This window comes from Salmo trutta, chromosome 26, assembly GCF_901001165.1.
Source record: "Salmo trutta chromosome 26, fSalTru1.1, whole genome shotgun sequence".
In the NCBI taxonomy this organism is placed as follows: domain Eukaryota; kingdom Metazoa; phylum Chordata; class Actinopteri; order Salmoniformes; family Salmonidae; genus Salmo; species Salmo trutta.
The window spans coordinates 45,109,456-45,170,751 of record NC_042982.1 but is presented as its reverse complement, the minus strand read 5'-3'; the positions used below and the strand labels follow the sequence as shown (position 1 = coordinate 45,170,751).

The window sequence follows — 61,296 nt, the reverse complement described above, 5'->3', positions numbered from 1 at the left end:
TGTTACTACATAGAGACAGTCTGTTAGTGTTATTAGTAGAAACAGTCTGTTAGTGTTCTTACATAGGACACATCTGTTAGTGTTACTACATAGAGACAGTCTGTAGTGTTACTACATAGAGACAGTCTGTTAGTGTTACATAGAGACAGTCTGTTAGTGTTATTACATAGAGACAGTCTGTTATGTGTTACATAGGAAGACAGTTCTGTTAGTGTTACTACATAGAAACAGTCTGTTAGTGTTATTACATAGAGACAGTCTGTTAGTGTTATTAGATAGAGACAGTCTGTTAGTGTTATTACATAGAGACAGTCTGTTAGTGTTACTACATAGAGACAGTCTGTTAGTGTTATTACATAGAAACAGTCTGTTAGTGTTATTACATAGAAACAGTCTGTTAGTGTTACTACATAGAGACAGTCTGATAGTGTTACTACATAGAGACAGCTCTGTTAGTGTTACTAAATAGAAACAGTCTGTTAGTGTTATTACATAGAGACAGTCTGTTAGTGTTATTACATAGAGACAGTCTGATAGTGTTATTACATAGAGACAGTCTGTTAGTGTTATTACATAGAGACAGTCTGTTAGTGTTATTACATAGAGACAGTCTGTTAGTGTTATTACATAGAGACAGTCTGTTAGTGTTATTACATAGAGACAGTCTGTTAGTGTTATTACATAGAAACAGTCTGTTAGTGTTACTACATAGAGACAGTCTGATAGTGTTACTACATAGAGACAGTCTGTTAGTGTTACTACATAGAGACAGTCTGTTAGTGTTATTACATAGAGACAGTCTGTTAGTGTTATTACATAGAGACAGTCTGTTAGTGTTACTACATAGAGACAGTCTGTTAGTGTTATTACATAGAGACAGTCTGATAGTGGTATTACATAGAGACAGTCTGTTAGTGTTATTACATAGAGACAGTCTGTTAGTGTTATTACATAGAGACAGTCTGTTAGTGTTATTACATAGAGACAGTCTGTTAGTGTTATTACATAACAGAACTCAAGTCCTTTTGTTCACCTGACCTAGAATTCCTTACAATCAAATGCCGACCGCATTATCTACCAAGAGAATTCTCTTTGATTATAATCACAGTCATGTACATACCCCCCCAAGCAGACACATCGACGGCCCTGAAAGAACTTCATTGGACTCTATGTAAACTGGAAACCACATATCCTGAGGCTGCATTTATTGTAGCCGGGGATTTTAACAAGGCTAATCTGAAAACAAGGCTCCCTAAATTTTATCAGCATATCGAATGCGCGACCCGGGCTGGAACAATTCTGGATCATTCTTACTCTAACTTCCGCGACGCATACAAAGCCCTCCCCCGCTCTCCTTTCGGAAAATCTGACCACGACTCCATTTTGTTGCTCCCAGCTTATAGACAGAAACTAAAACAGGAAACGCCCGTGCACAGATCTGTTCAACGCTGGTCCAACAAATCTGATTCCACGCTTCAAGATTGCTTTGATCAGGTGGACTGGGATATGTTCCGGATAGCGTCGAACAACAACATTGATGTACATGCTGATTCGATGAGCAACTTTATTAGCAAGTGTATCGGTGATGTTGTACCCACGGCGACTATTAATAACCTGTTAGGGCTAGGGGGCAGTATTGACACGGCCGGATAAAAAACGTACCCGATTTAATCTGGTTACTACTCCTGCCCAGTAACTAGAATATGCATATCATTATTGGCTTTGGATAGAAAACACCCTAAAGTTTCTAAAACTGTTTGAATGGTGTCTGTGAGTATAACAGAACTCATATGGCAGGCAAAAACCTGAGAAGATTCCATGCAGGAAGTGGCCTGTCTGACAAGTTCTTGTTCTTCTTGCCTCTGTTTATTGAAGACTGAGGATCTTTGCTGTAACGTGACACTTCCTACGGCTCCCATAGGCTCTCAGAACCCGGGAAAAAGCTGAATGATATCGAGGCAGCCCCAGGCTGAAACACATTAGCGCTTTTGGCAAGTGGCCGATCAGAGGACAATGGGCTTAGGCGCGTGCACGAGTCAACCCCATGCTTTATTTTCTTTCGTCTTTTTACCTAAACGCAGATTCCCGGTCGGAATATTATCGCTTTTTAACGAGAAAATGGCATAAAAATTGATTTTAAACAGCGGTTGACATGCTTCGAAGTACGGTAATGGAATATTTAGAATTTCTTTGTCAAGAAATGCGTCGTGCTCGTTACCCTTCTTTACCCTTTCGGATAGTGTCTTGAACGCACGAACAAAACGGCGCTGTTTGGATATAACTATGGATTATTTGGGACCAAACCAACATTTGTTATTGAAGTAGAAGTCCTGGGAGTACATTCTGACGAAGAACACCAAAGGTAATAACATTTTTCTTATAGTAAATCTGACTTTGGTGAGTGCTAAACTTGCTGGGTGTCTAAATAGCTAGCCCGTGATGGCTGGGCTATCTACTTAGAATATTGCAAAATGTGCTTTCACCGAAAAGCTATTTTAAAATCGGACATAGCGAGTGCATAGAGGAGTTCTGTATCTATAATTCTTAAAATAATTCTTATGCTTTTTGTGAACGTTTATCGTGAGTAATTTAGTAAATTTTTTGTAAATTCACCGGAAGTTTGCGGGGGGTATGCTAGTTCTGAACGTCACATGCTAATGTAAAAAGCTGGTTTTTGATATAAATATGAACTTGATTGAACAAAACATGCATATATTGTATAACATAATGTCCTAGGGTTGTCATCTGATGAAGATCATCAAAGGTTAGTGCTGCATTTAGCTGTCTTTTGGGTTTATGTGACATTATATGCTAGCTTGAAAAATGGGTGTCTGATTATTTCTGGCTGGGTACTCTGCTGACATAATCTAATGTTTTGCTTTCGTTGTAAAGCCTTTTTGAAATCGGACAGTGTGGTTAGATTAACGAGAGTCTTGTCTTTAAAATGGTGTAAAATAGTCATATGTTTGAGCAATTGAAGTAATAGCATTTCTAAGGTATTTGAATAACGCGCCACAGGATTCCACTGGCTGTTACGTAGGTGGGACGATTTGGTGCCACCTATCCTAGAGAGGTTAAAACCTTTCCGAACCAGAAACCGTGGGTTGATGGCAGCATTCGCGCAAAACTGAAAGTGCGAAACACTGCTTTCAATCAGGGAAAGGCGACCGGAAGCATGACCGAGTACAAACAGTGTAGTTATTCCCTCCGCAAGGCAATCAAACAAGCTAAGCATCAGTATAGAGACAAAGTAGAGTCGCAATTCAACGGCTCAGACACAAGAGGTATGTGGCAGGGTCTACAGTCAATCACGGACTACAAAAAGAAAACCAGCCCTGTCGCAGACCCCGATGTCTTGCTCCCAGACAAACTAAACAACTTCTTTGCTCGCTTAGAGGACAATACAGTACCACCGACACGGCCCGCTACCAAAACCTGCGGGCTCTCCTTCACCGCAGCCAATGTGAGTAAAACATTTAAACGTGTTAACCCTCGCAAGGCTGCCGGCCCAGACGGCATCCCTAGCTGTGTCCTCAGAGCATGCGCAGACCAGCTGGCTGGTGTGTTTACTAACATATTCAATCAATCCCTATCCCAGTCTGCTGTTTCCACATGCTTCAAGAGGGCCACCATTGTTCCTGTTCCCAAGAAAGCTAAGGTAACTGAGCTAAATGACTATCGCCCCGTAGCACTCACTTCTGTCATCATAAAGTGCTTTGAGAGACTAGTCAAAGATCATATCACCTCCACCCTACCTGACACCCTAGACCCACTCCAATTAGCTTACCGCCCCAATAGGTCCACAGACGACGTAATCGCAATCACACTGCGCTCTGCCCTATCCCATCTGGACAAGCGGAATACTCATGTAAAAATGCTGCTCATCGACTACATCTCAGCATTTAACACCATAGTACCCTCCAAACTCATCATTAAGCTCGAGACCCTGGGTCTCGACCCCACCCTGTGCAACTGGGTCCTAGACTTCCTGACGAGCTGCCCCCAGGTGGTGAGGGTAAGAAACAACATCTATACTCCGCTGATCTTCAACACTGGGGACCCACAAGGGTGCGTTCTCAGCCCTTTCCTGTCCTCCCTGTTCACCCATGACAGCGTCGCCATGCACGCCTCCAACTCAATCATCAAGTTTGCAGACGACACTACAGTGGTAGGCTTGATTACCAACAACAATGAGACGGCCTACAGGGAGGAGGTGAGGGCCCTCGGAGTGTGGTGTCAGGAAAATATCCTCACACTCAACGTCAACAAATCAAAGGAGATGATCGTGGACTTTAGGAAACAGCAGAGGGAGCAGCTCCCCCATCCACATCGACGGGACAGTAGTGGAGAAGGTGGAAAGTTTTAAGTTCCTCGGTGTACACATCACGGACAAACTGAAATGGTCCACCCACACAGACTGCATGGTGAAGAAGACGAAACACTGCCTCTTCAAACTCAGGAGGCTGAAGAAATTTGGCTTGTCACCAAAAACACTCAAACCTTTACAGATTTACAATCGAGAGCATCCTGTTGGGCTGTATCACCGCCTGGTACGGCAGCTGCTCCGCCCATAACCGCAAGGCTCTCCAGAGGGTGGTGAGGTCTGCACAACGCATCACCGGGGGCAAACTACCTGCCCTCCAGGACACCTACACCACCCGATGTCACAGGAAGGCCAAAAAAATCATCAAGGACAACAACCACCCGAGCCACTGCCTGTTCACCCTGCTATCATCCAGAAGGCGAGGTCAGTACAGATGCATCAAAGCTGGGACCGGGAGACTGAAAAACAGCTTCTATCTCAAGGCCATCAGACTGTTAAACAGCCATCACTAACACAGAGAGGCTGCTGCCAACATACAGACTCAAATCATTGGCCACTTTAATAAATGGACCACTAGTCACTTTAAATAATGCCACATTAATAATGTTTACATATCTTACATTACTCATCTTATATGTATATACTGTATTTTATACCATCTATTGCATCTTGTCTATGCCGCTCGGCCATCACTCAGCCATATATTTATATGTACATATTCTTATTCCATCCTTTTACACTTGTGTGTATAAGGTAGTTGTTGTGAAATTGTTAGATATTACTGCATTGTCGGTACTAGAAGCACAAGCATTTCACTACACTCGCATTAACATCTGCTAACCATGTGTATGTGACCAACATTTTTTTATTTGATTTGACATAGAAACAGCAGTAATATGTAATAACATAGAAAAATCTACCAAAACAAAACTACCCCAGGTCATATGAAGGTGAACATCACCAAACCCTGTGAATAAAACTGACAACTGGTGAACATTTTTTGGGGGATTAATTAAACCCTTTTCTGTGTCCCATCCATTGCTACTAACTAGCCCACTGGTGAGCAATAATATTTTCTTTCCCAAGTAGACAGTTCCATATTGTTTGGATATTGTTAAACATCGGCCATCACACCCTCCTCTTCCATTGGAATGTACTTACTCAGCAACCCCCCCCCACCCAACAATATCCCCCAGGTACCCACCATGTCCCCCTCCCCACCATGTCCCCCTCCCCACCCTGTCCCCCTCCCCACCAGCCCTCCCCACCCTGTCCCCCTCCCCACCCAGCCCTCCCCACCCAGCCCTCCCCACCATGTCCCCCTCCCCACCAGCCCTCCCCACCCTGTCCCCCTCCCCACCCAGCGCTCCCCACCATGTCCCCCTCCCCACCCAGCCCTCCCCACCATGTCCCACCCCCCACCCAACAATATCCCCCAGGTACCCACCATGTCCCCCTCCCCACCCCAGCCCTCCCCACCCTGTCCCCCTCCCCACCCAGCCCTCCCCACCCTGTCCCCCTCCCCACCCAGCCCTCCCCACCCTGTCCCCCTCCCCACCCAGCCCTCCCCACCATGTCCCCCTCCCCACCAGCCCTCCTCAGGGCGATGGGATGCGACACCCAGAGCCCTAATCTCCTCCCAGTAGTGGGTGGTCCCTGCCTGCTCTATGACACACTCAGAGCCCAAAGGTCAGGCCCACACTAAGAACACAGTTGATTGATGGGAGTGTCAGTGGGCAACAGAACAGGGTCAGCCCAAATTAATGACTGGGAGTTGCTGTTCAGAGGAGGACAAGCTAAGGATCTGTTAGCTAGGGGAGCAAGGGGACCTCCTCGCTTGTGGTTAGGTTATTTCTGAGGAGGGTTTCTATACCAGGGAGGGACATCTGAGATCTGGACAAAATGGCATGGAAGTCTGGCTTTGTGTCTATCAATACACTGATAAACAACATACTGTCTACCAATACACTGATAAACAACATACTGTCTATAAATACAGATAAACAACATACTGTCTACCAATACACTGACCTGATAAACAACATACTGTCTACCAATACACTGATAAACAACATACTGTCTACCAATACACTGATAAACAACATACTGTCTACCAATACACTGATAAACAACATACTGTCTACCAATACACTGATAAACAACATACTGTCTATAAATACACAGATAAACAACATACTGTCTACCAATACACTGACCTGATAAACAACATACTGTCTACCAATACACTGATAAACAACATACTGTCTACCAATACACTGATAAACAACATACTGTCTACCAATACACTGATAAACAACATACTGTCTACCAATACACTGATAAACAACATACTGTCTACCAATACACTGATAAACAACATACTGTCTATCAATACACTGACCTGATAAACAACATACTCAATATCAAGCTTTACACTCTCACCAATATATTCCAACTAAATAATGTAGCAAACCATGTCGAAGAAAGACTGAGGAGGTTTCTTTACCTAAGGGACCTCTGATAGTCGGACAGGTGAGACAAAGGCCTAGATCCAATCAGAACAAGCGTTAACCGGTGTTAGCCGACACCCACATTGCTGATGTTTTGGCCGTGTGGTGCCAGGACAACAACCTCTCCCTCAACGTGATCAAGACTAAGGAGATGATTGTGGACTACAGGAAAAAAGAGGACCGAGCACGTCCCCATTCTCATCGACGGGCCTGCAGTGGAGCAGGTTGAGAGCTTCAAGTTCCTTGGTGTCCACATCAACAACAAACTAACATGGTCCAAGCACACCAAGACAGTTGTGAAGAGGGCACGACAATGCCTATTCCCCCTCAGGAGACTGAAAAGATTTGGCATGGGTACTCAGATCCCCAAAAGGTTCTACAGCTGCACCATCGAGAGCTTCCTGACTGGTTGCATCACAGCCTGGTATGGCAACTGCTCGGCCGAGGGTAGTGGGTAGTGGGTACAGCCCAGTACATCACTGGTGCCAAGCTTGCTGCCATCCAGGACCTCACAAGGCAGTGTCAGAGGAAGGCCCTAAAATTGTCAAAGACTCAAGCCACCCTAGTCGTAGACTGTTCTCTCTGCTACGACACGGCAAGCGGTACCTACACGCCAAGTCTAAGTCCAAGAGGCTTCTAAACAGCTTCTACCCCCAAGCAATAAGACTCCTGAACATCTAATCAAATGGCTACCCATACTATTTACATTTCCCACCCTTTACGCTGCTGCTACTCTCTGTTATTATCTATGCATAGTCACTTTAATAACTCTACCTACATGTACATATTACCTCAATTACCTCGACCAACCGGTAATCCCGCACATTGACTCTGTACCGGTACCCCCTGTATATAGCCTCCACATTGACTCTGTACCGGTACCCCCTGTATATAGCCTCCACATTGACTCTGTACCGGTACCCCCTGTATATAGCCTCCACATTGACTCTGTACCGGTACCCCCCTGTATATAGCCTCCACATTGACTCTGTACCAGTACCCCCTGTATATAGCCTCCACATTGACTCTGTACCAGTACCCCCTGTATATAGCCTACACATTGACTCTGTACCGGTACCCCCTGTATATAGCCTCCACATTGACTCTGTACCGTAACACCCTGTATATAGCCTCCACACTGACTCTGTACCGTAACACCCTGTATATAGCCTCCACATTGTTATTTTACTGCTGCTCTTTAATTATTTGTTACTTTTATGTATTTTTCTTAAAACTGTATTGTTGGTTAAGGGCTTGTAAGTCAGCATTTCACTGTAAAGGTCTACACCTGTTGTATTCAGCATTTCACTGTAAGGTCTACTACACCTGTTGTATTCAGCATTTCACTGTGAGGTCTACTACACCTGTTGTATTCAGCATTTCACGGTAAGGTCTACTACACCTGTTGTATTCAGCATTTCACTGTGAGGTCTACACCTGTTGTATTCAGCATTTCACTGTGAGGTCTACTACACCTGTTGTATTCAGCATTTCACTGTGAGGTCTACACCTGTTGTATTCAGCATTTCACTGTGAGGTCTACTACACCTGTTGTATTCAGCATTTCACTGTGAGGTCTACACCTGTTGTATTCAGCATACAGCACAATACATGAACCCTCCTTATTCAGCACAATACATGAACCCTCCTTATTCAGCACCACAATAACTGACAAGTTCAGGATAATTTTCCAACTAAATAATGTAGAAAAACATCACAAAAAGAAGACTACAAATGAAAACCAAGTCATTACCACTGATATTGCAGTCGCTGTGAATGTTGACCGATGTTCTCGACTATAAAGGTCTGAAGAGTTTTGTGTGATAACGTAGTCATCAAATCTACACGACTCTGAGAGCAGTGACTTTACTGTGAACCACAAAAACCCATCAACTCTCCTCCCCTCCCTCTGTTCTTCCCTCCCTCCATACCCCTGCCTCTATCCTAACCATCTCTCCCTCCCTCTGTACCCCTGCCTCTATCCTAACCATCTCTCCCTCCCTCTGTACCCCTGCCTCTATCCTAACCATCTCTCCCTCCCTCTGTACCCCTGCCTCTATCCTAACCATCCCTCCCTCCCTCCGTACCCCTGCCTCTCTTCTAACCATCTCTCCCCTCCCTCTGTCCTTTTCTCCTTCTTCCCCTCCTTCATCTCCTCTCCCATTACCCCCCCACCTCCCTCATACAACCCCTTCAACCACTCCACCCCCCCTCCCTCCCTCCCTCCCTCCCTCCCTCCTTCCTTCCTTCCCACCCTGGCCCTCCCTCCTTCCTTCCTTCCCACCCTGGCCCTCCCTCCCTCCCTCCCACCCTGGCCCTCCCTCCCTCCCTCCCACCCTGGCCCTCCCTCCCTCCCTCCTTCCCACCCTGGCCCTCCCTCCCTCCTTCCCACCCTAGCCCTCCCTCCCTCCCACCCTGGCCCTCCCTCCCTCCCTCCTTCCCACCCTGGCCCTCCCTCCCTCCTTCCCACCCTGGCCCTCCCTCCCTCCTTCCCACCCTGGCCCTCCCTCCTGCAAACCAAGGCCCTCCCTCCTTCCCACCCTGGCCCTCCCTCCTTCACACCCTAGCCCTCCCTCCCTCCTGCAAACCAAGGCCCTCCCTCCCTCCCACCCTCTCTGGCCCCCCATGTGTAGTAGTAATAATATTGCTAGCAGGGGTTAACTGACGGGGGACCATGGCCCGTCTAGGTACAGCAATTTAAAAAGCTTTGAGGTTCCCAGCTGTATGAATCTGTTCCAGGGGAATCCCACAGGCTGGTCCGCATGGGGTAAGGGGTCAACACTTCAATCCCTTGCATCCCAAATGGTAACCTATTGCCTATATATAGTGCACAACCTGAGTCCTGGTCTAAAAGTAGTGCACTATATATAGGCAATAGGGTGCCAATTGGGACGCAAGCCTGTGGATTTACCCCACCAACCTCTATCCCCTCCCACCAGCGCCGTTATTGGTCTGCTCAGATTTGACTTTCTATGCTTTTTTTTATTAAATCACAACCACATGCTACTGTTGTGAATGGCAACAGAATGAATATATACACTGAGTGAACAAAACATTAGGAACACTTTCCTAATATTGAGTTGCAACCTCCCCCCTTTTTTGCCCTCAGAACAACCTAAATTCGTCATGGCATGGACTCCACGAGGTGTCAAAAGCGGTTTCACAGGGATGCTGGGCCCATGTTGACTCCAATGCTTCCCACAGTTGTGTCAAGTTGGCTGCTGGATGTCCTTTGGGTGGAGGACCATTCTACATGAAACTGTTGAGTGTGAAAAACCCAGCAGCGTTGCAGTTCTTGACACAAACCGGTGTGCCTGGTACCTACTACCATGAAACTGTTGAGTGTGAAAAACCCAGCAGCGTTGCAGTTCTTGACACAAACCGGTGTGCCTGGTACCTACTACCATAACCTGTTAAAAGGCACTTAAATATTTTGTCTTTCACATTCACCCTCTGAATGGCACACACACACAATCCATGTCTCAATTGTCTCAAGGCTTAAAAATCCTTCTTTATCCTGTCTCCTCCCCTTCATCTACACTGATTGAAGTGGATTTAACAAGTGACATCAATAAGGAATCATAGCTTTCACCTGGATTCACCTGGTTAGTCTGTCATGGAACGCTCAGAGTGACGGGGAACGCTCAGCGTGACGGGGAATGCTCAGCGTGACGGGGAACGCTCAGCGTGACGGGGAACGCTCAGAGTGATGGGGAACGACGGGGAACGCTCAGCGTGACGGGGAACGCTCAGCGTGACGGGGAACGCTCAGCGTGACGGGGAACGCTCAGAGTGACGGGGAACGCTCAGAGTGATGGGGAACGAAGGGGAACGCTCAGCGTGACGGGGAACGAAGGGGAACGCTCAGAGTGATGGGGAACGAAGGGGAACGCTCAGAGTGACGGGGAACGCTCAGAGTGATGGGGAACGAAGGGGAACGCTCAGCGTGACGGGGAACGAAGGGGAACGCTCAGCGTGACGGGGAACGAAGGGGAACGCTCAGTGTGACGGGGAACGACGGGGAACGCTCAGTGTGACGGGGAACGACGGGGAACGCTCAGTGTGACGGGGAACGCTCAGCGTGACGGGGAATGCTCAGTGTCACGGGGACCGACGGGGAACGCTCAGTGTGACGGGGAACGCTCAGTGTGACGGGGAACGCTCAGCGTGACGGGGAACGCTCAGTGTCACGGGGACCGACGGGGAACGCTCAGTGTGACGGGGAACGCTCAGTGTGACGGGGAACCCTCAGGGTGACGGGGAACGCTCAGGGTGACGGGGAACGCTCAGTGTAACGGGGAACGACGGAGAACGCTCAGCGTGACCGGGAACGCTCAGCGTGACGGGGAACGCTCAGCGTGACTGGGAACGCTCAGCGTGACGGGGAACGCTCAGTGTGACGGGGAACGACGGGGAACGCTCAGTGTGACGGGGAACGCTCAGTGTGACGGGGAACGCTCAGTGTGACGGGGAACGACGGGGAACGCTCAGTGTGACGGGGAATGCTCAGGGTGACGGGGAACGCTCAGTGTGACGGGGAACGACGGGGAACGCTCAGTGTGATGGGGAACGCTCAGTGTGAAGGGGGAACGCTCTGCGTGACGGGGAACGCTCAGTGTGACGGGGAACGACGGGGAACGCTCAGTGTGATGGGGAACGCTCAGTGTGATGGGGAACGCTCAGCGTGACGGGGAACGCTCAGTGTGACGGGGAACGACGGGGAACGCTCAGTGTGACGGGGAACGACGGGGAACGCTCAGAGTGACGGGGAACGCTCAGAGTGACGGGGAACGCTCAGAGTGACGGGGAACGCTCAGTGTGATGGGGAACGCTCAGCGTGTCGGGGAACGCTCAGTGTGACGGGGAACGGTCAGGGTGACGGGGAACCCTCAGGGTGACGGGGAACGCTCAGGGTGACGGGGAACGCTCAGTGTAACGGGGAACGACGGAGAACGCTCAGCGTGACCGGGAACGCTCAGCGTGACGGGGAACGCTCAGCGTGACTGGGAACGCTCAGCGTGACGGGGAACGCTCAGTGTGACGGGGAACGCTCAGTGTGACGGGGAACGCTCAGTGTGACGGGGAACGACGGGGAACGCTCAGTGTGACGGGGAATGCTCAGGGTGACGGGGAACGCTCAGTGTGACGGGGAACGACGGGGAACGCTCAGTGTGATGGGAACGCTCAGCGTGACGGGGAACGCTCAGCTTGACGGGGAACGCTCAGTGTGACTGGGAATGCTCAGTGTGATGGGGAACGCTCAGCGTGACGGGGAACGCTCAGTGTGACGGGGAACGACGGGGAACGCTCAGTGTGACGGGGAACGACGGGGAACGCTCAGTGTGACGGGGAACGCTCAGTGTGACGGGGAACGCTCAGTGTGATGGTGAACGCTCAGTGTGACGGGGAACGCTCAGCGTGACGGGGAACGACGGGGAACGCTCAGTGTGACGGGGAACGACGGGGAACGCTCAGTGTGACGGGGAACGCTCAGTGTGACGGGGAACGCTCAGTGTGATGGTGAACGCTCAGTGTGACGGGGAACGCTCAGTGTGACGGGGAACGCTCAGCGTGACGGGGAACGCTCAGCATGACGGGGAACGCTCAGTGTGACGGGGAACGACGGGAAACGCTCAGTGTGACGGGGAACGACGGGGAACGCTCAGTGTGACGGGGAACGACGGGGAACGCTCAGTGTGACGGGGAACCGCTCAGCGTGACGCTCAGGTGACGGGGAACGACGGGGAACGCTCAGTGTGACGGGGAACGACGGGGAACGCTCAGTGTGACGGGGAACGCTCAGCGTGACGGGAAACGACGGGGAACGCTCAGTGTGACGGGGAACGACGGGGAACGCTCAGCGTGACGGGGAACGCTCAGCGTGACGGGGAACGCTCAGAGTGACGGGGAACGCTCAGTGTGACGGGGAACAACGGGGAACGCTCAGTGTGACGCGGAACGCTCAGCGTGACGGGCAACGCTCAGTGTGATGGGGAACGCTCAGTGTGACGGGGAACGCTCAGAGTGACGGGGAACGCTCAGCGTGACGGGGAACGCTCAGTGTGACGGGGAACGACGGGGAACGCTCAGTGTGACGGGGAACGACGGGGAACGCTCAGTGTGACGGGGAACGCTCAGTGTGACGGGGAACGACGGGGAACGCTCAGCGTGACGGGGAACGCTCAGGGTGACGGGGAACGCTCAGTGTGACGGGGAACGCTCAGTGTGACGGGGAACGCTCAGCGTGACGGGGAACGCTCAGTGTGACGGGGAACGCTCAGCGTGACGGGGAACGACGGGGAACGCTCAGTGTGACGGGGAACGACGGGGAACGCTCAGTGTGACGGGGAACGCTCAGTGTGACGGGGAACGCTCAGCGTGACGGGGAACGCTCAGTGTGACGGGGAACGACGGGGAACGCTCAGTGTGACGGGGAATGCTAAGTGTGATGGGAAACGCTCAGTGTGACTGGGAACGCTCAGCGTGACGGGGAACGCTCAGTGTGACGGGGAACGACGGGGAACGCTCAGCGTGACGGGGAACGCTCAGCGTGACGGGGAACGCTCAGTGTGACGGGGAACGCTCAGAGTGATGGGGAACGCTCAGAGTGACGGGGAACGACGGGGAACGCTCAGCGTGACGGGGAACGCTCAGTGTGACGGGGAACGCTCAGTGTGACGGGGAACGCTCAGAGTGACGGGGAACACTCAGTGTGACGGGGAACGACGGGGAACGCTCAGCGTGACGGGGAACGACGGGGAACGCTCAGTGTGACGGGGAACGACGGGGAACGCTCAGTGTGACGGGGAACGCTCAGTGTGACGGGGAACGACGGGGAACGCTCAGCGTGACGGGGAACGCTCAGGGTGACGGGGAACGCTCAGTGTGACGGGGAACGCTCAGTGTGACGGGGAACGCTCAGCGTGACGGGGAACGCTCAGTGTGACGGGGAACGCTCAGCGTGACGGGGAACGACGGGGAACGCTCAGTGTGACGGGGAACGCTCAGCGTGACGGGGAACGACGGGGAACGCTCAGTGTGACGGGGAATGCTCAGTGTGATGGGAAACGCTCAGTGTGACGGTGAACGCTCAGCGTGACGGGGAACGCTCAGCGTGACGGGGAACGCTCAGTGTGACGGGGAACGACGGGGAACGCTCAGCGTGACGGGGAACGCTCAGCGTGACGGGGAACGCTCAGTGTGACGGGGAACGCTCAGAGTGATGGGGAACGCTCAGAGTGACGGGGAACGACGGGGAACGCTCAGCGTGACGGGGAACGCTCAGTGTGATGGGGAACGCTCAGAGTGACGGGGAACACTCAGTGTGACGGGGAACGACGGGGAACGCTCAGCGTGACGGGGAACGACTGGGAACGCTCAGCGTGACGGGGAACGACGGGGAACGCTCAGTGTGACTGGGAACGCTCAGCGTGAAGGGGAACGCTCAGAGTGACGGGGAACGCTCAGCGTGACGGGGAACGCTCAGCGTGACGGGGAACGCTCAGTGTGACGGGGAACGCTCAGTGTGACGGGGAACGACGGGGAACGCTCAGTGTGACGGGGAACGCTCAGTGTGACGGGGAACGACGGGGAACGACGGGGAACGCTCAGTGTGACGGGGAATGCTCAGTGTGATGGGGAACGCTCAGCGTGACGGGGAACGCTCAGTGTGACGGGGAACGACGGGGAACGCTCAGTGTGACGGGGAACGACGGGGAACGCTCAGCGTGACGGGGAACGCTCAGCGTGACGGGGAACGCTCAGTGTGACGGGGAACGCTCAGTGTGATGGGGAACGCTCAGAGTGACGGGGAACACTCAGTGTGACGGGGAACGACGGGGAACGCTCAGCGTGACGGGGAACGACTGGGAACGCTCAGCGTGACGGGGAACGACGGGGAACGCTCAGCGTGACGGGGAACGCTCAGCGTGAAGGGGAACGCTCAGAGTGACGGGGAACGCTCAGCGTGACGGGGAACGCTCAGCGTGACGGGGAACGCTCAGTGTGACGGGGAACGCTCAGTGTGACGGGGAACGACGGGGAACGCTCAGTGTGACGGGGAACGCTCAGTGTGACGGGGAACGACGGGGAACGACGGGGAACGCTCAGTGTGACGGGGAATGCTCAGTGTGATGGGGAACGCTCAGTGTGACGGGGAACGCTCAGCGTGACGGGGAACGCTCAGTGTGACGGGGAACGACGGGGTACGCTCAGTGTGACGGGGAACGACGGGGAACGCTCAGCGTGACGGGGAACGCTCAGCGTGACGGGGAACGCTCAGTGTGACGGGGAACGCTCAGTGTGATGGGGAACGCTCAGTGTGACGGGGAACACTCAGTGTGACGGGGAACGACGGGGAACGCTCAGTGTGACGGGGAACGCTCAGTGTGACGGGGAACGCTCAGTGTGACGGGGAACGACGGGGAACGCTAAGTGTGACGGGGAATGCTCAGTGTGATGGGGCACGCTCAGTATGACGGTGAACGCTCAGCGTGACGGGGAACGCTCAGCGTGACGGGGAACGCTCAGTGTGACGGGGAACGACGGGGAACGCTCAGTGTGACGGGGAACGACGGGGAACGCTCAGCGTGGCGGGGAACGCTCAGCGTGACGGGGAACGCTCAGTGTGACGGGGAACGCTCAGTGTGATGGAGAACGCTCAGAGTGACGGGGAACACTCAGTGTGACGGGGAACGACGGGGAACGCTCAGCGTGACGGGGAACGACGGGGAACGCTCAGCGTGACGGGGAACGACGGGGAACGCTCAGTGTGACGGGGAACGCTCAGTGTGACGGGGAACGCTCAGCGTGATGGGGAACGCTCAGTGTGACAGGATGAATATACAGATTATAGAAGTAGCCCTCTGATGTTTCAGCATGTCTACATATGAATAATTGTTACGCCAATGACTCGTCCATCAAATATCCATATCTTTCGAATGTTCAATGTAGAATACACATGATTTATTTAGCAAGTATTCCGTTTGTGAGTTTAGAGTTGCCAAGATAGACAGAAACAGCATCAAAGTAAAATTGCTTTTAATCTGGGCACAACACATGGCAATAGCAGTAAGACATTAAAGGGATATTGCTTAACAGCCATAGCCATTAAAGTCAATGAATCATGGTAACACTACATGGAGAGACACTGCTGGGTCCAGCCCTTCTGCTGCCGTTGTTGTTAAATATGGGTCAATTCCTGGACCAAATACAACTCATGCCGTAGTATAAAAACTGTAAACTACAAGTGAATGTTATCAATTGTTTGAAAAAACCCTTTAGAATCACTGACTAATGCTAATTCTAGTTTAACAGAAATTGTCAATTACAAAGAATTGTAAACACTTAACGAGAGTTGTTAAATAAATATTTTCTGTACTAATTATCCAATAAACACAATTGTTGTTCTGATATACAGTTTGTGTAAGCTATCAAACTTCAATTAAACACAATTCATAAATACTGTAACTGAATCTGGTGTTATGTGAAAATGTCTTTAATTTTCAAATTAAAGAAAATATTTATTTCGTTTTTAAATTTGATATTCTAGCCCTTTCTGACACTCGTAAAAAAGAAAAAGAAAAGACTTTGTCACGAAACAGAAAACACTGTAACCAATCATTGAAATCAATACACCAACATTGAAATAGCTACTTAACTAAACCTGATTATTGGTGCAAGTAGTTCTTCCTTAAACTCATCACATCTGAAAACAATATTCCACTGAAAATACATCAGTACATTCTGGTGGTAGAGTATTATATGGCATCCTATTCCCTACATAGTGAACTCCTTTTAAAAAGAGGGTCCATAGGGGCCTCTGGTCAAAAGTAGTGCACTATATAGGGAATAGGGTAACTTTTGGGATGCAAACATTGACTTAGTTTCAACGTCCACACTAGCATATCACTTAGAATACACGTTCAATTCATTGCTCCCTTTTTAGTAGTATGCTAGAGAGGGCATTGCAACAAAGCCACATGTTATATGCTATGGTATTTTAGCTTCAGGTAGTTTGAGAGGCTGGGGCTACATCTAGTGCCCTACTTCTGACCAGAGTCCTAGGGGTCCTGGATAAAAGTAGTGCACTATATAGGGAATAGGGTGAAATTTCAGGCCGACCCTGGGTGTTTAAGTTCAGAGTGATTTAGTCTGGCAGTTTTAGTTCTGTTTGATTTAGCAATTATAGTTCAGAGTGATTTAACCTCGGAGTTGTAATCCAGAGTGATTTAGCTTGATAGTTGTAGTTCAAAGTGACTTAGCATGAGAGTTGTAGTTCAGAGTGATTTAACCTGGGAGTTGTAGTTCAGAGTGACTTAGCATGAGAGTTGTAGTTCAGAGTGATTTCGCTTGGTAGTTGCAATTCAGAGTGATTTAGCCTGGTAGTTGTAGTTCAGAGTGATTTAGTTGTAGTTCAGAGTGATTTAGCCTGGTAGTTGTAGTTCAGAGTGATTTTGCCTGGCAGTTGTAGTTCAGAGTGATTTAACCTGGTATTTGTAGTTTCCTGGCCTGTGTGATCCACAGTTTGAAGTATTTCACCTCCAGGACGCGGGCTGAGAGAACGGTGTGAGGGTCATACTCGTTGTTGTAGCGTAGGTCCAGGTGGTGAGCTCCGTCAGGTATCACTATGGCAACCACCGAGTCCGAGATGTTTCGGGTCACCCCGCCACTTGACCACGGGTCCAGTCCTCCGTTACTGTAAGAGTTTAGAGGAGAGGGATCAATCAATCACATTTATTTATATGACCCTTTTTTAAGGAAGGGGGATCAAACGGTGAAGCAGAGAAAGTTAACATGGAATAACATCAAATGGCTTAACCTCTATTTAAGCAATAAGGCACAAGAGGCAGAGCTGTATCATTAATACAGTCACAGGTAAGAGGCAGTGCTGCATCATGAATACAGTCACAGATAAGAGGCAGTGCTGTATCATTAATACAGTCACAGGTAAGAGGCAGTGCTGCATCATGAATACAGTCACAGGTAAGAGGCAGTGCTGTATCATTAATACAGTCACAGGTAAGAGGCAGTGCTGCATCATGAATACAGTCACAGATAAGAGGCAGTGCTGTATCATTAATACAGTCACAGGTAAGAGGCAGTGCTGTATCATTAATACAGTCACAGGTAAGAGGCAGTGCTGTATCATTAATACAGTCACAGATAAGAGGCAGTGCTGTATCATTAATACAGTCACAGGTAAGAGGCAGTGCTGCATCATTAATACAGTCACAGGTAAGAGGCAGTGCTGTATCATGAATACAGTCACAGATAAGAGGCAGTGCTGTATCATTAATACAGTCACAGGTAAGAGGCAGTGCTGTATCATGAATACAGTCACAGGTAAGAGGCAGTGCTGTATCATTAATACAGTCACAGGTAAGAGGCAGTGCTGCATCATTAATACAGTCACAGGTAAGAGGCAGTGCTGTATCATGAATACAGTCACAGATAAGAGGCAGTGCTGTATCATTAATACAGTCACAGGTAAGAGGCAGTGCTGCATCATTAATACAGTCACAGGTAAGAGGCAGTGCTGTATCATGAATACAGTCACAGATAAGAGGCAGTGCTGTATCATTAATACAGTCACAGGTAAGAGGCAGTGCTGTATCATGAATACAGTCACAGGTAAGAGGCAGTGCTGCATCATTAATACAGTCACAGGTAAGAGGCAGTGCTGTATCATGAATACAGTCACAGGTAAGAGGCAGTGCTGTATCATTAATACAGTCACAGGTAAGAGGCAGTGCTGTATCATGAATACAGTCACAGGTAAGAGGCAGTGCTGTATCATTAATACAGTCACAGGTAAGAGGCAGTGCTGTATCATGAATACAGTCACAGGTAAGAGGCAGTGCTGTATCATGAATACAGTCACAGGTAAGAGGCAGTGCTGTATCATTAATACAGTCACAGGTAAGAGGCAGTGCTGTATCATGAATACAGTCACAGGTAAGAGGCAGTGCTGTATCGTGAATACAGTCACAGGTAAGAGGCAGTGATGCATCGTGAATACAGTCACAGATAAGAGGCAGTGCTGTATCATTAATACAGTCACAGGTAAGAGGCAGTGCTGTATCGTGAATACAGTCACAGGTAAGAGGCAGTGCTGTATCGTGAATACAGTCACAGGTAAGAGGCAGTGCTGTATCATGAATACAGTCACAGGTAAGAGGCAGTGCTGTATCATGAATACAGTCACAGGTAAGAGGCAGTGCTGTATCATGAATACAGTCACAGGAAAATGCCGTTCTTCGGCCCGACGTGATAGCCTTAAACGTTCGGCCCGACGTGTGCCTAAAACTGTTGCCAACATATTAAAATAACAATAAATTACATATTTTAATTTAAAAGTTATTTTGATAAGTAAATTCATACAATGTAATTCTTCCACCAGAAGATATAGTCCGGACAAAACACTGGTTGTTAGTTATTTTGGTCATGTTGCTACAGACGCCAGCCAGTCGTTCATTATGTTAAAATAGTTGCTATGCAAAAGGCCTGGTCGTCCGTTCTAAACAAAATGGTCGCTATTCAGGCTGGATAAGGTTCTAGTCACCTGCTAGCTAGCTCAGCTAACTCAGCTAGCTCAGCTAACTCAGCTAGTTCAGCTAACTCAGCTAACTCAGCTAGTTCAGCTAACTCAGCTAACTCAGCTAGTTCAGCTAACTCAGCTAACTCAGCTAGTTCAGCTAACTCAGCTAACTCAGCTAGCTCAGCTAACTCAGTCACGTCAAACATTGAACCTGGAATTACAGGACACTAGTGCATTTTCCTTTCTTTGAGCCTTTTTTTTCTATTGCATTTACTTGGATATGTCCGCGATAATGACGATGATGTGTGATTTCGACTGGCTCGGAAAAAGTTGTCGTGTCTGGGGAACCTTTCATTCTATGTATGGCACGGATATCGAAATTCAAAAGTTAAACATTGTTTCCGAGGTCAGACAGGCAGACAGCGAGGCTTATATTAACCCCCGCTGTACCAGACTAAATGCGAGGCTTAAATTAACTCCCGCTGTACCAGACTAAATGCGAGGCTTAAATTAACTCCCGCTGTACCAGACTAAATGATAGGCTTAAATTAACTCCCGCTGTACCAGACTAAATGATAGGCTTAAATTAACTCCCGCTGTACCAGACTAAATGATAGGCTTAAATTAACTCCCGCTGTACCAGACTAAATGATAGGCTTAAATTAACTCCCGCTGTACCAGACTAAATGATAGGCTTAAATTAACTCCCGCTGTACCAGACTAAATGATAGGCTTATATTAACCCCCGCTGTACCAGACTAAATGATAGACTGGAAGCCTGGGGAAATAATGTGTGAGTTGAGATAAATACAAGAGATAGTAAAAACCACAGACAGCAACATACTGTAGATGCGGTAAATCAAACTCAACCAAAACAATGGAATTGCCATGGAAACGCATGGGGGGGAGGTACTGTGGAGGAATGATACCGAATCCCCCCAGCCAAATTAGCCTATAATTAGAATATTGTGTATATGTATATTTCACATTATGTTGAGGTAAAAATCAGAGTATAATGTTTGTATGGATGTCAACCCCAACACATTTATGTCATCGTCACCAATCAACTGCATTACAGTTAAAAAAACGACTTTGACTACCACCACTGATTTCTGTATGCTAGCTATGCTAACCAGCTTACACGAATGGGAGATAGCATTTAGCAGCCACTTCTACTGTATATAGTATCGCTATTGTTATTATACTGCTGCTCTTTAATTACTTATTACTTTCATCTCTTATTCTTATCCGTATTTGTTTTTAAACTGCATTGTTGGTTAGGGGCTCGTAAGTAAACATTTCACTGTAAGCTCTACACCTGTTGTATTCGGTGCATGTGACTAATAAAGTTTGATTTGATTCGAAACATGAAAAGGGATGTTATGCAGCAAATACAGTTGAAGTCGGAAGTTTACATACACCTTAGCCAAATACATTTAAACTCAGTTTCACAATTCCTGACATTTAATCCTAGTAAAAATTCCCTGTCTTAGATCAGTTAGGATCACCACTTTATTTTAAGAATGTGAAATGTCAGAATAATAGTAGAGAGAATGATTTATTTCAGCTTTTATTTCTTTCATCACATTCCCAGTGGGTCAGAAGTTTACATACACTCAATTAGTATTTGGTAGCATTGCCTTTAAATTGTTTAACTTGGGTCAAACGTTTCGTGTAGCCTTCCACAAGCTTCCCACAATAAGTTGGGTGAATTTTGGTCCATTCCTTATGACATAGCTGGTGTAACTGAGTCAGGTTTGTCGGCCTCCTTGCTCGCACACACTTTTTCAGTTCTGTCCACAAATTTTCTATGGGATTGAGGTCAGGGCTTTGTGATGGCCACTCCAATACCATGACTTTGTTGTCCTTAAGCCATTTTGCTACAACTTAGGAAGTATGCTTGGGGTCATTGTTCATTTTGAAGACCCATTTGCGACCAAGCTTTAACTTCCTGACTGATGTCTTGAGATGTTGCTTCAATATATCCACATAATTGTCCCCTCTCATGATGCCATCTATTTTGTGAAGTGCACCAGTCCCTCCTGCAGCAAAGCACCCCCACAACATGATGCTGCCACCCCCGTGCTTCACGGTAGGGATGGTGTTCGTCGGCTTGCAAGCCTCCCCCTTTTTCCTCCAAACATAGCGATGGTCATTACGGCCAAACAGTTCTATTTTTGTTTCATCAGACCAGAGGACATTTCTCCAAAAAGGGCGATTTTTGTCCCCATGTGCAGTTGCAAACCGTAGTCTGGCTTTTTTATGGCGGTTTTGGAGCAGTGGCTTCTTCCTTGCTGACGGGCCTTTCAGGTTATGTCGATATAGGACTCGTTTCACTGTGGATATAGATACTTTTGTACCTGTTTCCTCCAGCATCTTTACAAGGTTCTTTGCTGTTGTTCTGAGATTGATTTGCACTTTTCGCACCAAAGTATGTTCATCTCCAGGAGACAGAACGCATCTCCTTCCTGAGCGGTATGACGGCTGTTTGGTCCCATCGTGTTTATACTTGCATACTATTGTTTGTACAGATGAACGTGGTACTTTCAGGCATTTGGAAATTGCTCCCAAGGATGAACCAGACTTGTGGAGGTCTACAATTAATTTTTTCTGATATCGTGGCTGATTTCTTTTGATTTTCCTATGATGTCAAGCAAAGAGGCACTGAGTTTGAAGGTAGGTCTTGAAATACATCCACAGGTACACCTCCAATTGACTCAAATGATGTCAATTAGCCTATCAGAAGCTTCTAAAGCCATGACATCATTTTCTGGAATATTCCAAGCTGTTTAATTAAAGGCACAGTCAACTTAGTGTATGTAAACTTCTGACCCACTGGAATTGTGATACAGTGAATTATAAGTGAAATAATCTGCCTGTAAACAATTGTTGGAAAAATGACTTGTGTCATGCACAAAGTAGATGTCCTAACCGACTTGCCAAAACTATAGTTTGTTAACAAGAAATTTGTGGAGTGGTTGAAAAACAAGTTTTAATGACTCCAACCTAAGTGTATGTAAACTTCCGACTTCAACTGTATATCCAAATCGGACTTAAGTAACCATATTGTGGGCCTGTTACAATACGCAAATCATGTAGCATTTGACGAATATCCACTTTGTTAGATCAGATTTGTTGAATGTGAGCCAATCTGGTCAATGGAACGTCTGGGTCAATGGAACGTCTGGGTCAACGGAACGTCTGGGTCAACGGAACGTCTCGGAACGTCTGGTCAACGGAACGTCTGGGTCAATGGAACGTCGCGTTCCACTGACTCCTTTATCACATCTATGACCATGATATTCTTATGGAGGCGCAGTGATCATTTTCAGATGGAAACTGTCTGCAGGCATAGTGTGCCTGTAACGGCCAAAACAGCACGGCTTGGAATGCTGCTTGTCCAATCAGCATCCTGGATCCAGAGAACAGCAGTGTATTATTTAAGATGGCTGAAGCTCTATTGGGTAACAGTGTATTATTTAAGATGGCTGAAGCTCTATTGGGTAACAGTGTATTATTTAAGATGGCTGAAGCTCTATTGGGTAACAGTGGTATTATTTAAGATGGCTGAACCTCTATTGGGTAACAGTGGTATTATTTAAGATGGCTGAAGCTCTATTGGGTAACAGTGGTATTATTTAAGATGGCTGAAGCTCTATTGGGTAACAGTGGTATTATTTAAGATGGCTGAACCTCGGGGTAACAGTGTATTATTTAAGATGGCTGAACCTCTATTGGGTAACAGTGGTATTATTTAAGATGGCTGAAGCTCTGGGTAACAGTGGTATTATTTAAGATGGCTGAACCTCTATTGGGTAACAGTGGTATTATTTAAGATGGCTGAAGCTCTGGGTAACAGTGGTATTATTTAAGATGGCTGAAGCTCTATTGGGTAACAGTGTATTATTTAAGATGGCTGAAGCTCTATTGGGTAACAGTGTATTATTTAAGATGGCTGAAGCTCTATTGGGTAACAGTGTATTATTTAAGATGGCTGAAGCTCGGGGTAACAGTGGTATTATTTAAGATGGCTGAACCTCTATTGGGTAACAGTGTATTATTTAAGATGGCTGAAGCTCTATTGGGTAACAGTGTATTATTTAAGATGGCTGAACCTCGGGGTAACAGTGTATTATTTAAGATGGCTGAACCTCTATTGGGTAACAGTGTATTATTTAAGCATTAAGACATGAGAACCTGTTAATTATCGTAAATAACACATGGCGAGGGCTGTACTTAGGCATGGTCCAAGTTAGATTGACGTGTCCGGGAACAATTCCAGTCGCAATCTCTAGTTACATGGTCAAAGGTAAATCTTCTGTTCCTCACTCAGTAAAATCAGCAGCTGTTAGTTTACCTGAAGATGATGTTACTGTGAGAAGCGATGTCCAGTCCTCCGTAGACGGTGTCTGCCCAGTCAGCCCGTGGACGCACCCCGAACAGGGAGTGACACTCATCTGAGAAGGCCTGGAAGTTCCAGTCCTGGGGCTCAAACATGTCCTGTATCCCGTCAGTGCAGAGTGGCATCACCATCTCTGTACACGCCTGGGGGAGGGAGAGGGGGAAAGGAGTACTTAAGGACTGAAACCAAGACGACCTACTGCTCTTCAGACATCGAAACATTTTACTGTAGAGGCTAACAGGGTCCCCACAAATAAAGAGGACCAGACTAGAGAGTCCATATAGAGGCCCAGACTAATAGGGTCCATATAGAGGACCAGACTAACTGGGTCCATATAGAGGACCAGACTAGAGGGTCCTCACAAATACATTCCTTGATCTGGAAGACCCTGAAGAGAAATATGCATCTGAAATGGAACTACTATTCTCTATTCCAGGGGTAGGGTACTACTATTCTCTATTCCAGAGGTAGGGAACTACTATTCTCTATTCCAGAGGTAGGGAACTACTATTCTCTATTCCAGAGGCTATTCTCTATTCCAGGGGTAGGGAACTAATATTCTCTATTCCAGAGGTAGGGAACTACTATTCTCTATTCCAGAGGTAGGGAACTACTATTCTCTATTCCAGAGGTAGGGAACTACTATTCTCTATTCCAGAGGCTATTCTCTATTCCAGAGGTAGGGAACTACTATTCTCTATTCCAGGGGTAGGGAACTACTATTCTCTATTCCAGATGTAGGGAACTACTATTCTCTATTCCAGGGGTAGGGAACTACTATTCTCTATTCCAGAGGTAGGGAACTACTATTCTCTATTCCAGGGGTAGGGAACTACTATTCTCTATTCCAGATGTAGGGAACTACTATTCTCTATTCCAGAGGTAGGGAACTACTATTCTCTATTCCAGAGGTAGGGAACTACTATTCTCTATTCCAGAGGTAGGGAACTACTATTCTCTATTCCAGAGGCTATTCTCTATTCCAGATGTAGGGAACTACTATTCTCTATTCCAGGGGTAGGGAACTACTATTCTCTATTCCAGATGTAGGGAACTACTATTCTCTATTCCAGAGGCTATTCTCTATTCCAGAGGTAGGGAACTACTATTCTCTATTCCAGGGGTAGGGAACTACGATTCTCTATTCCAGGGGTAGGGAACTACTATTCTCTATTCCAGATGTAGGGAACTACTATTCTCTATTCCAGGGGTAGGGAACTACTATTCTCTATTCCAGAGGTAGGGAACTACTATTCTCTATTCCAGATGTAGGGAACTACTATTCTCTATTCCAGAGGCTATTCTCTATTCCAGGGGTAGGGAACTACTATTCTCTATTCCAGATGTAGGGAACTACTATTCTCTATTCCAGGGGTAGGGAACTACTATTCTCTATTCCAGAGGTAGGGAACTACTATTCTCTATTCCAGATGTAGGGAACTACTATTCTCTATTCCAGAGGTAGGGAACTACTATTCTCTATTCCAGATGTAGGGAACTACTATTCTCTATTCCAGAGGCTATTCTCTATTCCAGGGGTAGGGAACTACTATTCTCTATTCCAGATGTAGGGAACTACTATTCTCTATTCCACGGGTAGGGAACTACTATTCTCTATTCCAGAGGCTATTCTCTATTCCAGAGGTAGGGAACTACTATTCTCTATTCCAGTGGTAGGAACCTACTATTCTCTATTCCAGGGGTAGGGAACTACTATTCTCTATTCCAGGGGTAGGGAACTACTATTCTCTATTCCAGGGTTAGGGAACTACTATTCTCTATTCCAGAGGCTATTCTCTATTCCAGGGTTAGGGAACTACTATTCTCTATTCCAGAGGCTATTCTCTATTCCAGGGGTAGGGAACTAATATTCTCTATTCCAGGGGTAGATAACTAATATTCTCTATTCCAGGGTTAGGGAACTACATTCAGCCTCGGGACGAGTTTGGTTGGAGCAGATAGTCGGGGGACGGGGGGACATAAATATAATAATTTTGAACACTGTAAATTGACCACAACTAAGCCAAAAAATATATTGTACGGTTACATACACACAATAATGAGATTATTGTGGATAGTCAGATTAATATAATAGTTTGGTTTAAACGTTTACATGCTTTGCAAGAAGAACGACTTCCCTAATAATCCTGTTTCCATGGACACATCTGAGATCAGGCTACCTGATCCTGTTTCCATGGACACATCTGAAATCAGGCTACCTGATCCTGTTTCCATGGACACATCTGAAATCAGGCTACCTGATCCTGTTTACATGGACACATCTGAAATCAGGCTACCTGATCCTGTTTACATGGACACATCTGAAATCAGGCTACCTGATCCTGTTTACATGGACACATCTGAAATCAGGCTACCTGATCCTGTTTACATGGACACATCTGAAATCAGGCTACCTGATCCTGTTTCCATGGACACATCTGAAATCAGGCTACCTGATCCTGTTTCCATGGACACATCTGAAATCAGGCTACCTGATCCTGTTTCCATGGACACTGCCTGATGGGACTCTGATAAATGCAGAAAATAATCAATCAAAATCAACGTTCCACCACAACGACCATCTTATTTTTGGGAAGTATATTTTATTCTGAGTTTGGACAGTTTGTCACTTCACTCCTGCAAAAGAAGGAAGCTCCTGCTGCTCGTGTTAGCACATGGGCTGATGAAATACACCGCTGTAACTCTGATTAAATACACCGCTGTGACTCTGATTAAATACACCGCTGTGACTCTGATTAAATACACCGCTTTGACTCTGATTAAATACACCGCCGTGACTCTGATTAAATACACCGCTGTGACTCTGATTAAATACACCGCCGTGACTCTGATTAAATACGCCGCCGTGACCCTGATTAAATACACCGCTTTGACTCTGATTAAATTCACCGCTGTGACTCTGATTAAAAACACCGCTGTGACCCTGATTAAATACACCACTGTGACTCTGATTAAACACACCGCTGTAACCCTGATTAAATACACCGCTGTGACTCTGATTAAATACACCGCTGTGACTCTGATGATTAAATACACCGCTGTGACTCTGATGATTAAATACACCGCTGTGACTCTGATGATTAAATACACCGCTGTGACTCTGGTGATTAAATACACCGCCGTGACTCTGATTAAATACACCGCTGTGACTCTGATTAAATACACCGCTGTGACTCTGATTAAATACACCGCCGTGACTCTGATTAAATACACCGCCGTGACTCTGATGATTAAATACACCGCTGTGACCCTGATTAAATACACCGCTGTGACTCTGATTAAATACACCGCCGTGACTCTGATTAAAGACACCGCTGTGACCCTGATTAAATACACCGCCGTGACTCTGATGATTAAATACACCGCCGTGACTCTGATTAAATACACCGCCGTGACTCTGATGATTAAATACACCGCTGTGACTCTGATTAAATACACCGCTGTGACTCTGATTAAATACACCGCCGTGACTCTGATTAAATACACCGCTGTGACTCTGATTAAATACACCGCCGTAACCCTGATTAAATACACCGCCGTGACTCTGATGATTAAATACACCGCTGTGACCCTGATTAAATACACCGCCGTGACCCTGATTAAATACACCGCTGTGACCCTGATTAAATACACCGCTGTGACTCTGATTAAATACACCGCTGTAACTCTGATTAAATACACCGCTGTGACCCTGATTAAATACACCGCTGTGACCCTGATTAAATACACCGCTGTGACTCTGATTAAATACACCGCTGTGACCCTGATTAAATACACCGCTGTGACTCTGATTAAATACACCGCTGTAACTCTGATTAAATACACCGCTGTGACCCTGATTAAATACACCGCTGTGACCCTGATTAAATACACCGCTGTGACTCTGATTAAATACACCGCTGTGACCGTGATTAAATACATCGCTGTGACTCTGATGATTAAATACACCGCCGTGACTCTGATTAAATACACCGCCGTGACTCTGATGATTAAATACACCGCTGTGACTCTGATTAAATACACCGCTGTGATTCTGATTAAATACACCGCTGTGACTCTGATTAAATACACCGCTGTGACTCTGATTAAATACACCGCTGTGATTCTGATTAAATACACCGCTGTGACCCTGATTAAATACACCGCTGTGACTCTGATTAAATACACCGCTGTGACCGTGATTAAATACATCGCTGTGACTCTGATGATTAAATACACCGCCGTGACTCTGATTAAATACACCGCCGTGACTCTGATGATTAAATACACCGCTGTGACTCTGATTAAATACACCGCTGTGATTCTGATTAAATACACCGCTGTGACTCTGATTAAATACACCGCCGTGACTCTGATTAAATACACCGCCGTGACTCTGATTAAATACACCGCCGTGACCCTGATTAAATACACCGCCGTGACCCTGATTAAATACACCGCCGTGACCCTGATTAAATACACCGCCGTGACCCTGATTAAATACACCGCCGTGACTCTGATTAAATACACCGCCGTGACCCTGATTAAATACACCACTGTGACCCTGATTAAATACACCGCCGTGACTCTGATGATTAAATACACCGCCGTGACTCTGATTAAATACACCGCTGTGACCCTGATTAAATACACCGCTGTGACCCTGATTAAATACACCGCTGTGACCCTGATTAAATACACCGCTGTGACTCTGATTAAATACACCGCTGTAACTCTGATTAAATACACCGCTGTGACCCTGATTAAATACACCGCTGTGACTCTGATTAAATACACCGCTGTGACTGTGATTAAATACATCGCTGTGACTCTGATGATTAAATACACCGCTGTGACTCTGATTAAATACACCGCTGTGATTCTGATTAAATACACCGCTGTGACTCTGATTAAATACACCGCTGTGACTCTGATTAAATACACCGCCGTGACTCTGATTAAATACACCGCCGTGACTCTGATTAAATACACCGCCGTGACTCTGATTAAATACACCGCCGTGACCCTGATTAAATACACCGCCGTGACTCTGATGATTAAATACACCGCTGTGACCCTGATTAAATACACCGCTGTGACTCTGATTAAATACACCGCTGTGACTCTGATTAAATACACCGCTGTGACTCTGATTAAATACACCGCCGTGACTCTGATTAAATACACCGCCGTGACTCTGATTAAATACACCGCCGTGACTCTGATTAAATACACCGCCGTGACTCTGATTAAATACACCGCCGTGACCCTGATTAAATACACCGCTGTGACCCTGATTAAATACACCGCTGTGACCCTGATTAAATACACCGCCGTGACTCTGATGATTAAATACACCGCCGTGACTCTGATTAAATACACCGCTGTGAACCTGATTAAATACACCGCTGTAACTCTGATTAAACACACCGCTGTGACCCTGATTAAATACACCGCTGTGACTCTGATTAAATACACCGCTGTGACTCTGATTAAATACACCGCCGTGACTCTGATGATTAAATACACCGCTGTGACTCTGATTAAATACACCGCTGTGACTCTGATTAAAAACACCGCTGTGACCCTGATTAAATACACCACTGTGACTCTGATTAAACACACCGCTGTAACCCTGATTAAATACACCGCTGTGACTCTGATTAAATACACCGCTGTGACTCTGATGATTAAATACACCGCTGTGACTCTGATGATTAAATACACCGCTGTGACTCTGATGATTAAATACACCGCTGTGACTCTGGTGATTAAATACACCGCCGTGACTCTGATTAAATACACCGCCGTGACCCTGATTAAATACACCGCCGTGACTCTGATGATTAAATACACCGCCGTGACTATGATTAAATACACCGCCGTGACTCTGATGATTAAATACACCGCTGTGACTCTGATTAAATACACCGCTGTGACTCTGATTAAATACACCGCTGTGACTCTGATTAAATACACCGCTGTGACTCTGATTAAATACACCGCCGTGACTCTGATTAAATACACCGCTGTGACTCTGATTAAATACACCGCTGTGACTCTGATTAAATACACCGCCGTGACTCTGATTAAATACACCGCCGTGACTCTGATTAAATACACCGCCGTGACTCTGATGATTAAATACACCGCTGTGACTCTGATGAATAAATACACCGCTGTGACTCTGATGATTAAATACACCGCTGTGACTCTGGTGATTAAATACACCGCCGTGACTCTGATTAAAGACACCGCTGTGACCCTGATTAAATACACCGCCGTGACTCTGATGATTAAATACACCGCCGTGACTCTGATTAAATACACCGCCGTGACTCTGATGATTAAATACACCGCTGTGACTCTGATTAAATACACCGCTGTGACTCTGATTAAATACACAGCCGTGACTCTGATTAAATACACCGCCGTGACTCTGATTAAATACACCGCTGTGACTCTGATTAAATACACCGCCGTAACCCTGATTAAATACACCGCCGTGACTCTGATGATTAAATACACCGCTGTGACCCTGATTAAATACACCGCTGTGACTCTGATTAAATACACCGCTGTGACTCTGATTAAATACACCGCCGTGACTCTGATTAAATACACCGCCGTGACTCTGATTAAATACACCGCTGTGACCCTGATTAAATACACCGCCGTGACCCTGATTAAATACACCGCCGTGACTCTGATGATTAAATACACCGCCGTGACTCTGATTAAATACACCGCTGTGACCCTGATTAAATACACCGCTGTAACTCTGATTAAATACACCGCTGTGACTCTGATTAAATACACCGCTGTGACTCTGATTAAATACACCGCTGTAACTCTGATTAAATACACCGCTGTGACCCTGATTAAATACACCGCTGTGACCCTGATTAAATACACCGCTGTGACTCTGATTAAATACACCGCTGTGACCGTGATTAAATACATCGCTGTGACTCTGATGATTAAATACACCGCCGTGACTCTGATTAAATACACCGCCGTGACTCTGATGATTAAATACACCGCTGTGACTCTGATTAAATACACCGCTGTGATTCTGATTAAATACACCGCTGTGACTCTGATTAAATACACCGCTGTGACTCTGATTAAATACACCGCTGTGACTCTGATTAAATACACCGCTGTGACTCTGATTAAATACACCGCTGTGACTCTGATTAAATACACCGCCGTGACTCTGATTAAATACACCGCCGTGACTCTGATTAAATACACCGCCGTGACTCTGATTAAATACACCGCCGTGACCCTGATTAAATACACCGCCGTGACCCTGATTAAATACACCGCCGTGACCCTGATTAAATACACCGCCGTGACCCTGATTAAATACACCGCCGTGACTCTGATTAAATACACCGCTGTGACTCTGATTAAATACACCGCTGTGACTCTGATTATTAAATACACATTAAATATACACAGCATTACCTTTGACCAGAGCCCTATTCCCTAATTAGAGCATGACCTTTGACCAGAGCCCTATTCCCTAATTAGCGCACTACCTTTGACCAGAGCCCTATTCCCTAATTAGTGCATGACCTTTGACCAGAGCCCTATTCCCTAATTAGAGCATGACCTTTGAACAGAGCTCTATATAGGGAATAGGGTGCCATTTTAGAAACAGCCTGTGAGTTTGTGTTACCTGGTAGTACCAGCCGATGAAGCCCAGGTTCCCTGTAGCCGTAGAGGAGGTGTTGAGACAGGGACAGTTTCCTGTGTAGTTGTAGTAGACTCTAGCAGCTTCGGAGATACCCCCTAACAACTGGTAGTCTGACACAACGCTGGGGTCAAAACCAAGGTGCTTGCACACCACCTGGGAACAAAACAAGAAAAGATGTAGAGAAATAAAAAATACATTAAAAAAAAGTAGGCAGAAATGACAATTATTGAAATGACAATTATTGTCTCAGTATACTAAATACAGGATATTTTTGGTCAGTGTCCGTCACATGAGGCACAAAGATGGAACAATTACTAATGAATTAATACATGTCTAACAACGGCAGAGTGAAAATACTTTACCCGCTAATTAAATAGTAAAACTAGGTAATAAGTAAGATTTTTTTTTTTTTTTTAGGTAACCTTTTAAAGCACTTTCTTTACAAAACAAACACCTCAGTTCTATTTCAGTCCAAATCCAAAAGGTTCAACCAACGTTACAAATCTCTCTCTCTCTCTCTCTCTCTCTCTCTCTCTCTCTCTCTCTCTCTCTCTCTCTCTCTCTCTCTCTCTCTCTCTCTCTCTCTCTCTCTCTCTCTCTCTCTCTCTCTCTCTCTCTCTCTCTCTCTCTCTCTCTCTCTCTCTCTCTCTCTGCTCAGAGCTGTTCACCGGTTGATTTCACTTTAAAAAAAAATGTAGTGTCTAATTTACATATGAAATTGAGTGGAATGGAACTAAAGGCTTAACTTGAATGTATAGCTCAGCGCTTTGCAAAGAGAGAAGACATATTTCATTTAGCCATGCATGAGGATGTTAAAGGATTTAACGACCTAGCTATGGTTTCCCCCCTCCTCCGCCCCAATCTCACCCTACCAGGACAACTTCTCAACTTTATGAAAGTGACTGTTTCATCTATAGTGACGATTACTGCAGTTGAGATACATTTAAAATGGGATTTTTTTATTTTTCCTTCATCGTTCGTGGGGTTTGCTTTCAGACATAGTTACTGTATTGGTAGTTGTCATGGTAGCAGCAGAGTTTGCTGCCTGTCCTGTTCTGTCGCTTGCTGTTTTTTGTTCTGTCAGTCTTTGTAAGGCTGCTGGAGAGACTGTGGCTGCTTGTTAGGACGTTGGACTGGAGTTCTGGCAGAATGGAGGCTGTTACTGAAGCTTTTGTCTACAGGCGGGCTAGGGAGGAGGAGGAGGAGGAGGAGGAGGTTGAGGAGGAAGGGGGAGGATGTCGATGGATATATGAGAAGGAGGGGTAGAGCAACAGGCATGTCTGAACCGCAGATTTATACCATGAAAAAAAAAAAAAAAAAAAACTCCAGCAATTGGTCTAAAGCATCTCCTCTCTACTTTTCAGATAGGATTAGTCTCCTACATTCATCTTTGCCAACAGATTTCCCCCCCTTTAAGCCCTCAATACTCCCTTCCCACAGTCACTCACATAATCACATTAGCTTTGTCATTAAAAAAGCTCACTGGCTAAACCGCTTAAACCACCCATAGGGCAGGCATACATTACAGTCACTGAGCCACAACGACTTCAAATGTCCATTTAGCTTCTCCGTGTCTGCTAACCTGCTGCACCACTAGGGGATTTAGGATTTATATATATATATATATATATATCGATGAGGACAGCAAATGTTTTATTAAAAATGTTTTTTTAAGTTGCACTGAAAGTGATATATTTATACTATTAAAAACAGTAATAGAAGTATGAACAGCTCATACAACTTATAGGATGATTGGAGCACCCCAGGAGGGTGAGCAAGCACTATCAGGGTTTAGGGTTTAGGGTTTAGGGTCAATGGTGTGCCTTGGTTGGTGACGTGACGTGTCAGGGGAGCTGGTACAAAGAATGATGGGTCACATTCCTTCAGCCTTCTATAACGAACCGCCCTTGCTGTCTCTGCCTAGCCGGTTCCCCCTCTTTCCACTGGGATTCTCTGCCTCTAACCCTATTACAGGGGCTGAGTCACTGGCTTACTGGTGTTCTTCCATGCCGTCCCTAGGAGGGGTGCGTCACTTGAGTGGGTTGAGTCACTGACGTGGTCTTCCTGTCTGGGTTGGCGCCCCCCCTTGGGTTGTGCCATGGCGGTGATCTTTGTGGGCTATACTCGGCCTTGTCTCAGGATGGTAAGTTGGTGGTTGAAGATATCTCTCTAGTGGTGTGGTGGCTGTGCTTTGGCAAAGTGGGTGGGGTTATATCCTGCCTGTTTGGCCCTGTCCGGGTGTATCATCGGATGGGGCCATAGTGTCTCAGCCTCCAGTATTTATGCTGCAGTAGTTTATGTGTCAGGGGGCTAGGGTCAGTCTGTTATATCTGGAGTATTTCTCCTGTCTTATCCGGTGTCCTGTGTGAATTTAAGTATGCTCTCTTTCGATCTTTCTCTCTTTCTTTCTTTCTCTCTCTCGGAGGACCTGAGCCCTAGGACCATGCCTCAGGACTACCTGGCATGATGACTCCTTGCTGTCCCCAGTCCACCTGGCCGTGCTGCTGCTCCAGTTTCAACTGTTCTGCCTGCGGCTATGGAACCCTGACCCAGGTATCACTGAGTCCTTCAGCCTTCTATAATATCATCTATAATACAGGGATCACTGAGTCCTTCAACCTTCTATAAATCTCTATAATACAGGTATCACTGAGTCCTTCAGCCTTCTATAACAGTCTCTACAGTCCAGGTATCACTGAGTCCTTCAGCCTCCTATAATATCATCTATAATACAGGGATCACTGAGTCCTTCAACCTTCTATAAATCTCTATAATACAGGTATCACTGAGTCCTTCAGCCTTCTATAACAGTCTCTATAATACAGGGATCACTGAGTCCTTCAGCCTTCTATAACAGTCTCTATAATACAGGTATCACTGAGTCATTCAGCCTTCTACAATAGTCTCTATAATACAGGTATCACTGAGTCCTTCAACCTTCTATAACAGTCTCTATAATACTGAGTCCTTCAGCCTTCTATAACAGTCTCTATAATACAGGTATCACTGAGTCCTTCAGCCTTCTATAACAGTCTCTATAATACAGGTATCACTGAGTCCTTCAGCCTTCTATAACAGTCTCTATAATACAGGTATCACTGAGTCCTTCAGCCTCCTATAACAGTCTCTATAATACAGGTATCACTGAGTCCTTCAGCCTTCTATAACAGTCTCTATAATACAGGTATCACTGAGTCCTTCAGCCTTCTATAACAGTCTCTACAATACTGAGTCCTTCAGCCTTCTATAACAGTCTCTATAATACTGAGTCCTTCAGCCTTCTATAACAGCATCTATAGTACAGGGATCACTGAGTCATTCAGCCTTCTATAACAGCATCTATAGTACAGGGATCACTGAGTCATTCAGCCTTCTATAACAGTCTCTACAATACTGAGTCCTTCAGCCTTCTATAACAGTCTCTATAATACTGAGTCATTCAGCCTTCTATAACAGCATCTATAGTACAGGGATCACTGAGTCATTCAGCCTTCTATAACAGTCTCTACAATACTGAGTCCTTCAGCCTTCTATAACAGCATCTATAATACTGAGTCCTTCAGCCTTCTATAATAGCATCTATAGTCCAGGGACCTTCTATAACAGTCTACATTTTTTCTTGAGTGGATGGTCAGGGGGCCGGAACATAATTTCAAATAATTAATATATTTTCCATAATCAAAAATATTATATATCCAGCTGTTTTAAAGCTGGTGTACAAAACCTGAAAGTAAAAGAGGCAAAAACAAAACTTAAGAACGGGAAGCATAGAAATAGCGCACATAGAACGTATCTTCCGCTTCTTAAACTTGCTTTCAAATGACAATGACAGATCTATAACTCACATTTCTATGTGAATTTGGACGGCTCGCCCAAAAAGTGACATATTGCAGCTTTAAGAGTTAAAAAGTATACAGCTGATATCATCAAGTTACATAGTACTGTTGCCATGTCAGACAAACAGGGTTTAGTGGAGCAGAAAACGCTACAGATGCACTTCTGAGGCCTACTGTGTAAAATGTCCACTCTATCCCTCTCTCTATCCCTCTCTCTCCTCTCTCTCCTCTCTCTTTCGGTATCTCTGTCTCCCTCTATCTCTCTCTCAATTCAATTCAAGGTGCTTTATTGGCATGGGAAACATATGTTAACATTGCCAAAGCAAGTGAGGTAGATAATATACAAAAGTCAAAATAAACAATAAAAATGAACAGTAAACATTACACTCACAGAAGTTCCAAAAGAATAAAGACATTACAAATGTCATATTATGTCTATATACAGTGTTGTAACGATGTAAAAATGGTTAAAGTACAAAACGGAAAATAAATTCTGTCTGTCTGTCTGTCTGTCTGTCTGTCTGTCTGTCTGTCTGTCTGTCTGTCTGTCTGTCTGTCTGTCTGTGCAGTTGAAAAGTTGTAGCTGCTGTTCTGAAGAGAAAAGCCACCTCCCCACAGGAAACATACAAGTCCCAAATGGCACCATGTTCCCTATGTACAGTCGTGGACAAAAGTTTTGAAAATTACACAAATATTAATTTTCACAAAGTCTGCTGCCTCAGTTTGTATGATGGTAATTTGCATATACTCCAGAATATTATGAAGAGTGATCAGATGAATTGCAATTAATTGCAAAGTCCCTCTTTGCCATGCAAATGAACTGAATCCCCCAAAAAAACATTTCCACTGCATTTCAGCCCTTCCACAAAAAGGAGTCAGCCCTGCCACATTATTATGAAAGATATACAAAATGTGATATATATGTACCTGTATTGGCCAGCGTGGGAGAGGTTGGAGGAAGTTAGCTTCGTAAGGATAGTCAACCATGGCCAGATTCACCCAGGTCTCTTGGAGCCAGGCCTTAAAACCATCCAAGTCCGTCTTCTTGAGCGGGGAACATAAGCTAAACTCACCGGACAACCACTGGAGACCATCATCTGTACAGAGATGAGGAAAATAGTCCTCATGAGTTAACTATGCTTTAAACTAGCTTTGAAAAAAGGCTTTCATCCTACCAATTGCTATGATGTTGTCAATCACACAGAATAATTCATCCTACCACTTGCTGTGATGTTGTCATGGGGCGGCAGCGTAGCCTAGTGGTTAGAGCGTTGGACTAGACTAACTAAAAGGTTGCAAGATCAAATCCCTGAGCTGACAAGGGACAAATCTGTCGTTCTGCCCCTGAACAACAACCCACTGTTCCTCGGTAGGCCGTCATTGAAAATAAGAGTTTGTTCTTAACTGACTTGCCTGCCTAGTTAAATAAAGGTTAAATTTAAAATTGAAAGACAGGCTAATTCATCCTACCAGTTGCTGTGATGTTGTCATTCAGACAGGCTAATTCATCCTACCAGTTGCTGTGATGTTGTCATTCAAAGACAGGCTAATTCATCCTACCAGTTGCTGTGATGTTGTCATTCAAAGACAGGCTAATTCATCCTACCAGTTGCTGTGATGTTGTCATTCAGACAGGCTAATTCATCCTACCAGTTGCTGTGATGTTGTCATTCAGACAGGCTAATTCATCCTACCAGTTGCTGTGATGTTGTCATTCAAAGACAGGCTAATTCATCCTACCAGTTGCTGTGATGTTGTCATTCAGACAGGCTAATTCATCCTACCAGTTGCTGTGATGTTGTCATTCAGACAGGCTAATTCATCCTACCAGTTGCTGTGATGTTGTCATTCAGACAGGCTAATTCGTCCTACCAGTTGCTGTGATGTTGTCATTCAGACAGGCTAATTCATCCTACCAGTTGCTGTGATGTTGTCATTCAAAGACAGGCTAATTCATCCTACCAGTTGCTGTGATGTTGTCATTCAGACAGGCTAATTCGTCCTACCAGTTGCCGTGATGTTGTCGATGGCCTTCCAGGACCTCCTGATGTTAACGTCACAGTTCAGTCCACTCCTGGCGAAGTCCTGGGTGACTATCTTATAGAAGTCTCCACATGGGACCATGTCAGGGAACTGCCATATGGGAGCAGAGGCAGCCAGAGCTCTGGAATACACAGAGAGACAGTTATAGAACCCATTGTTAACCACACAGAGGCAGCCAGAGCTCTGGAATACACAGAGAGACAGTTAGAACCCATTGTTAACCACACAGAGGCAGCCAGAGCTCTGGAATACACAGAGAGACAGTTATAGAACCCATTGTTAACCACACAGAGGCAGCCAGAGCTCTGGAATACACAGAGAGACAGTTATAGAACCCATTGTTAACCACACAGACACTAAGATACATTTCTGCACTTTACAGCAACATTTGGGGGGTATTTATCTCTTAGAAAATACAAAAAGAAGCCTGAACACTTTAACTCCTTATAGCACCTTCTTGTAATTGTCACGTAAGAACATTCAGACCAAAGCGCAGCGTGAAATCGGTTCGACACTTTATTTGAAGTGAACCGCACAAAAAACAATAAAGAACAAACGAAATGTGACGTTCTGGAGTGCTCACAGGCAACTACACAAAAACAAAACAAGATCCCACAAAACACAGTGGGGAAATGGCTGCCTAAATATGATCCCCAATCAGAGACAACAATAAACAGCTGCCTCTGATTGGGAACCATACCAGGCTAACATAGAAATAAAAAAACCTAGATTACCCAACCTAGTCACACCCTGACCTTACCAACATAGAGAATAAGAGGCTCTCTATGGTCAGGGCATGACAGTACCCCCCCCCCCCCAAAGGTGCAGACTCCGGCCGCAAAACCTAACTCTATAGGGGAGGGTCCGGGTGGGCATCTAGCGTCGGTGGCGGCTCCGGTGCGGGACTTTGTCCCAGACCAGACCACGGGTCCGGCCATGGAGCTGAGTTGAACACTGCACCCGGACTGGGCACCGGCGCCGAGGAAGGCTCCGGCCTTGGACTAGAGGTCGACCGATTAATCGGAATGGCCGATTAATTGGGGCCGATTTCAAGTTTTCATAACAATCGGAAATCGGTATTTTTGGACGCCGATTTGGCGTTTTTTTTTTTTTTTTTGTTTTTTTTTACACCTTTATTTAACTAGGCAAGTCAGTTAAGAACACATTCTTATTTTCAATGACGGCCCAACCGGGGAACAGTGGGTTAACTGGCTTGTTCAGGGGCAGAACGACCTTGTCAGCTCGGGGATTCAATCTTGCAACCTTACAGTTAAATAGTCCAACGCTCTAACCACCTGCTTTACATTGCACTCCACGAGGAGCCTGCCTGTTATGCAAATGCAGTAAGAAGCCAAGGTAAGTTGCTAGCTAGCATTAAACTTATCTTATAAAAAACAAATCAATCAATCATAATCACTAGTTAACTACACATGGTTGACGATATTACTAGTTTATCTAGCCTGTCCTGCATTGCATATAATCGCTTAGGTACACGTTGCTCCAACTTGTACCTAACCATAAACATCAATGCCTTTCTTAAAATCAATACACAAGTATATATTTTTAAACCTGCATATTTAGTTAATATTGCCTGCTAACATGAATTTATTTTAACTAGGGAAAATGTGTCACTTCTCTTGCAACAGAGTCAGGGTATATGCAGCAGTTTGGGCCGCCTGGCTCGTTGCGAACTGTGAAGACTATTTCTTCCTAACAAAGACAGCTGACTTCGCCAAACGGGGGATGATTTAACAAAAGCGCATTTGCGAAAAAAGCACAATCATTGCACGACTGTACCCAACCATAAACATCAATGCATTTCTTAAAATCAATACACAGAAGTATATATTTTTTAAACCTGCATATTTAGCTAAAAGAAATCCAGGTTAGCAGGCAATATTAACCAGGTGAAATTGTGTCACTTCTCTTCCGTTCATTGCACGCAGAGTCAGGGTATATGTAACAGTTTGGGCCGTCTGGCTCGTTGCGAACTAATTTGCCTGAATTTTAACGTAATTATGACATAACATTGAAGGTTGTGCAATGTAACAGGAATAGACTTATGGATTATGGATGCCACCCGTTAGATAAAATACGGAACGGTTCCGTATTTCACTGAAAGGAAAAACTTTTTGTTTTCGAGATGATAGTTTCCGGATTCGACCATATTAATGACCTAAGGCTCGTATTTCTGTGTGTTATTATATTATAATTAAGTCTATGATTTGATAGAGCAGTCTGACTGAGCGGTGTTAGGCAGCAGCAGGCTTGTAAGCATTCATTCAAACAGCCCTTTCATACTGTTGTCGATGTGTTCCTGGTTCGAGCCCAGGTAGGAGCGAGGAGAGGGACGGAAGCTACACTGTTACACTGGCAATACTAAAGTGCCTATAAGAACATCCAATAGTCAAAGGTATATGAAATACAAATCGTATAGAGAGAAATAGTCCTATAATTCCTATAATATCTACAACCTAAAACATCTTACCTGGGAATATTGAAGACTCATGTTAAAAGGAACCACTAGCTTTCATATGTTCTCATGTTCTGAGCAAGGAACTTAAACGTTAGCTTTCTTACATGGCACATATTGCACTTTTACTTTCTTCTCCAACACTTTGTTTTTGCATTATTTAAACCAAATTTAACATGTTTCATTATTTATTTGAGGCTAAATTGATTTTATTTATGTATTATATTAAGTTAAAATAAGTGTTCATTCAGTATTGTTGTAATTGTCATTATTACAAATAAATAATATAAAAATAATAATATATTTTTTTAAATCGGCCGATTAATCGGCATCGGCTTTTTTTTGGGTCCTCCAATAATCGGTATCGGCGTTGAAAAATCATAATCGGTCGACCTCTAGACTGGACGCCGTGCCTGGACATCGGCGCAGGGGAAGACTCCTGCCATGAACGCCGTGCTTGGACAGGGCACCGTCGCCAGGAGGCTCCGGCCTGTGGACCGTCGCCAGGAGGTTCCGGCCTGTGGACCGTCGCCAGGAGGCTCCGGCCTGTGGACCGTCGCCAGGAGGCTCCGGCCTGTGGACCGTCGCAAGGAGGTTCCGGCCTGTGGACCGTCGCCAGGAGGCTCCGGCCTGTGGACCGTCGCCAGGAGGCTCCGGCCTGTGGACCGTCGCCAGGAGGGCTCCGGCCTGTGGACCGTCGCCAGGAGGTTCCGGCCTGTGGACCGTCGCCAGGAGGGCTCCGGCCTGTGGACCGTCGCCAGGAGGTTCCGGACTGTGGACCGTCGCCAGGAGGTTCCGGACTGTGGACCGTTGCCAGGAGGTTCCGGACTGTGGACCGTCGCCAGGAGGTTCCGGACTGTGGACCGTCGCCGGAAGCTCTGGACTGTTGATGCGCACTGGAGGCCTGATGCGTGGGACCGGCACAGGTTGCACCAGACTGGTGACACGCTCTTCAAGGCGAGTGCGAGGAGCTGGCACAGGACGTACTGGGCTGTGGAGGCGCACTGGAGACCTGGTGCGTGGAGCCGGCACAGTTTTTACCAGACTGCTAGCACGCTCCTCAGGACGAGTACAGAGAGCTGACTCAGGTGGCATCAAACAGATAACACGCTCCTTAGGGCGAATGTCGTGCATCATACACCAACACAACAACTCTCTCCGTTCACTCTCCTCCAATTTCTCCCTCTTCTCCCAGATTGGCTCTGGTTCGCTCCTTGGCTCCGCCAACCACCCCGTGTGCCCCCCCTCAAAAACAAATGTGGGCTGTCCTTTGGGCTTTCCTTGTGGCCGCGAACCCCGGCGTCGTCGCTGTCCTCCCTTCTCTCCTTGCGTCTGCCGCCAAGGAAGGCGATCCTGTCCTGCCAGGATTTCCTCCCAAGTCCAGGATCCCTTCCCATCCAAAATCTCTTCCCATGTCCAGGATAGTCTCTCCTCCTGGGCACGCTGCTTTTTCCTGTTGTGGTGGGATCTTCTGACACGCTCGTCGTAAGAACATTCAGACCAAAGCGCAGCGTGAAATCGGTTCAACATTTTATTTGAAGTGAACCACACAAAAAAACAATAAAGAACAAACGAAACGTGACGTTCTGGAGTGCTCACAGGCAACTACACAAAAACATAACAAGATCCCACAAAACACAGTGGGGAAATGGCTGCCTAAATATGATCCCCAATCAGAGACAACGATAAACGGCTGCCGAAGATTGGGAACCATACCAAGCCAACATAGAAATAGAACAACCTAGATTACCCATCCTAGTCACACCCTGACCTAACCAACATAGAGAATAAAAGACTCTCTATGGTCAGGGCGTGACAGTAATAGTGACGTTTTGGTCTGAGGTTTTCATCAGGTAAAATAGCACCCTATTCCCTATAAATCACACTGCTTTGGCCACAGCCCTATGAGCCCTGGTCAAAAGTAGTTCACTATATACAAAAATATAATATAGGACCCCATGAAGACCTGTACACAGTATCTCTTACCCAACAACAACATTAGGGTATTTCATTCTCAACCAGGCAGAGAGCATCCCTCCGTAGGACCCTCCGATGGCGATCACAGGACTTTTCTGAGCTCCAAGCACAGTCCTCTTCAGTTCTCTGATCAGCACAGAGAAGTCAGCTAGCGCCTGCTCAGACGTCAGGTAGTTCAGGTGCTTGGCGTCCTGTTTGGGAACACAAAGCACGTTTAATGAATGTTGTTTCTAAACGTGTAATAAACCAACACGTTATATACCACGTGTGTGTGTGTGTGTGTGTGTGTGTGTGTGTGTGTGTGTGTGTGTGTGTGTGTGTGTGTGTGTGTGTGTGTGTGTGTGTGTGTGTGTGTGTGTGTGTGTGTGTGTGTGTGTGTCTGTGTGTGTGTGTCTGCAAAGGCATAACGGTTCATTTACACTGTAAGAGTCTTGTCCAAACGGCAGGGATTCTCCATAGTAACGATGTTCTGCAAACACCAACATGGCTCCCAGTTCCTCTGCAACGTCCCACATGAAACCCTACAGATAAAAGTACAAGTAAGGCAAAATATTCTAACAAATGACGCAAGGCTGTGTAGATCAATACATTACAGAACAGAGAAGAGTAGATCAATACATTACAGAACAGAGTAGATCAATACATTACAGAACAGAGTAGATCAATACATTACAGAACAGAGTAGATCAATACATTACAGAACAGAGTAGATCAATACATTACAGAACAGAGAAGATCAATACATTACTGAACAGAGTAGATCAATACATTACAGAACAGAGTACATCAATACATTACAGAACAGAGAAGATCAATACATTACTGAACAGAGTAGATCAATACATTACAGAACAGAGTAGATCAATACATTACAGAACAGAGTAGATCAATACATTACAGAACAGAGAAGATCAATACATTACTGAACAGAGTAGATCAATACATTACAGAACAGAGAAGATCAATACATTACAGAACAGAGAAGGGTAGATCAATACATTACAGAACAGAGAAGGGTAGATCAATACATTACAGAACAGAGAAGGGTAGATCAATACATTACATAACAGAGAAGGGTAGATCAATACATTACAGAACAGAGAAGGGTAGATCAATACATTACAGAACAGAGAAGGGTAGATCAATACATTACAGAACAGAGTAGATCAATACATTACAGAACAGAGAAGGGAAGATCAATACATTACAGAACAGAGAAGAGAATATCAATACATTACAGAACAGAGAATATCAATACATTACAGAACAGAGAAGGGTAGATCAATACATTACAGAACAGAGAAGGGTAGATCAATACATTACAGAACAGAGAAGATCAATACATTACAGAACAGAGAAGGGTAGATCAATACATTACAGAACAGAGAAGGGTAGATCAATACATTACAGAACAGAGAAGAGAAGATCAATACATTACAGAACAGAGAAGGGTAGATCAATACATTACAGAACAGAGAAGGGTAGATCAATACATTACAGAACAGAGAAGGGTAGATCAATACATTACAGAACAGAGAAGGGTAGATCAATACATTACAGAACAGAGAAGGGTAGATCAATACATTACAGAACAGAGAAGAGAAGATCAATACATTACAGAACAGAGAAGGGTAGATCAATACATTACAGAACAGAGAAGGGTAGATCAATACATTACAGAACAGAGAAGAGAAGATCAATACAGAACAGAGAAGGGTAGATCAATACAGAACAGAGAAGGGTAATTATTACAGTGTTATTGCAGAACCAGGTAATGTCCCCTTCATTGCCGGTGTAGAACAGGATAGGCCCTCCCTTCTGATCCCAGTGTTCATTATTAACCAGGTATCTCTGCTTAAAGGTGCCATCCTCCAGGAAACCAAAGTGATCAATCTGTAAGGACAGAGAAATACATCAGAAGAAGAAAACATGACCCCGACGCCATTTTAGAAAAACCCATGAAGAAATCAAGAAGATGGCTAAAATACGACATGCTGCTACTTTAAACCCAACCTCGTGTCACGGATCCTTCCGGAACGTTCATCACGCACACCTGTCCCCTATTCCCACTGATTAGTACTTGTATAGGTGTGCCCTTTGGTTCCCCCCTTGTCTGTCCGTCATTGTTACTATGTCCGTTGGTGCGTGTGAGTACCTGTGCTGTGTGTTTTGGGGCTTTCGTTCCATTGCGCAGATGATTACGGGGTCTCGTCCCGTGGGTTAATCATTGTGAGCGCGTGTTATTTATTCCAGGTTCTCATCGCTTTTTTGTTTGGGTTTCAACCCTGTGGTTTTTGTTACGTGTTTGTTTGGTCGTCGTCCCCGTGACTTAACACGGCACGCCGCAATTTGGGTAAATTAAAATCCCTATTACCCATTCCTGCGCCTGTCTCTCGCCGAATAATTTATACCAGCATTACACCTAGTCTCACTAAGATATTCATATTTAGCTTGAGATGAGATGAAGACTCAGGAGAAGAAATCGAATCAATGTGTTACGAATCCATTTCAAAGTCTCTGACTTTAACTCTAAATCGAGCCAGTTATAATGTGGCCCTGACTTCCAGTGGCATGGAAGGCATGGTATTCAGCAGGCTGTCAAGCTGAGAACCAACGGTTCCCCTCAGACAGACACCTTGTAAAGGTTCCAGTTCCCCTCAGACAGACACCTTGTAAAGGTTCCAGTTCCCCTCAGACAGACACCTTGTAAAGGTTCCAGTTCCCCTCTGACAGACACCTTGTAAAGGTTCCAGTTCCCCTCTGACAGACACCTTGTAAAGGTTCCAGTTCCCCTCTGACAGACACCTTGTAAAGGTTCCAGTTCCCCTCTGACAGACACCTTGTAAAGGTTCCAGTTCCCCTCTGACAGACACCTTGTAAAGGTTCCAGTTCCCCTCAGACAGACACCTTGTAAAGGTTCCAGTTCCCCTCTGACAGACACCTTGTAAAGGTTCCAGTTCCCCTCTGACAGACACCTTGTAAAGGTTCCAGTTCCCCTCAGACAGACACCTTGTAAAGGTTCCAGTTCCCCTCTGACAGACACCTTGTAAAGGTTCCAGTTCCCCTCTGACAGACACCTTGTAAAGGTTCCAGTTCCCCTCTGACAGACACCTTGTAAAGGTTCCAGTGTGAGAGACAGTACAGTAGCACCTTCTCCAGAGGGTGACCTCTCTGTCCCTCCAACGTGCCCGTAGGGTGTGATCTTTGTGGCCCTGGCCTTCTGCCATACACTACTTTGTACTGTGCAGTGAGTCGATGACAACCCCAATGCAGGACGCTAGGATAATTAGCCTCAATTTGTATTAAAACCCAGAGCGAGAGAGACAGTTCCAGGGATGCCACGTTAGTTCCACTAGCACATCTGCCTCCCAAATTGAACCCTATACAGTGCACTACGCTATTTGGGACGCTATTCCCTCTTCTCCAGCCTAATGCCACCACTGTGTGGCTACAGACGAGTTGTCCCCTACTTGAAACCCATCCAACACTTGATAAAGAATGTTTTTGTTGTGTTTGCACCCTCTCTCTCTCTCTCTCTCTCTCTCTCTCCCTTCCCAGCGCCTACAAAAGGAGCCACCAATTTTATGAGCCAATGACAGGGAAAAGATTTCAGGCTTGAATGTGTTCATTCATCCACTTCTGGAGCCTCTCTGCAGCTTGGCACTGGGCTAGCGGGACAGGAAAACCACATTGAAATCCAGACTGAAAATGTTTTGTCAATTTCATCTGCAAATAGTATATTCTCTGTAATAAATAAAAAATTACATATTAATTCCAATTCTGTTAGATGATCCAAAAATAGGTTTTACATCACTCAAGAAGGTACTCTAGGAAATAGATTCAAAATCTATAGCCTGCTATTCTAGCTGAGTGGTTCTAACTCAGTGTTAAGCCAATCTGGGCTGGAGATTTTCCCTGTGTTTGTGCTTATGGTTTCATAATATGGTTTAATAATATGGCTATGGTTTTATAATATGGCTATGGTTTTATAATATGGCTATGGTTTCATAATATGGCTATGGTTTTATAATATGGTTTTATAATATGGTTTTATAATATGGCAATGGGTTTTATAATATGGTTTTATAATATGGCTATGGGTTTTATAATATGGCTATGGGTTTTATAATATGGTTTTATAATATGGTTTTATAATATGGCTATGGTTTTATAATATGGCTATGGTTTTATAATATGGCTATGGTTTTATAATATGGTTTATAATATGGCTATGGTTTTATAATATGGTTTTATAATATGGCTATGGTTTTATAATATGGCTTTATAATATGATTTTATAATATGGCTATGGTTTTATAATATGGCTTTATAATATGGTTTTATAATATGGTTTTATAATATGGTTTTATAATATGGTTTTATAATATGGTTTTATAATATGGTTTTATAATATGGTTTCATAGGGGAACTGGAACCTTCATTGCGTTGAAGTCCATGTCTTACTACCAAACCTAATACTGCCACCTTGTGGTAGATGCTGGTAGCATTTAGTTACAGGAAACTCACTAGGCGATATCTGCTGACACATTTTATGTCAAGTCAAATGCTGCAAAATTTGTAGCTTCTGAAAAGCAGTGAGGTAAACATTACTTACAACTAAATGTTATAGTATGAAAAAAAAATTCCAAAAAATTCATAAATGACAAAGCCAGTGTAGGAAACAACTGATGAACATACACACTCTTTGTAGTCTACAGGAGGTTGGTGGCACCTTAATTGGGGAGGATGGGCTCGTGGTAATGGCTGGAGCGGAATAGGTGGAATGGTATCCAATACATGGTTTTTGATGCCATTCCATTCGCTCCGTTCCAGCCATTATCATGAGCCGTCACTCCCCTGAGCAGCCTCTACTGCTGTACTCAGAGTAAAGGCCTCCCTGTAGCTCAGTTGGTAGAGCATGGTGTTTGCAACACCAGGGTTGTGGGTTCGATTCCCACGGGGGGCCAGTACGAAAAAAAAAAGGTATGAATTGAAATGTATGCATTCACTACTCTAAGTCGCTCTGGATAAGAGCGTCTGCTAAATGACTAAAATGTAAAGGACAGTAGTTAACTTCATTACGGTGCAGCATTTGGAATTTTGGATGAAAAGCGTGCCCAAATTAAACTGCCGGCTACTCAGGCCCAGAAGCTAGGATATGCATATAATTGGTAGATTTGGATAGAAAACACTCTAAAGTTTCCAAAACTGTTAAAATAATGTCTGTGAGTATAACAGAACTGATATGGCAGGCGAAAAACCTGAGGAAAATCCATCCAGGAAGTACTATTATTTTGAAAGGCTGTTTTTCCATTGAAAGCCTATCCACCAAGACTTATGACCCAGTTCACGATCTCTATGGCTTCTTCTACATGTGGCCAGTCTTTAGGCATTGTTTCAGGCTTTTACTCTGAAAAATTAGGGAGATACAGCACTTTCAATGAGTGGACAGTGGAAGTCCAGCGCGTGATTGGGAGTGCGCCTTTCTTGTTTCTCCTTTTCTATTGACGAAGCTTTTGTCCGGTTGAATTATTATTGATTATTTATGACAAAAACAACTTGAGGATTGATTTTAAACATCGTTTGACATGTTTCTACGAACTTTTATTGTACTTTTTTGACTTTTCGTCTGGATGTTGAGAGCGCGCTTTGTGCCTTTGGATTACTGAACTAAACACACCAACAAAACAGAGGTTTTTGGACATAAAGAGGGACTTTATTGAACAAAACAAACATTTATTGTGTAACATGGAGTCCTGGGAGTGCCACAAGATGAAGATCAAAGGTTAGTGATTCATTTCATCGCTATTTCTGACCTTTGTGAGTCCATTCCTTGGCTGGAAAATGTCTGTATGGTGTTTTGTGGCTAGGCGCTGTCCTAACATAATCGCATGGTGTGCTTTCGCCGTAAAGCCTTTTTTAAATCGGACACTGTGGTTGGATTAACAAGAAGTTAATCTTTAAAATTATGTATAATACTTGTATGTTTTAATTATGGGATTTCTGTTGTTTGAATTTGGCGCCCTGAAATTTCACTGGCTGTTGTCGAAGTGGAACGCTAGCGTCCCAATGATACCAGAGAGGTTAATGTACAGTTCACAATTGATGCTAAAAACAGGACTCCATTCTTTATTCCAGGAGAAGAGAGAAGCCAACAGGATTTCCTGGATAACTGCTAGATCACTTGATTCCCTTCAGACCAGCCAGCCATCCCATCCTCCTTTTGTATAAATGTTTTGTCATTGTTCGTAAAACACTGCCTTTAAGTCGTTGTGATATTGTCAAGTTTGCTACCCCCCCCGTTGGTTGCCCCTACCCTACCCCGCCCTGAACGGAGTTCGCGTGCACCTTTTTTCCCCCCAGTCTATCCGGGTACAGAGATCGCACGCGTAATATATTCAAACATGCATGGCTTGAGAGATGCGGTCATCGGTCGAGTGTGTGGAGCTACCTAGTTTAACTAATCAACAGTACTGCCACTGCAGCATAACATTTGATTTAGCCCATAGGTTATAAACATCATCATCAATATGTGGTAACTGTAACTAGATTGGAATTTGGTATGTTATGAGATATGAATTATGAAAGTCAACAACAAATCAATCGGGATATTTTTCATTTTGAGTACCTGCCCCCTGAAAGGTCTGTGCACGGCCCTGGTGTGTGTGTGTGTGTGTGTGTGTTTGCGTGCGTGTATTTGTGTGAGAGTCGGTGTGTGTGTGTGTAGTGTGGGTGGTGATGAGGCAGAACCATTGCCTGTGTTGCCAAATGGCACCCTATTCCCTATATATTGCACTACTTTTGGCCAGAGCCCAATGGGTAGTTCACTATTGTAGGGAATATGGTGCTATAAGGGATACAACCACTAGTTATGGAACTGTCGTATTTTTTTTAAAGGGTCTCTGCACTGGCTGCCTGTGAGTTTTAGAATTCATTTTAAGATTCTTCTATTGGTTTTTAAATCAATCCACGATTGTTCACTCCAATACATGTCAGACATGCTTTTAAGTTATGTCCCAGTAGGTCCCTCAGGTCCTCTGGCATTGGCCTTTTAACTATCCCAAAGCCCAGGACCAGGAGGCATGGAGAGACAGCCTTTTAACTATCCCAAAGCCCAGGACCAAGAGGCATGGAGAGACAGCCTTTTAACTATCCAAAAGCCCAGGACCAAGAGGCATGGAGAGACAGCCTTTTAACTATCCCAAAGCCTAGGACCAGGAGGCATGCAGAGGCAGCCTTTTAACTATCCCAAAGCCTAGGACCAAGAGGCATGGAGAGACAGCCTTTTAACTATCCCAAAGCCTAGGACCAGGAGGCATGGAGAGACAGCCTTTTAACTATCCCAAAGCCCAGGACCAGGAGGCATGGAGAGACAGCCTTTTAACTATCCCAAAGCCCAGGACCAAGAGGCATGGAGAGACAGCCTTTTAACTATCCCAAAGCCCAGGACCAAGAGGCATGGAGAGACAGCCTTTTAACTATCCCAAAGCCCAGGACCAGGAGGCATGGAGAGACAGCCTTTTAACTATCCCAAAGCCCAGGACCAAGAGGCATGGAGAGAGCAGCCTTTTAACTATCCCAAAGCCCAGGACCAGGAGGCATGGAGAGAGCAGCCTTTTAACTATCCTAAAGCCCTGGACCAAGAGGCATGGAGAGAGCAGCCTTTAGTTACTATGCCCCCAGCCTCTGGAATAGCTGCCAGAGAAACTGATGGGGGAAAAAAACTGTGGACATATTTAAAATAGATCTTAAAACACACCTTTTTAACACACCAATCTGAGATCACGAGTTACAAGAAAGCATTTCAACTCACATGAATCACAATTATCTACAGAACAGTTGATAATGCTATCTAGCCATAGCTTTACTAGACAACCTAACAACATGGATATGAAATGTTCAAATAATTTTTATTTTACCTTTATTTAACTAGGTAAAAGTCAGTTAAGAACAAATTCTTATTTATAATAACAGCCTAGGAACACTGGGTTAACAGCCTGGTTCAGGGGCAGAATGACAGATGTTTACCTTGTCGGCTCAAGGATTCGATCTTGCAACCTTTCGGTTACTAGTCCAACACTCTAACCACTAGGCTACCTGCCTCCTCTAACCACTAGGCTACCTGCCTCCTCTAACCACTAGGCTACCTGCCTCCTCTAACCACTAGGCTACCCGCCCCCTCTAACCACTAGGCTACCCGCCCCCTCTAACCACTAGGCTACCCGCCTCCTCTAACCACTAGGCTACCCGCCTCCTCTAACCACTAGGCTACCCGCCTCCTCTAACCACTAGGCTACCCGCCTCCTCTAACCACTAGGCTACCCGCCTCCTCTAACCACTAGGCTACCTGCCCCCTTTAACCACTAGGCTACCTGCCTCCTCTAACCACTAGGCTACCTGCCTCCTCTAACCACTAGGCTACCTGCCTCCTCTAACCACTAGGCTACCTGCCTCCTCTAACCACTAGGCTACCTCCTCTAACCACTAGGCTACCTGCCTCCTCCAACCACTAGGCTACCCGCCCCCTCTAACCACTAGGCTACCCGCCCCCTCTAACCACTAGGCTACCCGCCTCCTCTAACCACTAGGCTACCCGCCTCCTCTAACCACTAGGCTACCCGCCTCCTCTAACCACTAGGCTACCCGCCTCCTCTAACCACTAGGCTACCTGCCTCCTCTAACCACTAGGCTACCTGCCCCTTTAACCACTAGGCTACCTGCCTCTAACCACTAGGCTACCTGCCTCCTCTAACCACTAGGCTACCTGCCTCCTCTAACCACTAGGCTACCTGCCTCCTCCAACCACTAGGCTACCTGCCTCCTCTAACCACTAGGATACCTGCCTCCTCTAACCACTAGGCTACCTGCCTCCTCTAACCACTAGGCTACCTGCCTCCTCTAACCACTAGGCTCCCTCCTCTAACCACTAGGCTACCTGCCTCCTCTAACCACTAGGCTACCTGCCTCCTCTAACCACTAGGCTACCTGCCTCCTCTAACCACTAGGCTACCCGCCTCCTCAAACCACTAGGCTACCCGCCTCCTCTAACCACTAGGCTACCTGCCTCCTCTAACCACTAGGCTACCTGCCTCCTCTAACCACTAGGCTACCTGCCTCCTCCAACCACTAGGCTACCTGCCTCCTCTAACCACTAGGCTACCTGCCTCCTCTAACCACTAGGCTACCTCCTCTAACCACTAGGCTACCTGCCTCCTCCAACCACTAGGCTACCCGCCTCCTCTAACCACTAGGCTACCCGCCTCCTCTAACCACTAGGCTACCCGCCTCCTCTAACCACTAGGCTACCCGCCTCCTCTAACCACTAGGCTACCTGCCTCCTCTAACCACTAGGCTACCTGCCTCCTCTAACCACTAGGCTACCTGCCTCCTCTAACCACTAGGCTACCTGCCTCCTCTAACCACTAGGCTACCTGCCTCCTCTAACCACTAGGCTACCTGCTCTAACCACTAGGCTACCTGCCTCCTCTAACCACTAGGCTACCTGCCTCCTCTAACCACTAGGCTACCTGCCTCCTCTAACCACTAGGCTACCTGTCTCCTCTAACCACTAGGCTACCTGACTCCTCTAACCACTAGGCTACCTGCTCTAACCACTAGGCTACCTGCCTCCTCTAACCACTAGGCTACCTGCCTCCTCTAACCACTAGGCTACCTCCTCTAACCACTAGGCTACCTGCCTCCTCTAACCACTAGGCTACCTGCCTCCTCTAACCACTAGGCTACCTGCCTCCTCTAACCACTAGGCTACCTACCTCCTCTAACCACTAGGCTACCTGCCTCCTCTAACCACTAGGCTACCTGCCTCCTCTAACCACTAGGCTACCTGCCTCCTCTAACCACTAGGCTACCTACCTCCTCTAACCACTAGGCTACCTGCCTCCTCTAAACATTAGGCTACCTGCTCTAACCACTAGGCTACCTGCCTCCTCTAACCACTAGGCTACCTGCTCTAACCACTAGGCTACCTGCCTCCTCTAACCACTAGGCTACCTCCTCTAACCACTAGGCTACCTACCTCCTCTAACCACTAGGCTACCTGCTCTAACCACTAGGCTACCTTCTCTAACCACTAGGCTACCTGCTCTAACCACTAGGCTACCTGCCTCCTCTAACCACTAGGCTACCTGCTCTAACCACTAGGCTACCTGCCTCCTCTAACCACTAGGCTACCTTCTCTAACCACTAGGCTACCTGCTCTAACCACTAGGCTACCTGCCTCCTCTAACCACTAGGCTACCTGCTCTAACCACTAGGCTACCTCCTCTAACCACTAGGCTACCTACCTCCTCTAACCACTAGGCTACCTGCTCTAACCACTAGGCTACCTTCTCTAACCACTAGGCTACCTGCTCTAACCACTAGGCTACCTGCCTCCTCTAACCACTAGGCTACCTGCTCTAACCACTAGGCTACCTGCCTCCTCTAACCACTAGGCTACCTTCTCTAACCACTAGGCTACCTGCTCTAACCACTAGGCTACCTGCCTCCTCTAACCACTAGGCTACCTGCTCTAACCACTAGGCTACCTGCCTCCTCTAACCACTAGGCTACCTCCTCTAACCACTAGGCTACCTACCTCCTCTAACCACTAGGCTACCTGCTCTAACCACTAGGCTACCTTCTCTAACCACTAGGCTACCTGCTCTAACCACTAGGCTACCTGCCTCCTCTAACCACTAGGCTACCTGCTCTAACCACTAGGCTACCTGCCTCCTCTAACCACTAGGCTACCTTCTCTAACCACTAGGCTACCTGCTCTAACCACTAGGCTACCTGCCTCCTCTAACCACTAGGCTACCTGCTCTAACCACTAGGCTACCTGCCTCCTCTAACCACTAGGCTACCTGCTCTAACCACTAGGCTACCTGCCTCCTCTAACCACTAGGCTACCTGCCTCCTCTAACCACTAGGCTACCTGCCTCCTCTAACCACTAGGCTACCTGGCTACCTGCCTCCTCTAACCACTAGGCTACCTGCTCTAACCACTAGGCTACCTGCCTCCTCTAACCACTAGGCTACCTGCCTCCTCTAACCACTAGGCTACCTGCCTCCTCTAACCACTAGGCTACCTCCCTAACCACTAGGCTACCTCCTCTAACCACTAGGCTACCTCCTCTAACCACTAGGCAACCTGCCTCCTCTAACCACTAGGCTACCCGCCTCCTCTAACCACTAGGCTACCTGCCTCCTATAACCACTAGGCTACCTGCCTCCTCTAACCACTAGGCTACCTGCCTCCTCTAACCACTAGGCTACCTGCCTCCTCTAACCACTAGGCTACCTGCCTCCTCTAACCACTACGCTACCTGCCTCCTCTAACCACTAGGCTACCTGCCTCCTCTAACCACTAGGCTACCTGCCTCCTCTAACCACTAGGCTACCTGCTCTAACCACTAGGCTACCTGCCTCCTCTAACCACTAGGCTACCTTCTCTAACCACTAGGCTACCTGCTCTAACCACTAGGCTACCTGCCTCCTCTAACCACTAGGCTACCTGCTCTAACCACTAGGCTACCTGCCTCCTCTAACCACTAGGCTACCTCCTCTAACCACTAGGCTACCTACCTCCTCTAACCACTAGGCTACCTGCTCTAACCACTAGGCTACCTTCTCTAACCACTAGGCTACCTGCTCTAACCACTAGGCTACCTGCCTCCTCTAACCACTAGGCTACCTGCTCTAACCACTAGGCTACCTGCCTCCTCTAACCACTAGGCTACCTTCTCTAACCACTAGGCTACCTGCTCTAACCACTAGGCTACCTGCCTCCTCTAACCACTAGGCTACCTGCTCTAACCACTAGGCTACCTGCCTCCTCTAACCACTAGTCTACCTGCTCTAACCACTAGGCTACCTGCCTCCTCTAACCACTAGGCTACCTGCCTCCTCTAACCACTAGGCTACCTGCCTCCTCTAACCACTAGGCTACCTGGCTACCTGCCTCCTCTAACCACTAGGCTACCTGCTCTAACCACTAGGCTACCTGCCTCCTCTAACCACTAGGCTACCTGCCTCCTCTAACCACTAGGCTACCTGCCTCCTCTAACCACTAGGCTACCTCCTCTAACCACTAGGCTACCTCCTCTAACCACTAGGCTACCTCCTCTAACCACTAGGCTACCTGCCTCCTCTAACCACTAGGCTACCCGCCTCCTCTAACCACTAGGCTACCTGCCTCCTATAACCACTAGGCTACCTGCCTCCTCTAACCACTAGGCTACCTGCCTCCTCTAACCACTAGGCTACCTGCCTCCTCTAACCACTAGGCTACCTGCCTCCTCTAACCACTAGGTTACCTGCCTCCTCTAACCACTAGGCTACCTGCCTCCTCTAACCACTAGGCTACCTGCCTCCTCTAACCACTAGGCTACCTCCTCTAACCACTAGGCTACCTGCCCCCTCTAACCACTAGGCTACCTGCCTCCTCTAACCACTAGGCTACCTGCCTCCTCTAACCACTAGGCTACCTGCCTCCTCTAACCACTAGGCTACCAGCCTCCTCTAACCACTAGGCTACCTGCCTCCTCTAACCACTAGGCTACCTGCCTCCTCTAACCACTAGGCTACCTGCCTCCTCTAACCACTAGGCTACCTGCCTCCTCTAACCACTAGGCTACCTGCCTCCTCTAACCACTAGGCTACCTGCCTCCTCTAACCACTAGGCTACCTGCCCCCTCTAACCACTAGGCTACCTGCCTCCTCTAACCACTAGACTACCTGCCTCCTCTAACCACTAGGCTACCTGCCTCCTCTAACCACTAGGCTACCTGCCTCCTCTAACCACTAGGCTAGCTATAGCACATGCATTTCTTGGGGGAAAGCTGTAACCTCCAGGATCTTTAATGTTCTTTAGTCTATAGTAACCTACTTTAAATTCACTTTTATGGCAGTACACTGCAGTTCCTCTGGGCAGGATGCCAGCAGGGATTGAGTTGTGTTGGCAGGAAAACAGCCCAGAGTATGGATGGCTTTCCCGTCCTACCAGGAAGCAGAGCGGATACGCTGATTGTCTGCAGACACAATACCCAGACAGTTTAGAAGTGATTTAAAGTACACAGAGAATTAAGGAAATCCTCCAAGGAAAGCCAGCGGTGCAGTTTAAAGTTTACCACAAACAAATAAAAACTACGGTCAATAGTAAATTAGGCAATAAGCGTCAATATAAACAATGCTCATTTAATTTCAATGACTTGATGGCCAATGGCCATAGAGGAACGAGATAATATATTCCCTAAAAAACAGCTATAAAATCTAGTTGGGGTAAATAATCATTACAACAACAAAAAACATAGCACAAATTGGTGCACATGTAAATAAAATGCATCAACTCAACCGTTATAACGTTATTATTAATACATTAGCGCAAACTTTTTAAAGTTGTAAAGCTCTTACTAACATATCTGTCAGAACGTGCACTGTGTGTCCTGCTAATCTACAGAGCTGATTAGTCTAGTCTCTTTGTCTAGACAGTGATTGTTGACAGACATCATGACAGCCGTCAATAACTTTATTATAGCGAAAAGAAACGTACCTTCTGGTCAAAATACCATGTTTCATAGTTGATGACGGAGTCCTGAGCATTGAGATCTGTAACCCCGCCATGCCTCGTCAAAAGTTGCGACTTGAGCGCCAACACATGAAAACAATAGAGCGATAAGATGAGAACGATAGACGTTAAGGCCGGTCTGGATACCGAAACGAATCCTCCAGACCTCATATCTGCAGTGGCCAGGACTATACTAAAGAAAAACCTGTATGAACAGTCTATATAAAGTGATCTGTGTGGGCTGCAGTCGCATGATGCAGCAGCGGTGAGTAGGAAGGAGGAACCTAGTTAAGATTTGTTGATGTTTCACTAAGAGGAAGTCAAGTTGCCTGTCAGCAAATCAAAAGTGCAATGCAAAGACAGTACAGTATGAAGAGAGGCTAAAAAACTGCTTCTCCAATAGAAATCCCTTATAAGGCTTTTATAGGCGACGTCATGGCGACGCTACGCTCATGTGTAAAAAAAAAAATACGTCATCGCGTCTAATACGTTCGTGTCGCGATGAACTGCGCATGTGCGAGCCGTCAAAAATCAAAAGACACTCCTTATATGAAGTTGTTTTTTGACGAAAATGAAAACGTGTCAGTTTATCACTTTTACTACGAGGTTGGAGTAATAACATGTTCAACGACTTAAGAAATTGTCTCGAATGTAAGTTGTGCCTTTTTAGATTTGGAGAAAATTAACAACTAACGACAACTGTTTCACTTCTCTCATTGACTTCTCAAACCTCCTCAAAACACACCAGCATGGTCTGTTCCTCAATTCTCATAAATCTCGCGATGTTACGCTTCTGGGTTTAGAAACTCTGTGACGTGTGCTTGTCGCAAATTGATGAACAATGAAGCTATTATGTAACATTGATAAAATTCCTGCAAAATTATCTGCTTTTCATTGACAAGTATTCATAGCGTGGTCGTTGTTATATAAACATATTTTTTCAACCACTTTAATTTTTAAGAACTGGTTCAATAATCATATCAACTGTTTAATGTAGAAGGATTGTTACTCAATAATGAGGATTTTTTTTAAACTTGTTAAAATATCCCTGTAACACCTAGAGAGTTGACCATAGTCTTTGATGCTATTCCATCTGGAACTCTCATGTTGTATAGAGGTGTAACCAGACCTCACCTTGTTGACCTGCCCTCGCTTAATCCAGTTGACTCTCCAATAGGGAAAATTATTTTCTCCTTGGTCCCTCAGAACAACAGATCTATATGTACTTTATTTCAAAGGGAGATTGTATCCATTCCTTATGTCACAAGTTACTGGAATACATTGGTCGCTAATATCTGTTGGTAAAAAAAAATCTGGTTATTACCACACAAATACCTGCTTGTTAACAAGGTGAAAGAGGTCTCTTTCAGAATGATCCCTATGTATTACCCTGCGAATCCTTACCTGAATAAACTCAAAAAATACATTAACATTGATTGTACTTTTTGTGTTATCCAGAAACAGTTTCACATTTATTTTGGCTTTTGTCTACATGTAAAACAATTATGGAAAGACATTCACAGTTTTATAATTGTTAATATTCTTGATTACTTTTGTTTTGTTATGGGAGAATGTGCTGCTCGGTTTCCTTAACCATAATAAAGATAAAGAAAAACTATTTTACCTCATAAATCTAATTGTGCTAATGGAAAAAATAAATGTAAATTCACTAATTAAAAAAAACACTCTTCCGTGTTTTCTAGAAGGAATTCGAGCAGTACATTAAGACCATTCAACATTTCTTCTAATCAGAAAGCTGTTAAAACAATCAATATGTGTGTTTCTTTTAAGGTCTTTGTATAATCTGTAATTTATTCTACCCCCCCTAACATATGTTATCATTGTCTATTTATGTACTTGTATGTATACAGACTTTTCTACATTGGTAATAAAAAATATATAATAAAAAAAAAATATATATATATATACAAATATTAAAAAAAATGAATAAATGAAGCTATCATGTGAGAAGACATGATGCAAGTTAATCGATGGACAGACTGGACAAAGATTACAAACTAACAGTTGGTATGTTGTGGAAAGGTTTTCAGTTACAATGTAGCCATGATCACGTTTTGCGAAAACATAGATGCAAATGGAGCTGTTGTGTGCTGACACCATTTGCGGTATAAAATAACGGTTGTTACCTGCGGCGTATTCATCACCCATGTTCTGTTGCAAAACGTTTCTTAAACAGAAGCAAACAAACCGAAACGGGGAGGGACCTACCTGAATTTGTCCCCCCCCCCCCAAAAAAACTGTCTGTTTAGACTAGTAATTACACACCATGTTGACATGTCACTTTACGGTCGTTGTAAATGCTGTAACACATTTGGTTATAGGCAGTGCATTTGGTAGGCAAGACCTTCTCAAATGATCCAGTTCATATATACAGGCATTGTGCTGCAGATAGAAATATTATGTATAGAACCAGCATGATTCTATTTTAAGTGGAGGAGTCATTCAACTATTTCATTCTCTGAAACATTCTGCACCAGGTGTCTCAGTTGAAGTACAGAATTCACACAAATAACATTTCCTGATACCTTGCTGATGTTATTTCTATTTGAGAATTACAAATCGTGGAATTATCATAATTATATAAACTATAAAAATCGACATTAAACTTGTAGTTCACTATTTTACAACGTGATGTTAGATGGCGTCTCACCCTGAAAATAGTTTATGGGCCAGGAGAAACTGTAATCCATGGTTCAGTTTCCTTTAAACAGCTTCCTTTAAACAGCTATTACAAACTTCAGCAAAAATGTGCCACCGCTAGCAAAAATTCCCTGACACTCAAATGAGGGGGAGACGGCGCTATAGAGGCCTGCGTGTGGGATACCTGACGAACCTACAGTACCAGTAAAAAAGTTTGGACAAGGGTTTTTCTATATGTTTACTATTTTCTACATTGTAGAATAATAGTGAAGACATCAAAACTATGAAATAACACATATGGAATCATGTAGTAAAGAAAAAAAGTGTTAAACAAATCAAAATATATTTTATATTTGAGATTCTTCAAGGTAGCCACCCAGATAGTCACCTGGAATGCATTTCAATTAACAGGTGTGCCTTTGTTAAAACTTAATTTGTGGAATTTCTTTCCTTGTGTTTGATCCAATCAGTTGTGTTGTGACAAGGTAGGGGTGGAATACAGAATATAGCCCTATTTGGTAAACGATCAAGTCCATATTATGGCAAGAACAGCTCAAATAAGCAAAGAGAAATGGCAGTCCATCATTACTTTAAGACATGACGGTCAGTCAATTTGGAAAATGTCTGGAACTTTGAATGTTTCTTCAAGTGCAGTCGCAAAAACCAGCAAGCACTATAATGAAACTGGCTCTCATGAGGACCGCCACAGGAAATGAAGACCCCGAGTTACCTCTGCTGCAGAGGATAAGTTCATTAGAGTTACCAGCCTCAGAAATTGCAGCACAAATAAATGCTTCACAGAGTTCAAGTACATTTACATTTGACATTTTAGTCATTTAGCAGACGCTCTTATCCAGTAGTGAATGCATACATTTCATACATTTCATTTCATACATTTTTTTCCCCTGTGCTGGCCCCCCGTGGGAAGTAACAGACACATCTCAACATCAACTGTTCAGAGGAGACTGTGTGAATCAGGCCTTCATGGTTGAATTGTTGCAAAGAAACCACTACTAAAGGACACCAATAAGAAGAAGAGACTTGCTTGGGCCAAGAAACATCAGCAATGGACATTAGACAGGTGGAAATCTGAGTCCAAATTGGCGATTTTTGGTGCGAACCGCCGTGTGAGACGCAGAGTAGGTGAACAGATGATATCTGCATGTGTGGTTCCCACCGTGAAGCATGGAGGAGGAGGTGTGATGGTGTCGGGTTGCTTTGCTGGTGACACTGTCAGTGATTTTTGTTAGAATTCAAGGCACACTTAACCAGCATGGCTACCACAGCATTCTGCAGTGATACCCATCCCATCTGGTTTGGGCTTAGTGGGACTATCATTTGTTTTTCAACAGGACAATGAGCCAACACACCTCCAGGCTGTGTAAGGGCTATTTGATCAAGAAGGAGAGTGATGGAGTGCTGCCAAGAAGGAGAGTGATGGAGTGTTGCATCAGATGACCTGGCCTCCACAATCACCTGACCTCAACCCAATTGAGATGGTTTGGGATGAGTTGGACTGCAGAGTAACGGAAAAGCAGCCAACAAGTGCTCAGCATATATGGGAACTCCTTCAAGACTGTTGGAAAAGCATTCCAGGTGAAGCTGGTTGGGAGAATGCCAATAGTGTGCAAAGCTGTCATCAAGTCAAAGAGTGGCTACCTTGAAGAATCTAAAATCTAAAATATATTTTGATTTGTTTAACACTTTTTTGGTTACTACATAATTCCATATGTGTTATTTCATAGTTTTGATCTCTTCACTATTATTCTAAAATGTAGAAAATAGAACAAATATAGAAAAACCCTTGAATGAGTAGGTGTGTCCAAACTTTTGACTGGTACTGTACAGCGGAGTGTGGATGAATCGCCTCTACGCTCCGTTCTATTGGCGAACGTGTAATCACTGGAGAATAAACGGGATGAGCTGAGTTCGAGACTATCCTATCAATGTGATCTGAAGAACTGAAATGTCCTATGTTTCTCAGAGTCGTGGCTGAACAAGGACATGGTGAATATAAATCTAGCTGTATTTTCTATACATCAGCAGGACAGAATGGGGAAGCTCAGGGGAGAAGGTGTGTCTCTTCGTGAACAACAACTGGTGCGCAATCTCAAATATTAAGGAAGTCTTGAGGTTCTGCTCTCCTGAGTTAGAATACCTCATGATAAGCTGTAGACCATACTATTTTTCGTAGCTGTCTATTTACCACCACAAATTGATGCTGGCACTCAACAAGCTGTATAGGACCAGAAAATGCTCACCCAGAGGTTGCGCTCCTAGTGGCAGGTGACTTTAAAGTAGGAAAACTGAAATCTGTTTTATCCTCATTTCTACCAGCATATCAGCTGTGCAACTACAGGTGAATCACACAGAGACACATACAAAGCTCTCCCTCCTCCATTTGGAAAATCTGACCATAACTCTATTCCTCCTGATTCCTGCTTACAAGTAAAACTCAAACAGGAAGTACCAGTGACGCTCTCAATACGGAAGTGGTCCGATGAAGCGGATGCTAAGCTACAAGACTGTTTTGCACAGACTGGAATATGTTCCAGGATTCATCCGATGGCATTGAGGAGTACACCACATCAGTCACCGGCTTAATTAGTAAGTGCATCGATGACATCATCCCTACAGTGACTGTACGTACATATCCCAACCAGAAGCCATGGATTACAGGAAACATCCGCATCGAGCTAAAGGCTAGAGCTGCCGCTTTCAACGAGCGGGACACTAATCAGGAAGCTTATAAGAAATCCCGCTATGCCCTCTGACGAACAATTGAACAGGCAAAGCATCAATACAAGACCAAGATTGAATCCTACTACACCGGCTCTGACACTTGTCGGTTGTGGCAGGGCTTGCAAACTATCATGGATTACATAGAGAAACCCAGCTGCAAGCTATCCAGTGACACGAGCCTACCAGACAAGCTATACTCAGCTTTGAGGCTAGACACACTGAACCATGCATGAGAGCACGAGCTGTTCTGGACGACTGTGTGATCACCGTCTCCGTAGCCAATGTGAGTAAGACCTTTAAACAGGTTAACATTCACAAGGCCACAGGTTGGATTACCACGATGCGTACTCAGAACATAGGCTGACCAGCTGGCAAGTGTCTTTACTGTCTTTACTGACATTTTCCATTTCTCCCTGACCGAGTCTGTAATACCAACATGTCTCAAGCAGACCACCATAGTGCCTGTGCCCACGAACACTAAGGTAACCTGTCTAAATGAAAACCGCCCTGTAGCACTC

At 45.5% G+C, this 61,296-nt stretch overlaps 1 protein-coding gene and 1 non-coding gene across 2 annotated transcripts; one reads left to right on the top strand and one right to left on the bottom strand.

The window, feature by feature from the left end:
* Positions 1-15,776: 15,776 nt before the first annotated feature.
* On the bottom strand, positions 15,777-55,730 carry prcp (prolylcarboxypeptidase (angiotensinase C)). Its single transcript, XM_029716065.1, has 9 exons — positions 55,361-55,730; positions 43,561-43,701; positions 42,228-42,329; positions 41,818-41,999; positions 37,322-37,479; positions 36,243-36,412; positions 31,462-31,632; positions 23,730-23,917; positions 15,777-17,530 (listed from the first exon to the last, which is right to left on the bottom strand). The coding sequence occupies exons 1-9, from the start codon at positions 55,544-55,546 to the stop codon at positions 17,317-17,319; spliced, it is 1,512 nt and encodes a 503-aa protein (XP_029571925.1). The 5' UTR covers positions 55,547-55,730; the 3' UTR covers positions 15,777-17,316.
* trnaa-ugc (transfer RNA alanine (anticodon UGC)) lies at positions 46,700-46,774 on the top strand. Its single transcript has one exon. It is a non-coding gene; the product is annotated as a tRNA-Ala (tRNA).
* Positions 55,731-61,296: the final 5,566 nt, after the last annotated feature.

Coding starts and splice junctions, on each gene's coding strand:
- prcp (XM_029716065.1), bottom strand. CDS start 55,546: ATGAGGTCTGGAGGATTCGTTTCGGTATCCAGACCGGCCTTAACGTCT. Junction 43,702..55,360: donor CATGGTATTTTGACCAGAAG/GTACGTTTCTTT, acceptor CTGTCCTTACAG/ATTGATCACTTTGGTTTCCT. Junction 42,330..43,560: donor CCTGGTTCTGCAATAACACT/GTAATAATTACC, acceptor TTTTATCTGTAG/GGTTTCATGTGGGACGTTGC.